At 32.5% G+C, this 57,269-nt stretch overlaps 1 protein-coding gene across 1 annotated transcript; it reads right to left on the bottom strand.

Annotated features, from left to right (window-relative positions):
- Positions 1 to 34,020: 34,020 nt before the first annotated feature.
- On the bottom strand, positions 34,021 to 42,632 carry LOC134720904 (palmitoyltransferase ZDHHC23-like). Its single transcript, XM_063583467.1, has 5 exons — positions 42,455 to 42,632; positions 40,756 to 41,342; positions 37,113 to 37,224; positions 35,831 to 36,007; positions 34,021 to 34,754 (listed from the first exon to the last, which is right to left on the bottom strand). The coding sequence occupies exons 1-5, from the start codon at positions 42,565 to 42,567 to the stop codon at positions 34,508 to 34,510; spliced, it is 1,236 nt and encodes a 411-aa protein (XP_063439537.1). The 5' UTR covers positions 42,568 to 42,632; the 3' UTR covers positions 34,021 to 34,507.
- Between the last annotated feature and the right edge of the window lie 14,637 nt (positions 42,633 to 57,269).

Below are 57,269 nucleotides of genomic sequence, written 5' to 3'. Positions count from 1 at the left end.
TATAATACCATCTCCAAGTAAAAATTTCAAACTTAAAGTTGGCTGTTTTTTTAGATAGAAATTTTACGCGTTTTTCTTTGAAAACGAGAAAATGTATGATTCAAAAACAGTATTTTACATTTGAGAGGACAAAACAATATTATTGCAATACTGCATGTAAATTTTGTTGGGCAAAATCCGTACCATTTTGTCAAAAACTCAAAAATAAAAACATCATTTGTACCTTTTTTAATTACGGAAATTTCCTATCCGTCAATCAGCTCCACCTTTTATTTTTTCCTTCACAATCCGATGTGATTATGAAGATTTTGTAGGAGAAGTTAATCTATTTTTGGGTGATTTGAATATGTTTAGTAGGTCTTTCATACATGTATTTTCTGTAAATAAGTTATAACTTTGTTAATAAAATTTTGACTTTTATAAAAGTTATCCAAATCCTTCGGATAAGAGTTTTTTTCCGGATAATGACTAGTTTATATTGTGTGAAAATACATTGTATTTCAATGTTTAACTTCAGAGCAATTAATATGAATGCAAGTGGTCGGGGTAACAGTACTTTTGAAGTTTCGCAGAGATTTGGTGTTTGGCGAGGTGATGCTTAAACTAGCTAATCTTGATATTCTACTTTCCTTGGGCAAATCATCAGTGATGTTATGAGACTTGCACCAAGGCAAAATTGGTGCGTCTTTAAATTAGATTGATTGATTGTTGATTGGGTAACGTCAAGTGGCAAATATTTCATGCATGTTCAGGACGAGAACAAGTTAACAATAAAAACAATAGGTAGGTTTTGTCATAATAGAGGCCATTCGGGATGATGGTCGGGAAAATTTAGACTGCCACTGATAAATGATGGTATACTGGATTGGGACAGAAATTTTCCATTGATACAGGCCACCTACGGACCCCTCAAAGAATTGTTGTAAGGGCTTTTACGTGCAAAGAACGTGGCACTCACTTTACACAAGGCATCGGATTTAACGTCCCCATTCTGACCGGACGTGACTGCGAACTTGATACATCCCGCACAGCCAAACGGACGCCCCACTTCGTTTTACTGCCGTTCGGGAGAAGACCAAGTGACCATATTTCGTTTCCCCAGTCACACTTGGGGAACTTTAAATTAGAAACAACAGAAATCCATATATGTGATCAAACTGATCGACATGTATCCTCACAATCTTCGGTTTCTTCCTTGTAGTTTGGATATGAAAACAGGGTTTTTGTATAGAAAAAAAACCTTTAAAAAAAACCAGAAAACTACACAAAACTGAGTCCTCTAAACGTGTTGACAGTCTTTTAATTTGTGCTTATTAATGTGAGTAATCATTTATCCATGCATAACCAAGTACTAATTGAAGTCGAATTTAAACTTGCTGTCAGTTCATTTATAACGATTGTTAGTGATGTGATTTGTTCTTCCATAAGAAAAAGCCTTTCTCATGTAGCACATCCTCTACCTTTGCCGATCACTTTTACCCAAGATTGTCTCTGATGCTTACCACACTGCCAAACTCCAGAATTTACTAGATATTGTGACACCTAACAATTCAGACACAGTGGGGCCAAGAAATATGAAATGTAGAGTTTAGCTCTGAACTCAATATAGGGGATGACATATCTGCTGCAGGAAAATTGAAGTCTATGTTAAGACTTTCAGAATAACACCAAGGCGTGTCTGAAAATATCAAGGATACATTAAAAGAAGAACAATTACTCAACCCTGCCACCAGTGCTCTAATGAGCTATGTCTTCGTTGTGGTATTTCTATGGAAATGATGCCCGCATATCTTTTTAATATATATAGGAAGATGTGGTATGAGTGCAAATGATATAACACACCATTCAAGTCAAAATTTATAAAAGTAAACCATTAAAGGTCACGGTCCTGTCTTCAACTAGGAGCCTAGGTTCAATAATTAATAAAAAATAACACAAAGGCGCTTTTGAACCGTATATTGTCCCAAAAGATAACCATAATTCGGAAATGTATGGCTATTACAAAATCAATCGTTTCTGTAGCAACATTCGCTCCATTACATTTGGGATTGGCAGTGCAGATACATCATGCATATGCATATGGGAATATGGGTCACGAATATTGATCGAAACTTTGTACTAACATTACTTTTGTGTTTCCTATGCAAAGTTAAGACTTTATCTGAAAAGTTTGACCGAATCATGACGGTATTTTCGCTCCAGATTGCTATGAACAAACCCTGTCCTGCGCCAAACTTGTTCTTATAAAAAAAGGGAAGTGTCTTGTAATGCTAATACACGTACTGAATTCGCATATATGATGACTAAGAGATTGATTGATGTCCCTATTTAATGAATATTTGAGCTATTGTGTGTCGCTTTTAAAAGTTATATAAGGACCATGACTGATTTTTAATTACAACATTAGAAAATTGGCATTGCATTGTATAATTTTTCATCCTTCCCATAAAAAAATAATGAATTAACTTTTTTACCAGGATTATCCAACTAAAAAACTGTTATTCACCAAACTGACTTTTTTTAACATTTTTTGATACCTCGCATTCGCCTCGGGTGACTATAGTATATTTTGTGTTAAAACTGCTCTGTCCAGACTTTGCAAATACACAAAATGTTTATCTCTATAACAAGATATTCTTTTCCACAAAATAAACAACCTTTAAGATGCAAAATTAAAAAAAAACTGTTTCATCGCTGGAATTTTGTTTTTTTCAAAGATAAAAAAAAATATTGAAATAATTTGAGAAAATGGTGTTTTTTAGTTTAGAAAATAATTCTGTAATATACTATAGTGAAACGCTATACAAAATATGAAAGTTTATTGGTGTGAAAAGGTCAAGGCCACTTCTTCTTTTGCTACGTCTTAAATGGAAAAAAATCAGAAGGTTCCAAATCAACGCCATTTTGTAATGGCAGCTCTTCATATAAATAGTCAAATTTGTCGTTTTAACATTGTTTATAGCATATGCTTATGATTGAATCGTTTTTGTAGCATTCTATCGGATAAATATCAAAATATTTCTCCTTTTTGTCCTTGTGGTTGAAATATTAATATTTTTAGGTCTGACCTTTGACCTCAATTTCACAAAATTGTGACCACTCTGGATTTTTACGACCCAACTTTTCTTTTTGTACACGTTTCCCTCTTTCCATCGATATATAATTTAGGTGTGTGTTCTTCCGGACCATTAAAGTTTTAAAAAATGAACTCTGGTTGCAGTACTATATAGTACACTAAAATGATCGTTTTAATAATACGATGAATCCCCATGAGTCTTCAATGACGTTTATCCTTTACACTTTATACCTGTTATAAGGATTGTCAGTGGGGAATACTGGCAAAATTTGACTTTAAATAAGCCAATACCACCGTATATGCTATGGCGTTTGTAATATCTACATATTGAAAAAATAAAATAAACTTCTTGATCTCGTCGAACTTAATGATTCTTTCTCTTTCTCTTGAAGTCTCAGAAAATAATGTGGGTGTTGTTTCAATTTGAAATTTTAAGCCAGTTGCATCAAGTATACATTAATTACATTCACCTTGATTTTTTTCTATTTTTTTCAGTTGACATTTCGTTTAGAGAAGGACAAAGCCTTGAACATTCAGATGTGTAGTTCTACGCAATATTAGATCAAAAATAAAATAATGAAGTAAATCCTGAAATAAAAGTGCACTTAAACTCTGCCATATCAATCTTTTACTGCAAAAAGATATATACAAAAGTGGTCTTTTAATTTTTTGTTAAAATCAAGGAAAAACATAATTTTTTAGAATACAATATGACATTTTGAGAAGCGTTTTTGTTACAAATTTGAATAGCTATATATTTGATGAAGAATGAATGAGGAGTTTGTATTTCAATTTGAAAATATTATAAATACTAAAGTCATCAACTAAGTTGTTCGTTTGTTGCAAGTCCATTTATCACATAAATCTACAATAAGAATTCCTCGCATCTTCGAAAATTCTACATCAGACATACTGATAATTCATCGCATCAAAAAATTAAAAAGGACCGCTTTCAATAATCGATATGCTGTATAACCTTGCTTTTATAACACTTATTTGAACTGCTATGTCTGTACATTAAAAATATATATCACAATGAAAATATGTTTAAACTCAACTTCAAATCAATTATTTTAGTATTTTCGAAAGGTAAACAAATACAGTTTTCCCATGATCCTTTATTATACAATAGACAAAGTCGCATATGATAGTCAAAATGAACTAGCTGGATTTGCACTTTATATACACTGCTAACTAACATCATGAAATTAGTGGCAAGAAGAAATGGAAGTTTTCTAAACTTGAAGTCGATTCCCATTTTTATTTAATATCTTGTTGCCTTGTCGTAGAACACAACGAGGGGTGTCAGGATTGATCAAATAAAAATCTGCCCGTAGGGAGGTATGTATTTGGACAATCGTGACACCCCGGGGAAAATAATAAAGTACTTAAAATATGCATTTTTTTTACTTATATACTGTAAAAAAAGTATTACTTTCTATAAAGATTTGCAAAACTTTGCATCCTGTTTTACCGACTACACTAAAGAGGAATATTCCTTTCTAATGCGTTCAGGTTTTAATACGCCATACGGCTCAATGAAAATGTGAAATAAAACTCACTAATTAATCAAGATTGATTGATTGATTGCTCGTTGCGATACACATTAGCACAAAAAGGCTTTATCGCGACGATGAATCTAGATATAAACCATATAAATTGTTATCCATACACAATACAAATATTACTGTAACTGCATGAAATAAGACTCAAATGAATTGTTACCATCCGATACCGGTGTATTAAAAATACAAGACGCTTTGTAAGTAATTTATTGTAAAAACTTAGTTTATGGAAAGGGAGGGGTGCTTTATTTTTTTCTATTTGTAATGATATGTCTTTCGCAGAAAAGTAATTATTTTTTCAACAATTTTTCAGAATAGTTTTCTTTTGAATAGCTTTGCAGTTATAACAGATAATCAGGATAAAAGTCTATACCCCCTCAAATCCGAGACCATTTGGAAGTACGTTAATGATATTCTATAGATTATACGAATACTTTATAACTTTATCATTTAAGAGTAAATAGTAGAAATAAAAGTAAACTAGAGGCTCTCAAGAGCCTGTATCGCTCACCTGAAACAACCTAGGTTTTAGAATTCATAAAAAAAAAAATTTGGCTACAAATTAACAACACTTGGCCAGAACCTCATAAGGAAAGGAACATTTAAGCTATGTTTGATTTCATTCAATTCAGTGGTTCTTTAAAAGAAGAAATTTGTATGTATTTCCCATAGGGTCCTATGTTAAACTAAGTCCCCCCTATGGCGACCATCTAGGAAGTTGGATTGGCGACAAAGTAACAACACTTGGTTGGCATCTCATTAGGAACATTCATGCTATGTTTGGTTTCAATCCATTCAGTGGTTATCTAGAAGAAGTCATTTATATGCATTTCCCATAGGGTCCTATGTTAAACTAAGTCCCCTGATGGCGGCCATCTTGGATAATGGATCGGCTACAAAGTAACAACACTTGGTCAGCTCCTCATAAGGAACATTCATGCCATGTTTGGTTCCATTCCATTCAGTGGTTCTCTAGAAGAAGTCATTTGTATGCATTTCCCATAGGGTCCTATGTTAAACTAGGTCCCCCGCTGGCGGTCATCTTGGATGATGGATTGGTTACAAAGTAACAACACTTGGTCAGCACCTCATAAGGGACATTCATGCTATGTTTGGTTTCATTCCATTTAGTGGTTCTCTAGAAGAAGTCATTTGTATGCATTTCCCATAGGGTCCTATGCTTAACTTAGTCCCCTGCTGGCGGCCATCTTAGATGATGGATCGGCTACAAAGTAACAACACTTGGTCAGCTTCCCATAAGGAACATTCATGCTATGTTTGGTTTTATTCCATTCAGTGGTTCATTAGAAGAAGTCATTTGTATTCATTTCCCTAAGTCCCCCGCTGGCGGCAATCTAGGATGATGGATCGGCTACAAAGTAACAACACTTGGCCAGAACCTCATAAGGAACATTCATGCCATGTTTGGTTTCATTCCATTTAGTGGTTCTCTAGAAGAAGTCATTTGTATGCATTTCCCATAGGGTCCTTTGCTAAACTAAGTCTCCTGATGGCGGCCATCTTGGATGATGGATCGGCTACAAAGTAACAACACTTGGTCAGCTCCTCATAAGGAACATTCATGCCATGTTTGGTTCCATTCCATTCAGTGGTTCTCTAGAAGAAGTCATTTGTATGCATTTCCCATAGGGTCCTATGTTAAACTAGGTCCCCCGCTGGCGGTCATCTTGGATGATGGATTGGTTACAAAGTAACAACACTTGGTCAGCACCTCATAAGGGACATTCATGCTATGTTTGGTTTCATTCCATTTAGTGGTTCTCTAGAAGAAGTCATTTGTATGCATTTCCCATAGGGTCCTATGCTTAACTTAGTCCCCTGCTGGCGGCCATCTTAGATGATGGATCGGCTACAAAGTAACAACACTTGGTCAGCTTCCCATAAGGAACATTCATGCTATGTTTGGTTTTATTCCATTCAGTGGTTCATTAGAAGAAGTCATTTGTATTCATTTCCCTAAGTCCCCCGCTGGCGGCAATCTAGGATGATGGATCGGCTTCAAAGTAACAACACTTGGCCAGAACCTCATAAGGAACATTCATGCCATGTTTGGTTTCATTCCATTTAGTGGTTCTCTAGAAGAAGTCATCTGTATGCATTTCCCATAGGGTCCTTTGCTAAACTAAGTCCCCCGCTGGCGGCCATCTTGGATGATGGATCGGCTACAAAGTATCAACACTTGGTCAGCACCCCATAAGAAACATTCATGCTATGTTTGGTTTTATTCCATTCAGTGGTTCTCTAGAAGAAGTCAGTTGTATGCATTTCCCGTAGGGTCCTATGTTAAACTAAGTCCCCCACTGGCGGCCATCATGGATGATGGATCGGCTACAAAGTAACAACACTTGGTCATCACCTCATAAGGAATATTCATGCCATGTTTGGTTCCATTCCATTCAGTGGTTCTCTAGAAGAAGTTCAAAATGTAAATTGTTAACGACGACGATGACGACGACGGACGACGACGGACGACGGACGACGATGGACGACGGACGACGACGGACGACGGACGACGACGGACGACGGACGACAACGGACGACGGACGACAACGGACGACGACGGACGACAACGGACGACGGACGACGGACGACGACGACGGACGACGACGGACGACGGACGCCAAGTGGTGAGAAAAGCTCACTTGGCCCTTCGGGCCAGGTGAGCTCAAAAATTAAGAACTGACAAAAAGGGAGAACGAAATCGTGATACAAGTACACGAATATCAATACATGTAGATCACAGTATGAGTTCCTATTCAGTGTGAATCAGTAAGATTTTCCAAATCTTACAAACCAATTTGTCAAATCTGCCTTTTTTCAAAAGTGTAAGGGAACGTTTTACATCGAAATTTATCTCTTATATACGGTAATGTCTCTGTATTGTAGCAATAAATAAACAAAACTTCCCAATGTTTTATTCAAAAATTAAAATGCGAGCAATGACGATGAGATAAAAAAATTCCAATCGGCAACAAAAGACTATCAGACGAATATTTTTTTTAAGTAAATTATATATTGCATTTTTATCAAGAATAATAATGACATGTGAGAGGTCATATATATATTTTATGCCTTGGCGCATATTTCTTTGAAACATGGTATCGTCTGGGTTTATTCTTCAAAATGATCTATCGTTCTAAAGAAAAAAACTCCATATAGGAGGGGGCAAGGGGTTTAACTGTTATGCTGTTATGGGGCAATTTATTTTTTTGTTATCTGTTATTCTGAAAATATATTTGCTGTTAGCTGGTATTGTCTTATTCTTTGTTAGCTGTTTTGAGGCTTTTAGTTTTTTTGTTATCTGTTATTGTAGTAATGTATTTGCTGTTAACTGTTATTGAAAATTGGAATATTTATTTTTTTACAGCAAATTTTTGGTTGAAATTGAAGATCATTGAACATTGGGGTCTACCACTACTAATATGTTAGTCCCGTATTCGGAGAAGGATTCTATTAACATATACCCATCACAGAAGTGAGGTCCAGGACATTTTCAGAATATTTTATGATTATCCTTTGTTCTAAATTCAATTTTTTTTTGGAACATATATTTAGAATTATCTTATTTTTTTTTGTATGAGGATAATGTTAACTCCTTGTTTTCCGTTCCAAAAGAGGGACGAAAGATACCAAAGGGACAGTCAAACTCATAAATCTAAAACAAACTGACAACGCCAAGGCTAAAAATTAAAAAGACAAACAGAAAAACAATAGTACACACGACACAACATAGAAAACTAAAGAATAAACAACACGAACCCCACCAACATATCAAATCAGAACAATCCTTAGTATGTCAAAATGGAAAACATATGGCCAGGAATATCTGACAAAAATCTTAATTAAGGACTAGGTCCTTATAACCAGTTAACCTTTTATATGATATGGTACATTGACTCAGCTCTGTGAATCTCTTCAAAGCAGAACCAAACACATTGTACAATGAAACCATGTACTGGGTTCCGAAAAGAGGGACGAAAAATACCAAAGGGACAGTCAAAGCTGCAAAAAGCTCATTACAAAAAAAAGATTTATTTTGTCTGCAAGCCATTGTTCCCCTACTTAACTATGTATTCTACTTACTAGTACACTTGGTACAATCAAAAGCCTGATAAAAAAAATGTTCAAATTTAGCCTTTAGAAAAAGTGGAATAAATTACTTTTGGAGTGTCAAATTTGGCTCGAGGTACTTGATAAATTGCATGCTTATTATTGGTGCTTTTGATTTTTCTACCCTATACACACTTTGCCTCATAGTCATATTAAGAAAAATTCACACACCTCATTAAATGTGCATTTAAAAAAGTCAGAATGCGAGTATATATATTAAAACTCTTTTAGGTCTTTTTTTATAGTAGCAACAAACACCAGACCTGCTTTGATACCATAACTGCCCTTGAATTTTTACTAGATATCATGTTTGTCTCTGTGACATATTCCTCATTTCCATTCCCAATCTTATTTCACACTATTTAAATTAAAAGCATGTGTGAATTTATATAACTGTCTAAAAATAAATGCTGAAAAAAAAGTATTCTATAACAAATAAACAGCTACACCATGAATGCATGATACGTCCTTTTTCAGATATTTATAAACATTGAAAGGGAGTTTCAGTCAATATATATAAACAATATACCAAAGTTTCGTGAGAACTGCTGAAAACTTTTTTGTGTTTATGTCCGAAAACTGGAAAATCCCCCCGTTTTAATTAATAAAACCACGTAAAATCTAAAATTTATTGAAATTAAAAATGAAAATAGATATAAACAATTTACTAAAGTTCCTTGCAAATTTGTGAAAGGATTTTTGAAATATTATCAGAAAGCTGAAAAAAAGCATTTTTATTGAATAAAAACCAATTACTCGTGCAGAAACTTAAAATCTGAAATTTATAAAAAAAAAAAAAAAAAAAAAAAAAAAAAACGAATGAAAGCTCACGTCAATAGATATGACCAATTTCCCAAAGTTTTATGCAAATTGTCTAAAGAGTGTTGAAGTTAATGTCCGACATGTTGACGACAGTATACAAATATATTGAGTTGTAAACAGATTCTAGATACATAATTTTAAAAATCATATTCATAGAAATGGAATTCATCACAAAAATTTATACCCGTAATAAGAAATACTGGATTTGTCAAGGACCCGACTTATTTCATTTACTGTTATCGGTTTTTGTCCATTTTATTTTTTTGTTATCTGTTATAAGCCAAATCAATTTGCTGTTATTGGGACCCCCTTGCCCCCCATATAGGTATATAATAAATTTTAAAGATAACATTGAATAAAACCTACATTGAGATTGTTTTTAATAACTTTTAATCAGCTTTATTTTCCCTTAATCACAGGTAAAGATAAAATTCCATAATTTCTGATATGGCAAGAATAATAATGTTCGTTATCACAGTGCAAAATCGTGCGTAGGGGATATTCGATATTTATTATATATCAACATTATCTTTCTTTGAGTGGGATTTCTAAAATTACTTCCCTCCTATAATGTTTTGTGTCGATGTGCACAAATTAGAACTTTGATGGATTTCCTTACAAACAAAACATATTTGCTATACTGTAAGTAGGTTTGTGTTTAAAACGACCTTAATAAATCTATAGAACGTATTGTAAGGGTTGAGATACGATCTGGGGTAAGTTTTGTTGTACATTAACTTGTCTTTGTTCTAATCTTCCTGAACAAATTAAACATTGTTTTTTTTTTTGTTGGTTATTCTCAAAATCGACTCTTGGTTTTCTATGAATTTCGTCTGATTTAACAAAGTATTGTTACTTTATACAGATACCTGGTCATACCCGGTTGTTCCCAACAAATTTTGATTGCTTTTACGTAGTTTTAATACTTTTGTAATTAGTTTAAACAGTATTAAAAAAAGAAGATGTAGAACAAATGTCAATGACACATCTCTACACCCTAGACCAAATGACGTAGAATATAGATATAAGAAGATGTAGTATGAGTGCAAATGAGACAACTCTCAATCCAAATAACAATTTGTAAAAATAAACCATTATAGTCAAGTACGGTCTGCAACACGGTGCCTTGTCTCATACTGAACAGCAAGCTATAAAGGACCCTAAAATGACTAGTGTTAAACCATTCAAATGGGAAAACCATTGATCTTATCTAAATAAAAAAAACCTAGAAACGAGAAACACATATGAACCATACCAACAAACTACAACTACTGAACATCAGATTTCTGACTTAGGACAGGTGCAAACAAATGCAGTGGGTTTCAACGTTTTACGTACCTTCGCTTTTATCTAAAACAATAGTGTAACATGTTTTGTCAACATGTTTCTTTATTGTATGCGGACCCGATGATTGATTGTCGTATATGCATATTGCTATTCCTTGACCTCTTCCGACCGGCAGGAAATCCCTTTAAGATGGAGCGTTATTTTGGCTATGAAGAATGTTTAAATACTCACCATCATCAAAGCGGAAACGGAACTTACATCTAAGATAACAAATAAGCTCCAACAACAAGACTCTATGAAAGCTAGATATGTATCTGGCCTGCTACAAGTCAAAACTTCTGTCCCTATGTAACGTACCCTCATTTTCCAGTGGCCGTTCAATGATCCTATACCGCCATCCCACTACAAAACATACACCTTTGATCAATTGAAAGTTTTTTCTTGTCCTGAATATGCAGTTACAACTATTTGCCACTGGATGTTGAGCAAGCAGTGCAATATAAAAAATATACTTTTTTGTTCCTCAATTAGTGCATGTCTATAGTATTTTGATACAAAACGTGCTTTACATATGATACTATTTGTTTGGTATGTTTTAAAACAGATCCTGAAGAAAACTTCCGATATTGTTATTGCCTCTTAAAATTGAATTTAAAAACAAATGTATTGATAAATAATATGTGATGCGATTGAAATGTTTTCAGATATTCATGATGGTAGCTATGTGATTGACGAAAGAAGATGCTTTTATAATAAAAGATTGATTTTTTACTCATTATTTAAGTTCTTTTTATGTAACTTGTAATGGCTTCCTTTCTTGTTGGTGGGTTTCTAGACATTAGTTCTTTAATTAGTATATACAGAAAAGACCTCTATTTAAAAAGTACTAAAGTGGTGTTTTGTTACCCTGTTGAACTCCTGCAGGTGTAAATAAATTCATTGTTTATGAAAGTATTCATTTGAATTGGCTCGAATGTGAAAACTGATAAAAACAAAAATGAGTATATTGAACATGTGTTGAAGGAGAACTATCAAAAATAAAAAAATATAAAAATGCATACTTTTTTATACTAAAAATACTATAAACTCATTTTCGAGATAAGATTTTGGATTTCATTCATTTTAAGTTCATACACTGAAACGTGCTTTCTCTTAATTTATTTACAATTTATTTTTGCCTTAAAAATCATATCACTTCCAATACTTAAAAACACTACGCGTTCTCGTCGTGTATATAGGACCAATCGACGAATATTTACGGACATTTCAGACAAAGAGAACTCCTTTTTCCTGCATAGTTTTAAGAGGTAAACAAAATCAATTTATAACAAATGACAGTCTTCACACCAATTATCTATTACCTCTGTCACTAGAATTAATTTTCGTAAATTTCATTTCGTCGGGACAAACAAGTGCGCGAAAACCAAAGTAAAAACTCTTTTACAAGCACAGTAAAAACAAATTCAACGAAAACAAACTTTCATATTAATAGTCATCAAGAATTTTGTTGATTGGAAATTAATTTCGTTTGTAGTACAAGTAAATGACATAATTTGAAATGTCCAGGTGTCAAGCCGCTGATCAGACATATTTTTGGGGAAAAGCGCGACTTTCTGTCATACTTTTATCCGTTAATCTACCAAAACTTTTCAAAGATACCGTGCATACTTATTACTTGATATGCAATACGCTTGTTTTTGTTTATAACAGACTAATCGTTAGCGCTGGAATATAAAAATCAAATACAAAGTGGAAGGGCGTTAAAAACCAGAAATGTCGAAAAGTTGAGCCATGTACGACTAAATCTATCTATTTCTGGGTAGAAACCCCTTTATTGTGTCGACAAATGCAACATAGATCAACGGTTCATTCACGTGAAATGAACGAATAAAATAATTCAGATTAAAACAAAACTGTTGAAAACTTGGTTGGTGATAACCTCGACCAATTCTTCCAATAGTGGCAAAGAACCCACAACATATACCAGGGGTAACATTTTGTTCCCTAGTTTGTTTACATAAAACTAATTGGTGGCCCACTAATATAACAGTTGAAAATTAAGCCATATAAAATGCGATAGCATTAACAACCAAACGTCCAACAAATATATACGCAGCACATTTAACCTAGAATGTCAAATGGTATAGGTAGATGCATGCTAGAACATTTTGAATAATTACTTAAAATAATGAATGTCAATATAGAGCAACATATCATTATGATATCTATTCAGTTGAGACAATTTTCATTTTATTTCAATCTTTGTGAACATACTGAAAATCATACAATTATAATGTATTTTGCGCAAATAATAAAACATAACTTTAAAAAAATCGACATTTATATTGTTTCTGAATAACTTTAAGTCAGTTTTATTTCCCCATAATCACAAGAATTGATAATTTTCTATAGTTCCTCAGTCTGATCATGAAAGTATTATATTTCATTTTACTTCCATGGTCTTATATAATGTTTGCTATCATGGTTCAAACTGTTCCTTAGTGAGGTTTTAAACCACCTTGATTAAATCTACCTGCAGAACATATTGTTCCCTTTGTTGTACGACCTTGTGTATGTGTTGTTTTATAAGTTAGCTTGTCTTTGTTTTTATCTCCTTGAAAATGTTTCACAATTTAGTTTTTCCGGTTTGTCTCAAACTCGACTCTCTGTTTTCTATGAATTTCGAATAATGTTACCTAATATTGCAACTTAATATTGACACATGATCAAACCCGGTAGTTAACAATAAAGACTGCTTTTCTGTAGTTTTTAAACTTTATAATTAGTTGCTGTATTATAAATTAATGTTTTCATCTTTAATTAATGGCATTTTTTTCTATTGTCTTTATTTTAATACGCATCAAACCGTTTAAATATAAAAATTAAAAGGTGTAGAACACTTGCCAATGAAACAACGCTACACTAGGCACCAAATGACATAGGAGCATGTTCAGTGTATTGTTGGCGGACCCATGGATTGAACTTGTATATAAAAACGGTCATTTCTGCAGGCAGTAAAACCCTACAGTCATGCATTCTTTTTGGCTGTGCTGGGATGTATAAATACTCAGCCACGCCATTTCGGTAAGAGGACTTTCATCTAATGTTCTAGGAACACTAGTTAACGAACAAGTCTCCGAGGGGTCTAGATCTGTAGACGGCCTGTTAAAAGGCAACATGTTATCCCTAGAATCCCACATATCCTTATTTTTTCAGTGGCAATCAAAATTTCATTTCCCTCCAAAGCGTACATATTTGAATAATTTAAAATATGTCCCTGGCATGAAAATGCAGTAAAATGTATTTGCTACTGTATGTTAAGCAATCAGCAATCAATTGTATTAATTCTTTTCAGATACAAAAAAAATGTTGGTTGGTTGGTGTTAATTTGTTTTTACTAAACGCAAAACAAATCATAAAAACAGACACAGCCTTAAAAAGTCCTTTCGTATATAGTTTTAACTTACTATTACAGTGATGCGCTGCTGAATGACCACCATCCGTTTTCTCATGTAGCAAATACATCCGGGTAAAACCATGAGAAGGCGGGGACATTAGTGACCCGCTGCAATATTTCCAGGCTTATTGAGGTAGAATGTCATTGTGAGAAAAACGCCGTTGACTATATGTGACAAGCCACTTTCGGGTTAATCATCTTCCTTTTTTTTATATTATACTTGTACCTTGTCCAAAATTTGCTTTTGTGTATTTATCTAGAACATACTGAAACAAAAAAGTGTAATGTTATTATTCCGCTATGTGTTTTAATAGCAATGAAACGAGTATTTTTGAATACCAATATTAGTAGACTATTGGGGTATCTAAAACTGAAATAATCATAATCTTTAACACCATGTAAACTATGTAAAATATTCATAGTCAAAAGATCTTGACTGAGGGAAGGAGAAAATAATCTCAAAAGAAACGAGATGTGCAAACGAATATACAATATACATATATGTGACCTATCACAAGTGGGTCTCTTATATTACACAAAAACAAACTAATAAATGTAAACTAAGTAAAAGTTTCAAAGTTAATGGAAAATGACTTAGCTAACAGAGACTAATAGTTAACCATTGAAATACGATTTGCCAATGCTTATTAACTTGAAACTGCTTATTATTCAGCATTGGCCAAATACTAGTAGTTCCATAAAGACTGTCCTCATAACAAACTAAAAAAAATGTTGACGCCACCGTCGCAGGAATTAGCAAGCCTACGTCTAGCCTTTCCGACCTTGTATATGATAGACAGATATGATTAAACTAAAGGTCTTCTTAACTTTTATAGATTGATTTCAGTCAGTGACATTGATTACATGTTTCATATACTACAATCTAATTAAAAACCGATCGCTCATCGCTCCCGTTTTCTGATATGTCGCGTTAAAACATTAAAAACCAACGGTCTAATCTATAAATTAAAAAGAGAAAAGAGGGCACTTATTAAACCACATCAACACATCTATCTTCTTTTTTTGTTGTTGTCATAAACAGCAAAAAAAAGATAAACAAGAGTGCACACGCTGAAATGTCTCGACTAATTTTTTTAAACAAAACTGTATAAAAATGACGAGGACAAGGTCAAGTGAACCCTGTCAGATAGACATGTACACCTTACAATAATTCTATAAACCAAATATAATGATTATAGTACCTCAGAAATATTATCTTGATTTAAGATGTTTCCATATTTTATTAGTAATTGACCTGTCCCTGTTGTAGAGAGCAACAATTCCAATAAAAAGTTTTCTGACAATTTTGGCCATTTCAACTCTTTGTGGATCTTGTTGGTTTTTTTGTGTGTCTATCTTGTCTATTTAGATATGGTTTTTTTTTAAATATAAGATAAACATGATAAAAGACAAACATTCAAGGAATCGCTATATAAGGTTAACTCCAATAATGGGTCATCAGTGGCGGATCCAGAAATTTTCATAAGTGGGGCCCCACTGACTGTCTAAGACGGGGCCTGCTCCTGTCACGCCTCAGGGATTCCCTTTATAACCAACCAAAATTTTAAAAGCAAAAGAGACCCCAGGCCCCCTACAGCCCCTAAATCCGCCTCTGGTCGTCTGACAAATACGGTCATGTCGACTTAAATGTAAATTTTGTCTTGCAATCATAGTTAAGTCCATTGAGAGCTTTTATATAACTAGACAGTATGTAACCTTAACATTCTCAACCATTCTGTCGATGCCCGATTTTCCATTTCTATGGCTGTTTCCAAAATAATGGATATATCAAATATATACACAGAGTTTAACAGTCACCTACGCAAAGAAGGTACCTCCAGTCTTTTTCAACATATTATTGATGTCACTGTGACGTTTCTTCCAACACATTATTATGTATGTAGACTTAACATGCAATTGAAATTTAAATGGTATCTTTTAAACTGTGACCACAAAAATTCTCGTTCGTTCTTATCTGATTAATCTAAATATATAATGTTGAGCTCTAGACCTCTGAAAACCATATAGTGAAATGTTTAATGTCTGCACAGATGTATTATGTGTACACGTTAGCACAATGATCACTAGATCATCAAAACTATAGGCTCTTTTAAAGAGCTTGAGTATCTCACCTTGGTCTATATGGATTCATGACACAATTGTGTTTTGGTGATGGTGTTGTGTTTGTAGATATTACTTTACTGAACATTCTTGCTACTTACAATTTTCTCTATCTATAATACACTTGACCCTTTATTTACAGAGGACAATATTTTGTATAAAATTACAAAAATTTACCAAATTAATGAAAATGGTTAAAAATTGACTTTAAAGGCAATAACTGCTTAAGGGGTCAACTGACCATTATGGTCATGTTGTCTTATTTTTAGATCTTACTTTGCTGAACATTATTGCTGTTGCATTATATCTCTATCTATAATAGTATTCAAGACAGTAACCAAAAATCGCAAAATTTCTTTAATTTGGGAGCAGCAAACCAAACTCCCAATTCCAATTCATCTGAAAATTTCAAGGGAGATAAATATTGACCTGATAAACAATTTACCCCCTTGTCAGATTTGCTCTAAATACTTTGGTTTCAGAGTTACATTTTACCCCAATGTTCTATTTTTAGCCATGGCGGCCATCTTAGTTGATTGGCTGGGTCACTGCACACATTTTTCAAACTAGATATCCTTATACTGAATGTGGCTAAGTTTGGTTAATTTTAGCCCGGTAGTTTCAGAGGAAAAAGTTTTGTACAAGATTACAAAAATTTACGAAAAATTGGTAAAAAAATTACTATAAAGGTCAATAACTCCTTAATGTTCAACTGGCCATTTTGGTCAGGTTAAATTATTTGTAGATCTTACTTTGCTGAACATCATTGTTGTTTACAGTTTATCTCTCTTTATAATAATATTCAAGATAATTAAAAATACGGCAAATTAAAATTTCCAATTCAGGGACAGCAACCCAACAACATGTTGTCAAATTCATCCGAAAATTTCAGGGCGGTTATGACTTGATTAACAGTTTTACCCCATGTCAGATTTGCTCTTAATGCTTTTGTTTCAGAGTTATAAGCCAAAGTCTCTACTTTACCCCTATGTTCTATTTTTAGCCATGGCAGCCATCTTGGTTGGTTGCCCGCTCATGGGACACATTTTTTAAACTAGATACCCCAATGATGATTCTGGCCAAGTTTGATTAACTTTGGCCCAGTAGTTTCAGAGGAGAAAATTTTTGTAAAAGTTAACGACGACGGACGACAGACGACAAGTGATGAGAAAAACACACTTGGTCCTTTGTGCCAGATGAGCTAAAAAGGAACACTTTTTGTATGTGGATGTTCTATCTTGGTCTTGTGTCTTCTATTTCTTGCTACATATCTTTGTACTACATTGTTCTATAAACCAATTTATTTTGTGAGCAATTTATATTCAAGAGTAGAAGAATAATGTAAATTTCAATAGTTGGAAATATGCACAACTTGGAGCTTTCTATGATTACTTACTTCAAATAAATATGAAAATCATAAAATTAAATTGATGGGAAGTTAGCTATAAATAGTCCAGTCAAACTAAGTTTGAACCTCAAACTAATTGCAACAGAAAATGTTTTAGTTCTAATCTAAAGCACGAAGACCCAAATATATCCAGTAAAACAACATAAAACCTTACTTGATAAAAACTCAAATTTGTCATTTTTAATTTCTTCTGGAAATTAACATGGGAAAAGAAGATAACTACGCCAAAATGAGTCATTTTCTCGTCAGTTTATGGTTGGTTTTCTTAAAATTCATGTAAAATATGATACTTTGGTACGGGTTATAAGTTTGTATTTGACTACATTATATAATGTTCTTCTCATTAAACATACAAAACTGCAGTGTTATTGGTATTTTTAATTTTTTTGGCACATTTTTCATTAAAGAAATTGCAAATTTATGGCTTTGAGACCATATAAATGAAAAATAATGTGAATATTTGGTATTGTTTATTTCTTTAAACCACAAAAGAATTTTGAGATTCTTTACCTTGAGATGCTGAAAAAACTAATACAAGATCAACTAAAAATTATGAAATCTAGATTTTAGCTTGATAAAAGATGTGAAAACACCTTAAGAGTTGTTTGTTATCCTAAAGACGGCTAAAATATCAAGAACCAATACATTCTGTTGAATACAAGAGGTAAAGGTATAATGTTGTGTCATTTTCTTTATAAATATCTGTCTTTTTTTGCAGAGTTATCTCCAATATCAATGCAAATCTCCATATGAATTCTAAAATTATTATTTGTTTAGTAATCTCAAATCTAATTTAAGGGGACTTTTTTTCTGTGTACATTTGGGGTATAATGCTAAAGATTAAAACTTAACTAGAGGCTCTCAAGAGCGGGTGTATGACATTTGCGCCGATTTTGAAAATTTTCATTCTTTCATTTGCGCCGATTTCATTTTTTAGCTCACCTGGCCCGAAGGGCCAAGTGAGCTTTTCTCATCACTTGGCGTCCGGCGTCCGTCATCGTCCGTCGTCGTCGTCCGTCGTCGTCGTCCTGCGTTAACTTTTACAAAAATCTTCTCCTCTGAAACTACTAGGCCAAATTTAACCAAACTTGGCCACAATCATCATTGGGGTATCTAGTTTAAAAATTGTGTCCGGTGACCCCGCCAACTAACCAAGATAGCCGCCATGGCTATAAATAGAACATAGGGGTAAAATGCAGTTTTTGGCTTATAACTCAAAAACCAAAGCATTTAGGGCAAATCTGACATGGGGTAATATTGTTAATCAGGTTAAGATCTATCTGCTATGAAATTTTCAGATGAATCTGACATTCTGTTGTTAGGTTGCTGCCCCTGAATTGGTAATTTTAAGGAAATTTTGTTGTTTTTGGTTATTATCTTGAATATTATTTTAGATAGAGATAAACTGTAAAAAGCAATAATGTTCAGCAAAGTAAGATCTACAAATAAGTCAACATGACCAAAATGATCAGTTGACCACTTAAGGAGTTATTGCCCTTTATAGTCAATTTTTAACCATTTTTCGTAAATCTTAGTAATCTTTTAGAAAAATCTTCTCCTCTGAAACTGCTGGACCAAATTATTTGAAACTTGGTCACAATCATCATTGGGGTATCTAGTTTAAAAATTGTGTCCGGTGACCCCGCCAACTAACCAAGATGACCGCCATGGCTATAAATAGAACATAGGGGTAAAATGCAGTTTTTGGCTTATAACTCAAAAACCAAAGCATTTAAAGCGAATCTGACATGGATAAAATTGTTAATCAGGTGAAGATCTATCTGCCCTGAAATTTTCAGATGAATTGGACAACCTGTTTTTGGGTTGCGGCCCCTGAATTGTTAATTTTAAGGAAATTTTGCTGTTTTTGGTTATTATATTGAATACTATTATAGATATAGGTAAACTGTAAAGAGCAATAATGTTCAGCAAGGTCAGAGTTACAAGTAAGTCAACATGACCAACATGGTCAGTTGACCTCTTTAGGAGTTATTGCCCTTTAAAGTCAATTTTTAACCATTTTTCGTAAATTTTATATATCTTTTTACTAAAATCTTCTTCTCTGAAACTGCTGTGCCAAATTGATCCAAACTTGGCCACAATCATCTTTGGGGTTTCTTGTTTAAAAAATGTGTCCGGTGACCTGGCCATCAAACCAAGATGGCCGCCACGGCTAAAAATAGAACATAGGGGTAAAATGCAGTTTTTGGCTTATAACTCAAAAACCGAATAATTTAGATTCCTTTCACGAATTTGGCTATACTTTTTGGACCTTTTGGATTATAGCTCTTCATCTTTTATATAAGCTTTGGATTTCAAATATTTTGGCCACGAGCATCACTGAAGAAACATGTATTGTCGAAATGCGCATCTGGTGCAACAAAATTGGTACCGTTGATTTTATTACTACCACTGGGTCGATGCCTCTGCTGGTGGACTATTAGTCCCCGAGGGTATCACCAGCCCAGTAGCCAGTACTTCGGTACTGGCATGAAAATACGGATTTTTTGTGTTATTAAAATTTGCTGTTACAAACTATTAAAATTTTTTATAAATTAAGGAATGTATCTCCCTCGTGCAAAGCTCTGATTCCTTTCACGAATTTGGCTATACTTTTTGGACCTTTTGGATTATAGCTCTTCATCTTTTATATAAGCTTTGGATTTCAAATATTTTGGCCACGAGCATCACTGAAGAGACATGTATTGTCGAAATGCGCATCTGGTGCAACAAAATTGGTACCGTTGATTTTATTAGAGAAAATCTGACATGAAGTAAAATTGTTAATCAGGTCAAGATCTATCTGCCCTGAAATTTTCAGATGAATTGGACAACCTGTTTTTGGGTTGCGGCCCCTGAATTGGTAATTTTAAGGACATTTTGCTGTTTTTGGTTATTATATTGAATATTATTATAGATATAGGTAAACTATAAACAGCAATAATTTTCAGCAAAGTAAGATCTACAAATAAGTCAACATGAACGAAATGGTCAATTGACCCCTGTAGGAGTTATTGAACTTTGTAGTCAATTTTCAATCTGCTTCCTTTGTTTAATATTCACATAGACCAAGGTGAGCGACACAGGCTCTTTAGAGCCTCTAGTTTCATTTGCGCCGATTTTATATTTTTTCTTAATTGGATTTACAGGTAAGTTACAGGTAAGTTCATACTTTTACATTGGCAGAGCACAGAGTATAAAGACAAATCAAGTGACATTGCAATTGGTAAATGGCTATCCCAATGTTTAGGGTTACCATTCCTTTCCCTAAATGAAATCGATGACTGCTTCACAGTTGACATTGTCTGACGCTCCTTCTTAGACAACGTACATAACGGTCAACCAATTCGTGATGGCGTCCATAAATTAAAGCAGGGATGATTTCAACTTTACCATTTGGAACTCTTGGTTTAATATCTTCCTAGTGAAAAATGCGAACTCTAGAAATGCCCCCACCAGTACGTATGCCAGACAAAGAAAAGACGGCCTTCGTTATCGACAATTTTGCCAAATATAGAAGAGACGAAATCATAAGAAAGGTATATATTAGATGTGTTGCCTATACATACTCGGCAAGAACAGATTTATGATTTGAATGTATTCAGTTTTTATGGATTTGAATGCTAATACATATATTTTTAATTCGTCATTTTAGTATAAAAAAGTGCTTTTATCTTAGGTATTTTACTTTTTGATTTTAAGCAGGAGACAACAGTTATTTACATGTTATGATTGACAATACATAACACGTGTACAACTGGCTAACGGAAGAGGTCTTTAATGAAAATTTGTAAGGGTTCCGCGGAACCCAGTGTCTCGCCTACTTTTGCTGTAAATCGCAGGCTAAAAAAAAAATGATAAAAAAAATCAATAAAAATATTCCTCTTGATACAATCTTTCGATTGTAAGAAGCTTCTGTCCAAGTTTGGTAAAAATCCAGCATAGTTTATGAATCTAATAAATGTCTTTAAAACTTTAACTGCAGACTTTACACATGTGTAATGTTAACTGGAAGAAAATCTAAGTTCACTCAAAAGTAAAACAGGAAAAAGTGGATTTATTTTTTTTACAAAATTTACTTCTGGATACTATCTTATGATCATAAACAAGCTTCTGTCCAAGTTTGGTACAAACTCAGGATAGTTTAAGAAAGTTATTAAAATTTTAAAAACTTTAACCACAGAGTGAATGTAATGTTTCCCCGCAGAAAAAACTAAGTCCATTTACAAGTAAAATATGGAAAAAATGGAATTTTATTTTTACAAAATTTACTTCTAGATACTATCTTATGATCATAAACAAGCTTCTGTCCAAGTTTGGTAGAAATCCAGTATAGTTTAAGAAAGTTATTAAAATTTCAAAAACTTTAACCACAGAGTGAATATTTGTGGACGCCGCCGCCGACGACGACGACGGAATGTAGGATCGCTTAGTCTCGCTTTTTCGACTAAAGTCGAAGGCTCGACAATAAATGAAAATAACATTACTGGGATGGAGAGGTGTCTCATTCGGCACTCATATCACATCTTCTTATATCATTTCACATGTAATTTACCTGTAAAAAAATCGGCGCAAATGAAGAAAAAAAATCGGCGCAAATGAAATGCAGATCGGGGCAAATGCAAAACGCCGTCAAGAGCCTGTATCGCTCACCTGACTCTACTTGGATTTTTGAAATCATATAAAAAAAAGATAAAATTTGGTCAGCATCTCATTAGGAACATTCAAGCTATGTTTGGTTTCATTCCATTCAGTGGTTCTCTTAAAGAAGTCATTTGTATGCATTTCCCATAGAGTCCTATGTTAAAATAAGTCCCCCACTGGCGGCCGTCTTAAATGATGGATCGGCTACAAAGTAACAACACTTGGTCAGCATCTCATAAGGATCATTCATGCAATGTTTAGATCATTCCTTTCAGTGGTTCTCTAAAAGAAGTCATTTGTATGCATTTCCCATAGGGTCCTATGTTAAACTAAGTCCCCCGCTGGCGGCCATCTTGGATGATGGATCGGCTACAAATTAACATCACTTGGTCCGCACCTCATAAGGAACATTCGTGCTATGTTTGGTTTCATTCCATTCAGTGGTTCTCTAGGAGAAGTTCAAAATGTAAAATCAAAGAGCTGAATAGCTCTGAGGGGAAAGACGGCCCTTGTTTCTATTTAATTATGTTTTTGGAAAGGGGGGTATCTTTTGATAGTTTTCATATGAAGAATGAAAAAGAGCTAGAACATGTAGAAAGGTTCACAATATTGAAATCAATTGTTGTTTTTGTAATTTCATTTCCTTAGTTTAGGAGTATTCAATTTGGACCAATGTAAGAGATCTGCATCTTCTAAAACTAAACATTTGATTAAAGTTGATAGCTTATTATCTAAAACTCAACTGAATTCTGTCATTTCACAACAACTACAATATTTTTTGAAATCTTGATTGTGTACCACTAAACTGCAGGCTAGGGCCATTTTCCATTTTTTGTGGCAGTACTCTTGGATTTTTAAGTTTTTTCTTTAGAAAATGTGGACTGAAAAATCTATTCAGTTTTAAATTACCATTGTTAAAGTTCCGAGTTACAACTCTCATCACAGGGAAACAGGTACTAATAAAAAAAACAATATGAGTGATGTAAACTGTGTGAAGTTTGTTTCCAGATCTTAATTTTGAAATATTTGTAAATGATAAATATGTTAAAACTACAAAATGCAAATTCTTATTATTTTTTTTTATACCATTAATACAATGATTATGTAGGTACACAAAAATTTAGTTTTAATAGAAGACTACTAATCCTATGAAATGTCACATTTGAAGTGTTTAAATACATTAACTTTTATTTTAGTGGATAATTACTCATCAATTGAGGTGCTCCTGAATTGGAGGAAGATTCTCAGAATTTTTACAGAAAAAAAGTGGTCTCACTAATTAGCGACAAGAATAATTTTAGCGACAAGAAGCGACAAGAAGAATAATGTTTTCATGTCGCTAAATAGTCTTCTTGACGCTTTTTGTCGCTTCTTGACGCCTTTTGTCTCTAATTAGTGAGACCCGAAAAAAGGAATAAAATCGTTTCTTTCCCCTGACTCATGTAACCCCACGATCTTTGTTTATTTTGAAAGTAGTTGATCAACAAATTAAAGTATTGCATGTTGATGTTTAAATCATCTACAGTAAACAATATTATGTTTAGATTTAACAAATACAAATTTGTAATTAGTGCACGATCTCTAAGAATGATTTAAATAACCAGTGAACTGGTGAAGGATATCCCTGCTTCTTCCAAGAATGACGTCACTATAAAATACAATGTAGGTTAGATATATTTAGAATATCTCGTCATACTAATTTTTCCGGATTGTAAAATAAACGTAAATAGTGTAAAGGAGAGTTCAAGATACGATAATTTCGTGAGAAACAGAAGGGAAATGTGTAAAAAAAAAGTGTTTAAAGTCAAACCAGAGACATATAATACATGTATTTACTATTATATGTCTCTGGTCAAACTATTCATTTCTGGGTCTCCTTCTCTTCAATCTAAGTAAGATTTGTTGGGGGTTTTCCACACTATAACATGTATAAAAACAAAATGAGTGATGCGAGGGAGTGTCACTCTGGTCAACCCCATAGGGGATTGACGGCTTGAAGCCGTCTTTCCCCCAAAAACGACGACAGACAACAGACGCCAAGTGATGAGAAAAGCTCACTGGCCCTTCGGGCCAGGTGAGATAAAAATCTTCTGTTGCAATTACTTCAAGGTTAGGTATCAAATTTATGCTAGATTGACTGGACTAAAAGGGCTATATGGAAAATAAAGTATCTACATTCATTGCAATTATTTTTTGTCCTATGATATGGATATGGACACTTATCAATTTTGCAAAGGTGCATATGGTCTCCTTTGTATATTTTTGGAACCTATTGAGGTTTCAGATTGTAGTACATTGGACATCTACGCCACATCTCATATGATTGTTATGTCTTAAATAAACTCATCATAGATACCAGGATTAAAATTTTATTATAACACCAGGCGCGCCTTTCCTCTACAAAAGACTCATCAGTGACGCTCAATATATGTAAATAGCATTATTTCATATATGATATGTTTCTCAGTACTTTATGTAAAAAATATTACTTTGAATTCTTCGTATAATTTATTTTATTTTAAACTATCAACATATATAAACAAGCAAACTGAACAAATTCCTTGAAAATACAAAATCTTTAAATACATGTATAATTGTTGATACAAAAAAAAACTATTTTATCTTTACTCTGACACAATTAAATAAAGAAGTTAACCACTAGTTCAAGACTTCCACTGCTATTAGTTTAAATTATGCAATTTCAAGCTATCATCTTGTAAGCAACTAGTTCAAATCAAGTGTTGGGCAATTAAAGTTAAAAAAATATTATTTTGGCTAGAGTAAAAAAAATCATAATACATGTACCTTTAATTGGATATAAGAACTCACTACATATTTACAAAAAAATGTAAACATATAAAATAAAATAGAATAGGTACTTCCGAATAAAAAATGGGTTTATATATATATCCCTTTGAATTTCCAAATTCTTAAAATTGTGTTGTATTTATCTGGCTACATATTCAAGAATGGTTATACTAGTGATCCCAACATCTTTAACTTTCATTTGTTCCTTCAATTAAAAAAACTTTCTTTTTAAATTGAAAAGTTAAAGCTATGCCTTGTAGCTTTTTGTGTCAAGAATTAGTGGTTCTACTTTATCATAAACACCTTGTGTTATTAATTCATAAAAATATATTATCAGATCTCTCAAGAAATACTTGTAGAAAGAAAGTGTCACAATTCTGATATTGATTTATAAATAAACATAGAATGGTCTTTGAACAAACACAAGCACCAACAATAACTCTTCCAGAGTTTCTTTGACTAGGTTGGAATATAAATACATCTTGAGGACAGAAATATGACAATCAAAATTGTCAATTGTTCAAGTAATTGTCAATTAATAAAGAGATATATCATAACTTTGCAAGTTCTTGCATACCATGAAGTTTTATATATTAAATACTATTCCTTATCCAATCACTGTAAATTCTGAAATTAATGAAAGGTTTTTATTATTCCGAAAAATTCGACAGATTTGTAAACCCAATAATTTAAACTCTCATTTTGAAATATTTTATATGAATTAAACAGGATTTTTCTCAAAATCTTAAAAATCAAAATCACATTTAAATCTAAAATGACAAAATCGCAATAATAAATGCATGCAATAGTTATTGAATTTACAGTATGAGAATAATTTGTCAAGCAGGATATAATGGTACTATGAGGATAAATAAATATATGTTGAGTACCATATTTCTTGGTTTTTCAGGTTATGGCTAACCCATTACAAATTGTACATAGAAATATATGAAGGTTTGTCAACACTACAAAATCCAGAAACCAAAGAAATACCAATTTTCATCAAACCGAAAAAATGGTATGCATGAAAATAATTGAAAACACAAAATATCTTTTTTCAGCTGGAATATCACAAATAACTTTCATATCATAAGGAAAACATTGCTTTTAAAAGAAGACAAATCAAAATTATAGTACACTACATTTATAAGAAATGTTACACCAAGGAGGGTGTAAAGGTTCTTCTATATTTCTTGTCATTGAAAAAGTTCATGACACAAAGTTTCATATGAAGATCCAACAGGAAAAATTGCTTTTAAATGTAGAAAAATCTTAGCAAATTGCATTTCTAAGGAAAATTGCCTCTAACAGGATGAGAAGTTCTATTATATTTCTTGACCATGAAAAATATGACACATAGTTTCCTGTTATGAATAAATGAGGAAAATTACTTTTTGTCCAGAAGAAAAAATCTTTTAATAGTCAATTGTTTTTCTAAGGAATATTGCATCAAGCAGGAATAAACATTTCTTTTAATTTTCTTTGTCAGTTAAAAATAGTATTGAAAATTGATTTCACGTTATGATAGAATGGGAACTTTTTACTTTAATAAAATTCAAAAAATAAGAAAATAATAATACAGCAATTATCAGAATACATTTTCATTAAAACACAGATTATGTGTTCAAGCTTTGTTTACAATGATCTGAAAATGTTCTATTCTATTTTCTGTTTTGTTTTAAAGACATATTTGGGCCTATTGGTTTTGTCAAGTTAGTACAAACTTTCAAAAATTTAAAGGCTGAAATTTCGTTGGCTGGTGTTATGATTACCAGGACAGGGGATAAATTTGTGTTGTAAGATCCTTGTAACCAAAGCTTAAGCTTGGAAACAGGATCTGTAGTTTAACAACATTGACAGCTAATTGTAATTTTGATCACAAAATCATAAAATTATATAAAAGAAAAGAAAAGGTCTATGACTGCATGAAGTAAAATATGTGAGATTTGATTAGACTTGGTTTTTGATATTAGTCCATCTAACAACCAAAGATAATTATTTATTATTACTAAGTGTACTAAATATAATTATGAATGTATCCTTATGTCACATATTTTGCTAATGCCACTAAGAAGGAATCTCAAGTTAGAGCAGTACTTCGCAATTAACAAAATACATCAGTATGACATGAATGCCCCTGTCTGTTGCGTAAAGAGCAACATATTGCAACAATGCCATAACAACCTTCAAACTGTTGAAAGAAAAGGACGAGGTCAAGTTATTTGTGGAAAACTTTAAAGGAGGAGCTACTTTAATGAACTTATTTCTTTTGAGAATTGAGGTATTGATCAGAATGCTTAAAGATGCTGTACTGCAGCATTGGCGTTTATCTGAGACTACAATAAAATATGTTATACTAGTCATAACACTAGTAACTTATTGTGACAAAATTTATCATAAACTCAGTTAAGAATTCTCAATTGAATGACATAAATATAACAGGAAACCTTAAATCAAATACTTATAATTTCAACAAAAAATTTGGTCAATTAGGATGAATAAGGACCTTATCACATCCTGTTCATATGCTCTTTCAGCAAAAACTAGGGGGTAATTTAGAAAGAGTAAACTTCAAAGCCATTCGTTATCTGGTGGAGAGTTGTGTCAATGGCAACCATACCACATATTTGTTTTTCCTATTGTGTTCAGATTTAAATGATATTGTATCAATATTTCACAGAAGTACAAAATGGTAAAGTAAAATCAAATATTATAGTATATATTGACAAATAAATAGAAATATAAATAGTAGAAAACTAGTAACCAGATACAGTTGCATTTCGACCTGTATAAAGGACTAAGCAATAAAAATGTTTGCTGTTGATTTTAATAGTGAGTGAGGCTAGATGAGAAGGCCTAACTGAACTAAAAGAATCTGTTTTATTCATATATATTTACTCAAATAACTAATAACAAAACCTACTTAATAATAATTAAATAAACTAATACCCTGATGAACACAATGAAGTTATGACACTATGTACTGTGAATTAATAATAATTTGTGGGATACCAATTTTCGTAGATTTCATGGGTAAAGATGAAAATCAAATTTAGATGTTCAATGAAATGCAAATTTTCTTCAGGCTTGTATAAAGACTTAGCCATACCATATAAACAAATATCTAAGAAGACATTGTTTTTCTTACATCCACACCAAAATTGGTACCCACAAAAATAGAAGCAGTATGACAGTCATTCAAACATCATGTTGTCACCTCCATGAGTTTCCTTGACAACATAAAATGTAAACAATTCATAGTGAAACAATAACAAGTGAATGCCACTTTGATAAACATAGTATATATTCATTTTAAAAGTACAAAGAAAAACCCACTTTAACTAATTCAACTTTGGATAACATTTTTAACAATAATAACTATAACATTTCTTGGCAGTATTAGAAGCATTCAGAAGCAAAATCTGATTACAACTTTACCAGAACAAAATATACTCATTAATTTATCTGTTTTTGTTGAAAAGTTGTTAAGAAATAATAAAGTATGACAAATAACAACAAAAAAGTATTATTTCACTTTTAGAGGTAACTTAATTTGTCAAATTCTGAAAAATTATAGAAGGCAGAATTTAGTTTAGATTATCTTCCTGTAAATAGACTACACGGATACTCAATTTTTTCAAATAAATTTGAATCCCTTTTTTCTTTAAATTCTATATGAACAGTATATTTCTGACTTAAATAGTTTTAAAAAAGTCCTATGCACAAGTTGTGATCAGTAATTTATTAATTCCTGCAAAAAAATATAGGAACAGGTACTTGGAAAGCTCAAACCACATAATATTCTTCTTGTGGGTGAAAGCATAGCTGTCAACTGACCTGTATTCTGCAGGTGTGACCCGAGATTTTCACAATTCTGAGGGATCACCCGGATCACCTGCCGATCAAAAATATTTCAACCAAGATTTACTTCCCCTTATTTGTCACCATTCAAAATTATTCCTTATATTTACGTTTTATGGGTGAAAAAGATTTAATAATTAAAATATAAAATTCAAATACATATTGAAAAATAACTTATCATTATTTTTATACCTTTATACAATTTTTAAAAAATAGTTGAAAATTATATTTTACATTTTTACTTCCTTTAAATTTATTACTATATTTGATCATAGTCTAATTTCCTTGTAATCAAAGAGAAGGTATGTTTAATAGCTACATAGCCAATAGAGTCAAACCTTTTAAAATTACATCAAGTTAATAAAATGTAGTGTTTCATAATCTCAAAAAGCAAACAACATTAGACTGTGCTACTAAAATTAAAAAAAATCTTTAAAAGTGCAATAAAGTAATAATAAATAAAATTTAAAATGACTTAACCAAGTGAAAATGCATTGAAGTTTTGATATCTTTGATTTACATTTTAAGAAAATGTACCATTAATACTAAAATTCTGCTCGAAAAAGTTTGTACGCTTTATGACCTGAGATTTGATTCTTCAATGCAGAATTTTCATCATCACAGGTTGACAGGTATGTGAAAGGGGTAAAAGCAAAACAATTATGTAACAAATAAAAATGAGAAAAGATATCTGTTTGTTAGGTTTACAACAAGTTTTGTTCAACCCTTCCCCACTACATATTTTCTGGAATAGCCCTAATGTATTTACATTGGATAAAACTTAATGACCCGTCCACTACAGCAGGGGCATAAAAATGACTAGGCATATTTGTCATCAGACTGATCTCTTTTTTGGAACAATTAAACTCTTTTTTTGTTGTATATTAAACAGTACAAAAATCTGTTTAAAGACTATTGTTATTGCTTTTTTCATTTTTGATTTTTGAAACTGTTCAAATCTAAAATGTAATATGATCTTGAATCTTTGAATGAGTTTAAAATTTGAGTGTTGCATAAGATCATATTCATATCGTTTTTGAGGTTTTTTTTAAATGAAATTAATTGAAATGTCCTACTTTTACTTTAAAAGTTTCTGAATTTCTTGATGGAAAAAGTACTTAATCATTTACAGAAATTCTTTGATTAAAAAATACAATTTTGTTAAGTTTATGTAGCAAAAAGTCTGTTTTTTCCACAGCAGAAGATGGCAAAATTTTGAAGTTAAGAATTTTCAAAACACTTAAATATCTAACTCCTTAATTATTTTCATCTTTATTGTATTGCTGTAAAATTTCACATATTTCACTTCAAGGTGAAATATGAACAATTCTAGCAAAATTTTCAAAATAAAATAAAATTTATTCAGTAAATTGGAGAAATATGGCTGATTGACATTATTCTGAACAGGTGATTTTAAAAATGATTATAGACACTTTATAAGAATATTGAATTTAAGTTGTAGGAATTTCTAATGGATCACAGAGTTTAAAAAAATCATGAATATAACAAATCACAATGTGTTAAACATAATTATGTGCTGGAGAAAGACCATCAACATGAAAGCTGTTTTGACTGCAACTAAAAGGTATGACTAGAGTTTTTATTGGCCTATCCCAATCATAGTTATCCTGTTTATCAATAAATGAAAAAAAAATGATTCTCCTTAGTTCATTGAAGTTTTAGTACAGAAATAGCATCTGTGATAACACTATCATCAAAAATGTATGTGTATTATCTAAAATAAACATTTCACACATAGTTTTTGGTATACTTAATATGTGTATGAAACAAGGCTTCAGAAAAAGCTACTAGTGGTACATCTGAGGCAGGTAAACATTTTGTCAAGCCATTCTCTTGATTCTCACAAGACATATTTTTTAAGATATTTGATAAAAGACTAATTTTCAGACTTGTAGGTCAATATATTTTTGGAAAAACTGTTAGGTTTCTGCAAAAAAATATTTAACTCAAATCATCATCATTGACATTGTACATGACATCGTGTTGAAAAATATCTTTTTAGATATTGCAGTTCTTCATATCTAAATATTATTACAACTAAAACAAAAGGTATTTAGGCAAAATTTCAAATGTAAAATTATAAGAACACTTAAATCTAAGGCACATGTAAAAGACAATATTAAAAAATCAAAATATTGATATTGGAAATATCTGTGAATGTCTGACAGGTGTATGTTCCTTTCTGATTCTGATTTTAAGGATCCAAAACCATGACATTGTCATACCTTCTCCTTTTAACAAAATTGTAAAACACAATACAAATTCAGCTATATAATTTAATGGCTTGCTAATAACAAATTTTAACAACATTTGGAGAAGACGTTTCTAAGTTGTAAAACTTGTGTCTGATCCTTTTGTCATTTTGAACAATAAAATATGTTTAAACTAACAACATGGAAGCACTTATATTAAAGCAATAAATGAGCACATGTAAAAATTACATTGAGGACAGATTTGACTTATGGAATTAGAATGTTGAACATGTTTTCTCTTTAAGGTGGTTCATAACACTACAGGGAGACAACTCTGTAAAAATCTGCTGCACGTTTTAAACACTTTCTATTGATAAGGAAATAGTAAGCTTCTCAATGATCAAACTAGTGTTTGTCAAACTGCTATATATCCAATGAAATTTTTCCAATAAAGTGTGTGTTTCAAGTTTTTTGATTTTTTTATATTTGCCAAAGTCAAATTAAATATTTTTTCAAGATTCTATGAAAATTAAATGAGCCAAATTCACTTTCCTCAAGGTGTTTGGTACTCCTTTAATAACCCTCAGAAATAGGCTAAAGGTTAGGTACAATGTATGCACAAAGAATCTCATTTTCAATACCATTATGCAGCTTAGTATTAACTGATACCATGCATATATAGCTATAGTTTACTTCAGTTTTATATAAGTATAATTAAAAAGAGATATTTCAGTACATCAATGGGGCTGCAACTCACAATAAAAAGTTTTTCGTTGAAAACATAGTGAGCCAATATTTCATGGCTAAGAGTTAGTACTTTTTACTTGATGCGAGCTTAATTTTGTTTTTTCTATTTACACATAGCTGACTTTTGACACCAACAGGACTAAATAGGGCTGAAAAGGGTTATAAAAGAAGACAAAGTTCAACGGATCTATTCCCAAGCAATACCTTTTTTAAAATACATTTACCCGCAAATACTTTAATGGATACTAAATAAAATGCCGGACCAAATAATCAAGAACTTACAGAAAAAAGTACATAAGATATTGTAAGACATTTTATAACGGTTTGAATGAGACTTACAATGTTATGAAGAGTATAATGGCCTTAAAAAAAAATTAATTTAAAAAATGGTTTTTTTTCAAATGTTCAAGTACCCATAAAACATTTGGAATTGGAGAATTATGACCTCTAAAACTACTTATATTATAATTTTAAAATAATAACAAAAGATAGACAAATAAAATGATAAATACCATGCATATAATAAATCCCACTTTCACCTAAACCAGTGCAAACCCTCTTTTAAACTATATAAAGATAAATATATGTGCAGGTATTATATGTAATATCTAAAATTCATACTCAAAACTGGATTCACTTCATTTTTATATATTCTTTCAACAAGACTTAGTGTATTTACTGAAATGAAATATGCTATTATTCAAATTTTCATATATTTTTTTTCATATGGGAATACACCTCAGTAAAACATGAGTTGATTAAGATTAGACTAAACTCCAGTCCCCCCCCCCCCCCCCCCACCCCCCATTTATTTCTTTTTACTCTGAAATAGTTCTTGGACCTTTGAGAACAATTAAGTTTGTTTTTTTCAGTGTTATTTGAAAATAATGACAAACTACTTCTTTGAAAGGATATGCAATGGTGTAGAAATTTTAACTGAATCTTAACTAATGAAAAATAACACTAATGAAAAATAACACAGGGACAAATGTCGTAGAAAAAAAACTCTTAAGTTATTGGAATGAAGTCATTTAGAGACATTTTTACAAAGCAAAGATCAATAGAATGGATATTCTTTAAATGATTAGTAAGCAAAATCAGAAACTGATTTCAAAATCCCGCTGAATTTTATGAACAACATATAAAAAAAAATGAAAAAAATTAGTAGGATTTCAAAGAATAAATTGAATTCAGCATGATTTGATATTGGAAGTTGTGCTAACAAAAGCATATTACATAAAATATTGATAAAAACTTTAAAAAAATGAAAAGCAGTAAGTTACAACTTTCAGAGTATTATGGGTATAATTATAGAATATATTAATAGTAAAAAATTATAAAATATAAATTACAATCCGTTTATATAAACATGATTATATAAACACAAATTAACAGATATGCTTAAAAAAAATTGCAAAACTTTGATCTTCGATCCTGATTTTGAACAAATTAAAACAAGGCAACAATCAACAGTAGAACCAGGGTGGAATAAGGATTTTGATAGGAGTGTTTTTATTGCTATACAAAAAATATACAGTGAAGCCTTGTTAAGTTGAAGACAAAAGAAACAGTGAACTGGACTATTGGTCTGATAAGACTTTACTGGGAATTTGTACACAATCTTATCAAAATAAAATACTTAATTCCTGTACTGATAGATATATGCTTTTAAATTTAAAGAATACAAAAATTAAGAATCCTTCATCCATTTGGTCCTCACTCAAAGATTATATGTGAGAAACAACAATAAAATATTTGGAAATAAAAGAATTTTATAAAACATTTGTAAAATAAGGTACATTTTGAAGCCGTTTTTCAACTTGTCTGAGTCATTAATTAACAATACATGTACATATTCATTTAAAATAAAATTTGTTTAATAAAAAAATCACAACATAATCTTTTTTTGATTTCTCAAACTAAAAACAGTAGAACAACCATCTACAATGATAGAATAGAGTATGACATAAATAAAATATGAAACAATATCACATTTTCAAAAATGTTCAGTTAATCACAAATTGGATGAACAGACTGGAAAAACATAATGCCCCCTTCTAAGGGACGACATCAAAAGTTAAATATAGGATAAAAAACTTAATTCATATAGTTTTTTCACTGACCCCCTTACCCCCCTCTCAACTTAATTTGGGAAAAATTGATTGACCAATTAGGATGTATGTAAAATCGATGTCAATTAAAACAAAACTTGCAGCAGTTTGACCCCCACCCCCAAACTATTTGAATTAAGTTTTTTATCCTTCATGGATTTTTTTATGTCGTCCCTAATGTAGGTTGGGCATAAAAAATCAACATAATGACATATCTGAGGACCTTTAACTTGATTTAAACTTGAAGCGTTAAAAATCATGGAATATTTCCTGTATCTTCTCGTCTTGTAAATATGAATGCTATCCAATTTTTAATGAACCCATTGTTATGTATATTGTTTTTCACGGTAAAAAATTTTGTCCTGAGGCCTCTTCGTGAAGCCTGATGGAATTCTTGTGATGTAGTGTTCTGGCTGATCAACACTATCTGGTAGATAAAATTACACAACATTAACATGGAAGCCATCAAGGTGTAACAGGCAGCCACAAAACTTACAGCTGTCCTGGAAAATAAGAAAAAGGAATGTTATACATTGTTATATTCATGCATTGCACCTGTCCCAAGTTAGGAATCTGGGATCAGTTTCACAAAAAAAACTTACGACTTAGATCGGTCTTAAGTCATGAACAAATCAGTAAACTTACAATCAATCTTAGTCATAAGTTTTTTTGTGAAATTGACTACTGGTGTTCAGTGGTTGTCGTTTGTTGATGTGGTTCATAAGTGTTTCTCATTTCTTTGGTGTTGTTTTCTTTTATAGATTAGACTGTTGGTTTTCCTGTTTGAATGGTTTCTCACTAGTCATATTTTATGCCCTGTTCAGTGTGAGCCAAGGCGACATGTTTAAGACTATACTTTGACCTATAATGGTTAACTCATCCATGGAAATTTGTCTAATTGGCACTCATACCACATCTTCTTATATCTAATTAATGTTTAATATGTGTAAATTATATACAAAATACTTCAATTTTTATAAGTCATAAATCATATGCCATAACACTTTTTAAGCTTGCAAAAATTGTTACTTATTCATGTGTAAGCTTTGGGTGTTTCTATAAGTGAGTAATCATCTTTTTCAATTACATTAAAGAGATATTTCCAAACAAGATACAATAACTGAATATCTGTCAATAATTACAAGGTTAAAGAGAGACAACTCTAAGTAGCTGAGAAGAAGAAAGTGTAAGTGGAGGAAATATTATATATCACCCCTGGTTTCTAGGTAGGGTTCAAGTTGCTCAGTCTAATTTTCTTTGCTGTTTTTTGTATATTGTTGAAAGTCTTTCTATTGTTTCTGTTTTTGACATGTCAATTTGGTATTGTTTGCCTCTCTTTCAAAAATAGTAGTTAACATTTTCTAAATTTATATAAAATTGAGAATGGAAATGGGGAATGTGTCAAAGAGACAACAACCAGACCATAGAAAAAAACACTAGCAGAAGGTCACCAACAGGTCTTCAATGTAGCGAGAAAGTCCTGCACCTGGAGATGTCCTTCAGCTGGCCCCTAAACACATTAAATTATTTTCGAACTATGTTTTCCTTGTGCTTCCTTTATTCTATTTGATATACTTACTGGAAATCTATATAAAGGAATCGACAGTCACTGGGGAACAGGAACCAACCTAGATACATCTCCGGTGTACAAACTGTGGTCATAGTCAAGTGAAATCCATAAAAACCACAAAATAAAAATAATGCCATGGTCATGATGAATGAACGATGATTATGTGATCCTATACAGCAATCAATCCTACAAATAACAAATAAACAGATACTGTAATAGAATCTACGATCTACATGATCTAAGAATAAAATAAAGCAATCAACACCCCCAAAAATAAAGTATTTAAACAAAATAGCATAAATGCATGGATACACAATTAATCCTGAAAATAAAAAAAGATGTAGATTAATCTTTTTTTCAATTCTGCACTTGAAAATCAGGCTAATATCAGCTTGACAACCAATTGTATTTATGTTTTAGCACACCTGCTTTTACAATTGCAGTATTCAAATCTGAAATATTTGAATATTGCAATGGTGAAGTGATATCTTTGAATTTCTATATTTAACAATAAAAGATTGATGTTTCATTGACTTGATAAAAATTGAAAAAATGACAAATGTGACTGTAAACCAGATATGGTGATCAACAGGACGACTAGATACTGATTTTGATGGTCGGTCAAAGCGAACGGACGGGAAAGATACTTGATTGCCCCAGTGGCTTGCTAGCCCTGTAGTGTTATTGGGATTTTGTTGTACTGAATTTTTAGTTCAAGAAAATTGAAAAATAATTAAAATGTAAAAAATAACAAATGAAAAAAGTTAGCCTTGAAAGCATTTCAAAGTGAAAGCTTTTTGTTCAGTGGTTATTTTTTTTTGTTGTGGATCAAAAGTGTTTCTCATTTCTTAGTTTTTTATATAGATTAATTCATTGGTTTTCCTGTTTGAATTGTTTTTCACTTTGTCATTAAGGAGCCCTTTAATGGCTTTATAGCTTGCTGTTCGTTGTGAGCCAAGGCAAATGTGTTGATGACCTACTTTAACCTATAATTGTTAATTTTTATACATTCTGACTTGGATGGAGAGTTGTCTCATTGGCACTCATACCACATCTTCTTATTTATATAGTTAGTTCATACTGTATTATCAGTGAATTTAACCTGAATCTACAGTTACAAGTATATCCCAACTACATACATGTATGACTATTCTTCATATGGAGAGGTTTTTTAACAAAGTAGTGAATGTAACCACAATCTACAGTTACAACTACAAAATGTATATCAAACTACATATGACTGTTCTTCATTGTTAGAGGTTGTTGAACAAATTATGTAGACAGTACTTACCATACACAATGATGATCTCGGACTGATATACAAGCATTACAGATATTACAATGACCAGATCTGGCAGGTTTCTTAAAATGACAATTTTCACACCAGATCTTTAACTTTCCATCTACAAAAGATTAGCAAATGTTAAATGACTGTAATAGTTGTTTCAACTTGTTTTTCAAATATATACATGTGTAAATCAAAGCGCTGTAAGCACTGAAGGCAGTTAACCAAAAACCAAGACAAACATAATTATGAAAACTGTGGCAATGTTGCTTCAACTTTTTTTTAAAGATTTAAAAGAACAAACATTAAACATTCATATATAATTGTGCATTTATGTTCATTTAATAAATTAAACCTTAAGGCAAATAATTCATATTTTAACAAGGTTTTCAATAGCAACTCACATGACCACGAATGGTCATGAGTCTTTCATGAGTCAGCAGTGGTACAAATTTGCAATGATTGCAGTTCTTCTAGTTGAGCGTAATTGTTTGTATTAGTTGACTGTTAGTAGTTCAAGTTGACTTTAGTACGAGCTTGTAAAAGTAGGAATAGACTTACTTCCCTGGAAAGAAAACTAAGTTTGTGTTTTACAGTACAAAAGTTATGAGACACATATCAGACAAATGTTTACTACTACAGGGATCAATAGTGAGGTCTAACTGACCTGTTCATAGTAAATGTAAATGACCCCCACCTTCACCCCAATTCCATGATGTCTAAGTTTGGAATAAAATGGCAGGTGTTAGGGTTTAGCAAAGTGATATGCATATTTGTCGCCTATGAGATTGACCTTGTATGTCATTCAATCTTTTTGAAATGAAAGACAGGAATGAATACGGTTTAGGCGTTGGTATTTAAATCTTTTACAAGTTCTCAAAACACACACACAAGAGGGTGTGGGGTGACCCATAGGGACTACCCCTTTTCAGGGATAAAACTTGAAGATAGCCCAGTCGCCCATGGCTCCTAGATTTTGAGCTGGGTCCCTAAACTTTCAGTTACCAGTTGAACATATAGAAACTAATTATGAAACATCTGGTCTGGGCTCCTAGCTTAAAATTCCCAATTTTAGTCCATGCTTTTTCATTTGATTTTTTATATTGTCCCATACATGAATATAGATGGTTTATGAGTGGGATCTCGACCGTTATCAAGTTTTCAAACAAGAGGGGTGGGGGACCCCAGTGACTTCCCCTATATTTCATTTGATTTGTTATATTGTCCAATACATGAATATATATGGTTGAGGGGTGGGGATCTCATCTGTTTCTAAGTATCAAACAGGAGTGGGTAGGGTGACCCTAAGGACTCTTCCTATATTTCATTTGATTGGATCTCATACATGAATATATATGGTTTAATTTAAAGGTGGGGATCTCGACTGTTTCAAATTTCACAATCAAATGACTGCAGGGACTCTCCCTATATTTTATTTTATTTGTTTCAAAGTTCTTAAACATGAGGGGTAGGGTGACCACAGGGACTTCCCCTATATTTTATTTGATTTGTTATATAGTCTTATACATGAGTATTTATATATGGTTAAGGGTGACGATCTCTAATTTTCCAAGTTCTCAAACATGAAGGTGTACAGTGACCATAGGGACCCCTTTATAATTTATTTGATTTTTAATATTGTCCCATACATAAATATATATTGTTTAAGATTGTGGATCTCGACCATTATAAATTCTCAAACAGAAAGGGGTAGAGTGGCCCAACGAACTCCACCTATATTTCATATGATTTGTTATATTGTCCCATACATGCATATATATTGTTTGGGGTGGGGATCTTGACCGTTACCAAGTTTTGGTCATTTTGGTTTCTTGTGGATGTTGTCTCATTGGCAATCATACCACATCTTTTTTATATAAGAAACTTCCAGCTATTTTAACTGACCTATCAAAATTGAGAAGAAAAAAATACCCCTTGAAATTGCAGTAATATTTTTAACTTGAAAAGCATTTAACATGCATTACCAACATTTATCACTGATAAAAAAAATTATACCGTTACCAGGAACATATATATTGTTAGATAAACTGTTCCCAGCTGTCACTTGTATTGGATTTTGACATTAAAATTGGTGTACAAAATATTTTCTGCTTTTTCTTTCTTTAAAACAATTTTGGTTTTCAATTCTAGTGTTTATATTTATTTACCATGCATGCATAGCTGTATTTTGTCACCTGTCTGGATTTTTTTAGTTCATAGCAAGGACGTATATTATGTTAGTTAAATACGTCCTTGTTCATAGCCCCAAAACCCGAGCTTACCCTTATCCACTTCCGGAAATGGATCCAATATTGTAATCTCGCGGCAGCCATTTTATTTACAATGTTGTTTTTGACAGAAAGTGAGATACGATTTTACTCGGATTTACACATTATTTATCGGCGATTTTCTGTATAAAGCTAGCGGTTGAACAAATTGAACATCGCTGTCATGAATAGTAATGATGAAAATAAGTGTGAGATCGTTTTTTAGGAAACTTTGGTAAAAATGTTTGCAAAGTTATTTTTTTATTTTCTTTCAAGGTCAGTCGGGCGTAGCTAGTAATTAAGTAGAAAGTTCGACTGTAAAAGTGGAAGGTCACAGACCCCGGACCAGAGCTAATTTGAAGCTGTGCGTCCAAATTAAAAAGATACGAAAATTTCGTCTTCTAATTCAAAATTGCCGCCAACAGCGTGATCAGTTGAACTTATATACGTAGTTGACTACGTATTGACGACAAACAATATTCCTACGAGTTTTGCAATTTGGGAAATCTTAACTACTTGTCTTCAGAGATTTTCGGCGATTAAATATTTTATACATTTGTTCTTTGACATCTTAGCCAAAAGCTCATGGGATTATAAACTACATAAGGATTCCTAATGTTCTCTACTTCCTATTCGCAACTTCAAAACTTTTGGGAAAATCGACGATCATTTAAGGTTTTTCTGGTCATATTTTTTGTAATCCAGAATGAAGAGTATGAAAAAACTGTCCAATAAGTTATAAATAATATAGTAGCCAGCTAGATGATAACAATGGCACGTATTTCAGCATATATTGGGTAGCAGACAAATCCAGGGTGCTCACATAAGGCAGCTTAACTGCCTATAGCTAAAAATGGTATAAATTCAATGATTTTTTTATTGCTTGTACTTGTATTAGTTTTCTATGTGAAACTTTGGTATTACATGTACATGATGTAAGCTTAAATAGAAAAGTCACTTGTGTTTTGGCTTTTTGTGATGTCAGGTTGATGTCTCATTGAGTTAAACTCTGAATCTCTTTTTATATATATTTGGTAGGAAGCTGAAAATATATTTGACTCCCTGTGAAAGAAGATGGAATTCCTCATGAGGATGTAAAAATGTATACTATAACTTTATGACCAGCCAAGAGCTGAAACTGAAATGACAAATTTGTCCATGAAGATGTCAAACATTTCAAATGAATAATCTGTAACATAATATGCGTAAATTAATTGTGCAAAAATAGTGAAGATATATTTTGAAGCAGCTTTGCCACAATAAAATAATTGAAAATAGGCATGTGATTGAAGTACATGCATCTGATGAAAATCAACGTTCAATCTGGTAAAAAAATCTCCAAATAAACAGACCCTTCATATACATGATATACAAACACCTACCTTTAATAGGTCTTGAGTCTACCCATGTGACATCTTTCTCTGCTATTTCCTGTGACAAAATATCATCTACTCTATCATGAGTATTGTTCTCTAAATTAACTGTCACATGTTTTGAACTTTTTCCCCTAGTAGCATCCTTTATCCCATGTCGTAAGATACTAGGACTTTTCTTTGTTTTAATAAAGAAAAATATCATAAGACTGAACGCTGTAAAAAGTAAAATATGTTCCCACAATAATGTCTTTCTAAAGCATATGGTATATATATGAAAAACAAGAAACATCAACACAACGGATGTCAATCCCCACGAGTAAAAAAACTGAGTTCGAGTCATTTGAGTATTCTTTCTCCATAAATAATAAAAACTTAACATAAACACTGGCATTAAAGTCAACATGAAGAATGTTGTATATGGTCCATAGGTTGATATATATATACTGGCAACAACAAGACAGCACGGTGCAACAATGTCCAGGTTCATTCGTACAGCCCCTTTTCCACAAATTCCTGGAAAACGACATCTGTCATTCAATGTATTAAAGAACCTTTGAACCATTCCATCTGGTATTTTCTCACATTTAAAACATCTGAAAATATATTTTTGTTATCAATAATAGTTTAAATGGTATATGCTGGCCAACTATTAACCCTTGTGCTGACTTTTCACAGTGAAAACTGTTACAGAAGCTTACTAAGTTTACATTATAGGATAGAGTTTTTCATCTTAAACTAAGTATTAAGATACATTTAGTACCTAAAATACCAAGCAATCACTGTTCGTTTACACTACTTTTATTTCAATAAATGGCATTGCACAAGGTCATGTTTTTCTCTGACTGTAAATGAAATCATTACACTAAATCCATTGGATGTGTACTAAATAATAATTTAGTCTTGGATGCATGATTTTTTAATGGCTTACAAAAAAATGTAGGTCAAGCTGTCGGTACCTGCGATTACTCTTAGATCTGTACTTCCTGTCTTTTTTTTGTTGGGATATACAAGTACCAGGCCACGTCCACTCTTTGTATTATTTGTATTTTTATCCATCTGATGAGTTTAGCTATTTTCTACTGATTTTTATAGTTCGTTTTTATGTTGTACTGTTACATCACTGTTTCAGGTTAGAAGGAGGGTTGGGATCCCACTTACATATTTAACCCCACCACATTCTGTATGTATGTGCCTGTCCCAAGTCAGGAGCCTGTAATTCAGTGTTTGACATTTATGTATGTATGTGTTACATATTTGTTTTTCCTTCAGTTTTTGTACATAATGACATAAATTAAGCTGTTAGTTTTCTCATTTGATTTTTTTTACATTGCCCTTTCTTGGCCTTTTATAGCTTACTATACGGTATGAGTTTTGCTCATTGTTGAAGGCCATACAGTGTTCTATAGTTGTTAACTTCTGTGTCATTTGGTCTCTTGTGGAGAGTTGTCTCATTGGCAATCATACCACATATATATATTCTTTTTTATATTATGCAGAATAATCAAAATACAGTACCAGAGTGTTATTCTGTTCCCATAAGCAATGATCCTTAAAATTAGAAAACTGTTAAAAAAAAATGAAATTCTTTTCCCCTTCTCTGCTTAGCCATTTGAACAGTTGAATAAAATGCTGAATTGTTATACATTTCCTATATAAAAAATATTTAAAAATGTATTTTACAAATTGTGTATAACAATGTATTAACCTGTCAGCTATCTGATCCAGAGCATCACAATCACAACAACAGGCCAGTATGTGACTTCTCTCTCCATCCAAGTTATCATATTCACAGCAACACAGCCCATCTGTTGCTGACATTTTTGTTGGTGTCCCACTGCAATTTATACTTGTTTTTTATTCCTCTTCTCTTTTCTGTCACTTTTCATTTTCATTTACCTATAAAAAGAAAGCACAAATTACTAAATGATTGTTCTGCACATTTTGATGTTGCTGTATTCATGGAATTAATTCTTTACATTTTAACATGATTAAGATCATGTTGAATAATGGAATTATCTTTGGAACAATATTTAACATGTTTAAGTATCATTTTATTAAGAACAAAAACTCAATAATTTTTAATGGGGAACCATATGGAAATATCATGCACATAATCAGGATAATGCAGATAACAAGATGATATTAGCTAAAATTACTCAATAGTTTTGTATAGCATGTATAGGATACTCCCAAAATTATTCAGATTAAAAAATAGCAAATGCACAACTGAAAGTTTTAAGGAATAATCTGTGCACAGTTGGTTGAATTCTGTCAAGCTGTTTTCAAGGAATTTAAAGTTTGATGCTGACAACAGAAGAAACTGATATAAGTCCCTACTTTTCTCTGTACTAATACAAATGGATGTCTAATTACCATGATTACAGGCTAGGGTGAGGGCTAATTGAGACAAACAGACTATTCATATTCATGTTAAACAGTTAACTTTGTATTTCTTATCTGTAAATATAGAAAGTCTTATAACAGCAACACTTAAGCAGTCTCTAAAGTGTTGTTGTTATAAGACTTTCTACATTTTATGCGTTTTATAATATTCATCCTGTATACCTGAGGTACAAACAATCTATGTACTTAACTGATCCTACTATACTTCTGATTTACCAGATGTTGGTTCACTATATATATTGTTTGTAATTTTCTGTAAATAATATTGAAAGCATAATATGCTATTGTGTACATGTACCAACAGCATGATCATTGGATTATAGTAACAAGTGTTCAGTTCATCAAAAGAAACTTGCACTTCTGTCAACAACAAGCAAACGCTGTTAACTAAACTTCAGGATTACGATACTTAGAATTAAAGACCATTGCATAAGTATACAGCACAATTTGACCCCGTTTCACAAACCTTAAAACATACAGAAAATGAATAGTATGTGTGCAAAGAAGATCAATATTTTGGTACAGGTACATGTAAGGAAACTTTTTTCTTTTAATCGAACAACTATAAAAAAAAAAATAGCAAAGTAACATCAATCATGTCAATACTTTAAACACTACAGAGGCAACCACCAGCCAAGAGGAGGACCAGATTAGAAGTTGTGATGATGTACAGAATAGTACTTGGCCTGGTAGCAATGCCATACATGTAGATAGAGCTGCATTCTACATCTAACATCAGTATATATGCAGCTAGTGGACACACTATAAGATTCCAGAATATAACATTCAGGCGTTCTTTCTTCCCAGACAGAATATTGATATGGAACAACCTTCCACAACCTTTATGGCCAATATTGGATAGCACCTCACTAGATGCTTAGAGCAGGGGTTTCTGAGCTGCAGCATTCAGCCATAGATGTCTTTAACATACACCATTGACCAATACATATTTTGTTGCACCTTTGTTCACACCCGGCATTGGCAATAGCACAATAATAAGACTAGACTGTGTTAAAAGAAGTGTTTTCTAGAGTGAATTGACAAACAAAATAATTTCAATTACACATTGTTCAATTAACTGTTTTTTAAATGTAAGGTCTTGGGAGGGTTGAAAGATAGACAAGCTTACTACTAATGTGGAATCTTAAGTTAGACTACCCGAGATTTAGTATATGTGGTATAAATATTGACTATATAGTCACACCCATTCTCCAATAATTTCTGGGTGAATGATGAGTCAAGTTTCACACCCAGGGCCAGGGTGTAAACAGGTAAACTGCAACGCAGTTGAAGGCTTTCGTGACTTGAGACTCAGAGCTTTACATTTTTAACTGTATGTGGACTTTACACTTACCAGTTAATCGTTGTATCTTCATCACTTTGATACCATCAAAGAAAACATTTAAAGAGTAAAATATTTTGTTACAGACAACAATTTTGTAATTTCAAGGGAGATAATCCAGGGAATTTTGTAAAATCCTGTTGAAATACGGATCAAACAATTTCCGTATTTTCCGTCAAATATAAAAAAAATCACGGTATTTCTTTGTCACCTTGTATATTTTTTGCTCTGATTCTAAGATCTATATATAAAAGAACTACTTGTATCTGAGAGGGAAAATATGTAGACAAGATCAAAATGTTTCGTTTGATCACCTGAACTGTGTTTAAGTTATAATGCTATAGTAATGATTAACAACCACACGCTTGAACAAGTGTTATCCAACCCATACCTAGGACTCCAAATACAAGAAGATCTTAAATGGAAAAAACAAATAACAAATACATGTAACAAAACCAGTTCTACCCTAGGCTTCCTTAGAAGAAACCTACAACACTGTCCTATGGAATGCCGAAAAACAGCATATATACTATAGCTCTCATACGATCAATTATGGAGTATGGATCAATTATTTGGGACCCGGCCATATACCCAAAAAGACATTGACAAACTAGAATCCATACAAAAGAGAGGTGCTAGATTCATTACCAAAGACTACAAATCAAGAGAGGAAGGATGTATTACAAAAATGCTAGAAGAACTTCAGCGTCCGTCATTACAATCAAGACGCCAACAACAACGACTGATCTTCTTTTTCAAAGTGGTTGAGGGGAAGATACCAGCGCTTTCTCCCGACGATTTAATCAAATTTCATAGACCAAAGAGACAAATCAAAGCAACAACGTATAATAACTTTGTAACAAAAAAAACATTATAGACCACCAAGTCCGTAACAACAAACGTGCGGTCATAGTTCCAACCAGTAAGACAGAACCGTTGAATTCAAGAACTCTATTTTTGTACGCACTTCAATAAACTGGAACCATCTGGAAGATTCAGTAGTGTGCGCCACTACTACCGAGGAGTTTAAACCAGCACTCCTCAACAAGCGCGACTAATTGTGCGCAGACCAACCCGTCACATAATAGCCGAGAGGAATCTGTGGCGTACCCATCCTAATTTCACAAGTGGGAAATACAGATACAGATAAAAACTCGAAAAACTTCACGAACTTGTCATGATAATTTTGGTAAACTCGATTGATGAACGATCCGTTTTGGTAAATAACAGTAATTTTAAAATGCATTCAAGTTTATAAACTCTCCATTTATGCCGTTCATTGGATGCTGGTTAGTGATTGAGACAAATAAGTATAGACGTCGCGTACGGTGTTGGTGTTAGTTTTGGTAACGTTAATTTGACGTTATTTTCATGCATTGTATAAATAACGTCGTAACATTATTTCATTTCGTTCCGATTCACAGATATTCATACAACACGTTACATTGAAACTGCTAGGGACATTTTAGAACCATGTCTCAAGAGACCAGATATTGAATACTAATATTGAGTTTATGTTCAGCCTTATCTCAATCGAGACCCATTTCTAATTATTTTAGTCTATACTAAAAAGATACATATTAACATTTTTTGACTCTTCATTCAAATAATCTATAACACATAAGTGCTCATTTCAACACATTTAAGTATATTCTGGTGAATATCTTCAGAAAATTTAACTTCACCGTTACGTACACAAACATCAGTGCATATATATATAAACATGAATTTGAAGGAACGAGCCCATACTTTCTTTTAATCATTTTGAAATGGAGTGGATTTTCACCTTGCATAAAATAGAGTCCTTTAATAACCTTTGTCCCGGATGGATAAGACACTCCCCAATTGTCTGTTTCCCGGCTCGTTAACTGATAAGATTCAGTTTGAGCTATTAATAGGTAGTAATCACACTCATCATCATCACAAAGAACCGCAAAAATTGTGGATTTACATACTAGTTCATAAATTGGGACTTCACTATTATTCTCGTCAGTTTGGTCTTCGTCAACCGTTCCGATTTCCGGGACAATTGGTATTGGAGAAAAACTTCCTAGTATGTTTGTGTTTTCTCATTCGTTAATGTTACCTTCTAAACAATTATTGCAAGTGTAACATGATAAAGATCTTATTAAAAGATGGTCATTATTAACAACTACTTGATGCACGCTCCGAATTCCTGGTATCGGTTTATAAAACATCCTGAAATTTCTATTGATGTTTTCAGTATATTTAAATAAACGGCGTTTACAATTATGACTTGATTTCGGAACGGACAGATTGCATTTAGCAAATTCAAATAAATCATGAGCATTTTGTATAGTTGCTCTTCCTCGGACGATGGCTAAGTCTGTCTGATTTTTTATGAGTCCTCCTGCGGCATCTTGTGGGCCTTTAGCATGCGAAGTTTCGAAAAAGTTACGAATGAGATTATCATAACCTAGTTCATCTAATGTTTTTCGAAGATGACCTAAGCAATGTCTGCTCTTGTATTGGCAACTGCACCCATCGCAAAACTCGTGCATTGTATGCACATGATATGATATTGATGACAAATATTCAGATATATATTTTTGAACTTGAAAGGTGAAATATTGATCATGTTTTTCATCTTCTGATATTACAAAAAAGTTTTCGGTTACTATATAAGGGTCTTCAAGGGTGCTTTCGACTCCGTCGACTTCTAATATTGCATGTCTGTATAACAGAGAAACGTGTAAAGACGCTTCTGTTTTTTGAAAATAGCTTGAGTGTAGTTCGTCTCTCTCTTTGCATTTATAATTTTCAGAATAGTCATGCACAGATATCACGTGATTTTGCGGTAAATTTGTAACCAAATGTTTTAACTGATTGTTTTGCCATTTTGCTCTAAAATTATGCGCCGGAAATGTTCCAAGTAATTTTTGTAGGTACTGAACCATTAAGCCAGGATTTGTATTTTTTTTCACAAGCATGAGTTTCTTTTTCGGTCCGTGTTTTGTATTTTGATTGATATATTCAAAACATTCCCAATTAATATTTTCACTGGAGTCATCAGTTTTTAGTTCTTCATTAGAGAAATTGAGAAGTTTCACTCCGCAATTTGGACAATTCCTATCTAGACATTTCTTGTCATGAAACCCGCTTTCATTAGGATTACATAAAGTTGCATTACACATATCAGCCACAGAAGCATAAACGGGAAATTGTGTGTCACTTGGCAGATTTTGGTTACATTTTTTACGATTGTTCATGGCAGCTTTAAAAACATGTTTCATTTCTAAATGATATCTACAACAACACGTTACACGATCTTTCGTGCTGGCAGCACGAACAAAATAAGGTTTACAGCGTTCAAACAAACTTTGACTAACTTTAACAGACGGGTATTTATTTTTAAAGTCTATATAAACTTCAGATTGAGTCTTTTCTAATATTTGGACATGGTGACTCGAATATTTTTTGGGTCCAATACGCACTCTTTTCACGTCGTTTTTATTTCCGGTCGGATGGGAATTTTCCGAAGAACACCAAAAGTCATGAATTAAGTTTTTATTTGCATCTGAAAGAGCATCTGTTCTTACTTTTCTTTTTGTATATACATGAGACGATGATAAAGTTTTAGAAATTTTATTCCGAAGTGTAAATCCGGAGCTTATACGCCTTGCAGGTACACCCATTTTTTTTGCTAATGACAGTTTTGATCGTAATTGTTTTACGCAGTTGCCGCTTACTGACGCGCTCAAAACATTCATGGATAATCTAGCCTGGTCTGTTCTTTTAAGTTTTGTCTCTGAAATTGCTATTTTCATATCTTCAAGAACAGCCAGACCTAGTTGGTTTTCATTATTATCCTCTGGTGAGGATATGATGTTGGAGCTTTGCAGTGTTTTTATTGTTGGTGATTTCTCATTTCTAAGATAAGCCGCTAGTGTAGAAATGCGCGTCCCCGGTGAGTCAGGAAGGCTTTGTCTTAATTTCTTCATTGCTCTGTGTTTTCTCATTTTGTTAGAAAAAGGTGGGATTTTTTCCGGTTTTGTTGTTGTAATAAGAGAGCTTGCCCTTTTTCTTCTTTGATATTCGCGCTTCTTTTCAAGGCAATTCTGCCGCTTTTCACATTCTAATCTATTTTGCTCCCTTTCATTTCTTTTTCTGTTCTTACAATTTTCTTTTATTATAAGTTCTTTCACTCTTTGTTTTCTTTTGCGAATGGCGCTACCAGATACAGATTTTGAACCTACAAAATGGAAACGTTTTCAATATACTATGTACCTACATGTATAAATCTATTTACACGCGATTTATTATGGAAAAGTTTTTTTATGTGTGTATTTTTCGTTCTTTGCCTATATATCAAAAAAGAGCTTTCGGTGGCCATATGTTACCTTTCCACGTCAGTTTTAATCTAGCGGCGTACTACAGTACATGATATACATGTACTGTAGTACGCCGCTAGATTAAAACTGACGTGGAAAGGTAACATATGGCCACCGAAAGCTCTTTTTTGAGAGCCCAGGTGGTCGTGTGGTCTAGCGGGACGGCTGCAGTGCAGGCGATTTGGTGTCACGATATCACAGTAGCATGGGTTCGAATCCCGGCGAGGGAAGAACCAAAAATTTGCGAAAGCAAATTTACAGATCTAACATTGTTGGGTTGATGTTTAGACGAGTTGTATATACATTATGTACACAGCCATGTATCACCATCATTGATGGCGATCCGATGGATACATCTGTTGTAGGGTTGTCACTGACTCAGACGTACTTATGTACTAGATATATATATATTGGTAAATGGTTCTTCAATTCTAAATAAGTATGTTAAATTTTTAAATTCTTTGGTTTTTGTGTGTAATAAAAGTACCGGCTTTTGAAGAGACAGATTTATTTTGTTCATGGTGCAACATACATGTCTATGCAGGCACGCTTGCTACGTGTAGGACTAAATTAAAGGCAAAAGCGGTACAAATTGCTTTCGAGTGCAGTTACATTAAAAGAGAAATTATAGTATTAAAATTATATTGTATCACCTTTGAGCAAAGATCTTTTCTCTTTCTTTGATTGTAACAGTTTGTTTTTATTTTTTTTCGAACCACTCTCTTTTCTGCTGTTTTCTTCTATCTGCTTTTGATAGTTTCTGGACAACATTGTCTATTTCATCACCTGTATCAAAGGTTAAGTATCAATTGTTGAAAGCAAACTCAGAATTATCATGTACACTAAATGATTTAATATACATTGCCAACTGCAAATAAAAGGAAATTTAATGTCAACTATGAACGCTTTTAAAACGGATACAAATCATAGTTTTACATGAAATAAAAAGGCAAAAGAGTTGCGACGTTAAGGACTCTCCATGTTATATGTAAAAGAACGCATAACGTCAAAACAAGTAAAAAAAGCATGGTGTGACATTATGACTAGACAAAAGTATGCGCTGATTGTGTCGTTAATATATTCGACAAATAGTCGAAAATAGGTTCAAATGAATCCCTTAAAATTAAATTTTTATGTTATATTGTTTGTTGTGCGCTATTCTTTCAATTTTTTTCACCCCACTAAAACAGTTATATTTGACCTATCATACAATTACTTAAATGTGAAAAAATCGAGTTTTGTGACATTTTGACTAGACACAAACAAAAAGGTCGCGTTTTTTTCTTTATTATATTTTCCCTTGCAACTTTTTCGTATTTTTTTCTTACACTTAAAAAAAAATCTTAACACTTGTATATAAAATCAAGGATTGTAAATAAGACCGCAAAATGGCTATTGTTTTTGATATAGCACTAAATTAATACGTCGAAAACGTCAAAAACGGCAAGTGTGACATTTCATCGAAGTTTATAAATCTATCAGTATAGGATATAACTTAAATAATATTTACTACTGAAATACATAGACTGTTCTTTATTTATTGTACAATTTTGACATATAAACGATGGAAACAATAAAATGTGATTTATGTATGCAGAATTCGTTCGAATTTAAAAGAGCGCCTTATAAAATCAGAAATTTGTGTTTTGTGACAAAAATCAAATTTTCAAATATTCGTAAATTCTGCAACCATCTTTTGGAATATTGGAACAAAACTTTACTGTTTTTTTTTCCTTGTCGTATAAGGAATAAAATGATGTATCATTTTATAGAATTATCTATTTGATTTTTTTTTAATGACTCTTACCTTCTCTCCTTTCCATATTTTTTTTACTTTTTCCGGCCTGCCACAAAATAGAGTGCACCTTTCGTCCCGGTCAGACGCGTTCAGTAAACGATGACGTCATAAATAAAACATACGTCATCAGCACAAAAGACTGCTCTTTCTATGCATACCACTATTTTTTGTTTAAGATTTTTAAAAAATGAGAAGAGCACTAAAACAAAACTGGTCATTTGTTGCGTGTTACTTGTCCACACGCTCAAAATCAGTGTTATAAGGGATCAATTGGGTTACAAAATGAAAAAAAGTAAGGCTTTTAAGGTATATTCCATTTCTTCTTTTATTTACGCACATTTTGATATATACATTTATATAGTTATCAATTCCGAAACCTCTAACAAATGCAATAAAGGCGAACTGGAAAGCAAACCCCGTATTATCACCAACACCGTACGCGACGTCTATACTGTACACCGTGGTTTTCGGATCCGTATTGGAACTTGAGGAGTATATATAATCAGATCCCGGAACAAAATCTAATTAAGAATGATGGCAATACAAAATTAGAATGAACTCCTGTGGTGGTACTTAACTATAATAACATCTTTTTTTTTATTCCTTTATAACTCCTTGCAATAATTTAAAAAGCAACGTCGAAACCCATATTCTTAATTATTTAAAAGTGTCAGTGCAGAGTTTTTGCTTTAGTTTTAAATACCATGATAGTTTCAGTAAGTCCTCAGCGGCACTAATCTTTCGACAAAATGTAATAATAAATTTCGAATTCATGAAGGGTTTTGAGTTTCTAAAACCTTATTTATATATATACAAAACACATAACTTATAGTTTAAATATTGCATATGGAATCTCATTTTTAACATAAGTACAAAGTCACAGTCATAAAATCAATTACCCCTTTAAGATTGAAGTTTTACGTTTTTCAGACAAGAAAGATCATAGGTAAATTCCATTTGCAAAATGCACAAATAAAGCCTCGCAAGCCTACTTTATGCTTCTCTCATGGAAATGACTGATGATTGACTTTGCACACGATAAACCGTAAGTAACCGACATATGAATGATTTTTTGCAAAGCAAAGCACGAAAATCCACTAACTGAACAAGCATATGTGCATATTTAGTTTATTGTAGTGCAAGGGTTTGAAGAGTCAGACTACTAAGTATATACAAATAAGGGTTTTAGGGCCTATGTGATAGTCAGTTATAGAAATATGAAGTATCGTCTTGACACACACGCTACTTTATCAAATTTCTTTATTTAAGTGGCTGTCATCAATTATTCTTTCCGACTTCAAAATTACTATTGTCTACATCCACTATGATTTTATCAGAAAGTTAAAGCAGGTTTTTATAATTTAAGATCATCCTGTTTAAGTGAGTCGTAAGTGGTCTTTCGTCGTATCTTATATAATGTGTATGCTTCTTTAGAAGATGTGGTATGATTGTCAATGAGGCAACTCTCCACAAAAGACCAAATAACACAGAAGTCACAATACGACCTTTAACAATGAGTAAAAACCATCTGTTCGGATTTTTTTATTTTTTGTTTTGAGAATTGCGAATTGGTGAGGAGATTGAACATATGCTTACTTGCACAGTCTTAAGTTTCTATGTTTTAATTTAACGGACTTGTTCGTTTTTCCGCCGGTTTTTTTTTTTGCCACGTTTTTTTTCGCATGTGTTTCTGTCTTATTGATGTATACCAATAATGTTCACATTCCCCTGTACCCTTATTTAATCATAACTTCTAGAAATAAATCCGAAACATGTAACGTATTTGTTGACCGTAACATTCTAGCAAAGTTACATGGTATTTTTGACCTTTGTGGTTACTATAGCTTGCTCTTTATGTGATATGCAGTTATAAGACAAACACACTTCATTTGTAAAGGTTTTTTTTATGATCTTTGGATGTCACAAGTTGAAATCTTTTCGAATAATTATGATGAAATAGGTGTTGTTGGAATATATAAGTTACTAGCAACGTCCAGTATGCGTGTTTTTCTCAGATGTATTTCTATTTGTATCCATCTGATGAACTAATAGGTATATGAAGATGTGGTATGAGTGCCAATGAGACAACTCTCCATCCAAATAACAATTTATCAAAGTAAACCATTACAGGTCAAGGTACGGCCTTTCAACACGCCTTTTTCAGCAGATTTTATAGTCGTTCGTATATTGTACTGTTACATCACTGTCCAAGGTTAGGCATTTTTGCCAGTCAAGGATTTCGACCCACTCCCCTCCTCTTCACTACAGAAGATGCAGGTTATGGCAAGGTTGGGAAACCGCTGATGCATGTTTAACCCAGCCACATTCTTTATGTATGTGCCTGTCCCAAGTCAGGAGCCTGTAATTCAGTGATAGTTGTTTGTTGCTGTGTTACATATTTGTTTTTCGTTCAATTTTTGTACATCAATTAGGCCGTTATAGTTTTCTCGTTTGAAATGTTTTACATTTATCCTTTGTGGCTTTTTAGAGCGGACTATGCGATATGGGTTCTGCTCATTGTTGGAGGCTGCATGTATAGGGATCTAATTAAAAGTTGTTGATTTCTGTGCCATTTGATCTCTAATGCAGAGTTGTCTCATCGGCAATTATACCACATCTTCTTTTTTATGACCCTTTTATAAATAGCGAGCTAAAAAATATTTCAACTGATTTCATTCAAAATTATGCATTTATCCGTGGCCTGATATTTTAAACATTTTAAATTATGTCTGAATATAATTTCAAAATTATAGATTTTCATGGGAATATTTAGGTCAAGTTCACTGTCAGTTACAATTGATTTTTTTATTTCAAGCGAAACTGATCTTAACATTAGACGTTAAAGCATCTAGAATATCATTCTCTAATCGTATCATTTACAAAATACTTCACGGATCTTTACACAACCTTTCAACGTGTAAGTTCACGGCAAGTGCGAACATTTTGTAAACATAGACATTGAAATAAGGTCGTCTTTTCGACCGTGTAGGCCGCTTTAATAGAATAAAATACATATTTCATTTTCATAACAGGAAATGTAATTTATAATTACATCCGACTCAAAAGGCCAGTGCACTGTTAACCTTTAATGTATCAATATCATATAATGATATCTTGAGCAATTTCTAAACTCACATCAATTATATTTATAATTAGTATTTCAGAAATAGTTTAATATTTTATGAACAATAAAACTCGCCAATTACTATTTGTAGTGTCATAAAAATACTTAACATTTTGAACTTTCTGCTTAGTGACAAAAATGATGATAAACTTTTTAGTACAGTTTCCATAGTTTTTTTTTAAATTAATATTCTACCCGATATATAATTGATGACATTTGGCAATAAGTCAAATTTTCCAAACTACCAGCAAGGAAGACCTTTAAAGCACACACACAGACACAAATAAAAACGTTTTTTTGATTGAGTGAGGCCTGCCAATTGATATTTTATCGTGTGTTTTTCTATGTTGTGATGTTATGCTATTGTCTCAGAAAAAGGGAGAAGGTTTGGATCCATTATTCGTTTAATCCCGCTGCAAATTTGCACCTGTCCTAAGTATGGAATCTGATGTACAGTAGTTGTCGTTTGTTTATGTAATTTATAATTTATACGTGTTTCTCGTTTCTCTTTTTTTTTATATATAAATTAGACCAATGGTTTTCCCGTTTAAATGGTAATTAGTAGTAATTTTGGGGCCCTTTATAGCTTGTTGTTTGGTGTGAGCTAAGGTTCCGTGTTGAAGGCCGTACTTTGACCTATAATGGTTTACTTTTTTAAAATTGTTATTTGGATGGAGAGTTGTCTCATTGGCACTCACACCACATCTTCCTATATCTACACCCATACGAAACTATTCAGATTGGTTTATACAATTTGTTCTTGTATTGTGTCGTTACAAACTGGACTTGTTTATTTAAGTTTATTTTTCCAATCTTAGGGCGGATTGACACCTCTAAACATGTTTAATCTGCCATTGACATCCTATATAAGTCTATCCCATGATTGATTGTTGGTTGCTTTACGCCGCATTAGCACAACAAAAAGGCTTTATCGCGGCGAGTGATGTCAATGGCAGATTAAACATGTTTGGAGTCGTCAATCCGCCCTAAGATTGGAAAAATAAACTTAAATAAACAAGTCCAGTTTGTAACGACACAATACAAGAACAAATTGTATAAACCAATCTGAATAGTTTCGTATCCCAAGTCAGGAGCCAAGTGTCTGTCATATTTTTTAAGGGAAATTGTTATTTGTACATAAGCATAAAGTTAGTTTTTTTAACTGAATTAGTTATTTTTACTTTGTAACGGGTTTGTAATATGGCAATACAGAAATATACGTGTTTTTCAGTCCAGTTATCCAAATGCTATAAATTACAGATAATATAATAAACAATACATAAAAAACGGTCGAATTAAATCAAAGGCATAACCCCGAATAGACGGGATTTTGGAACTTCATAGCGACTATATAGATAAACGATAAATAGTCCTACATGTTGGGCTATAGTATTCTAATATCTAGTTTTTATATTTGTTACAAAACCGTCTAGTCAAGTGGACAAGACAGACGAGTCTGCTAGCATCCATGGCAATAATCCCCAGGAGTAACAATGCGAGTATGACGATACCAGTTGATCCCACTGCTACAGCAGACTTCCTACTGTCTGGCGCACTTATCAGCTTTCGTTTGGAGACGGCGGTATTTTTCTTATCTATACTGATATCATTAACAAGTTTATCAATTTTCTGTTGAAGTTCCACTTCAGTAAGTATGTGATTGACCTCCTCTCCAAGAGTTGTACACGGGCATTTACACCGACTACAGACTTGGTCACCAGTTGCCCCTTCCGGAGCCATGCACATGTTGTCACATATCCACTTTTCTGTGATATCTGGACAGGGCCCATCAACGTGTCCTACAAATAAAATGTTATTAATTACAGCTGCTTAATTAATAGGAATACTGGTCTATTAAGGTTCTTAATGCTGAATGTTGAGTTTTTTTTTAAATGTTTGTGAACCATAATTCTTTATCTTTCTGTCTTTTCCTTTTAAACCTAATCTTGACATTTCATTTACAGTTTACGAGTTTATAACTTTTAGTGACAAACAGTACATGCATTAAAGAACTAGTCCTATAATATATGACTTTGGAGTTTGATATCATTTCCATTCAACGTTTTTTATCAGATATTTTTTTTACTATTAAGGTTCAAACCCAAACATTTGATAGTGAAAAACAATTTCGGATAAAATAAACGTAGAATGTAAATGATATCAAACTCCAAAGTCATTTATTATAGTTCTAGAATATACAAGTACCTTGGGTTATGTAATTTTCTTTTAACATTTTTACATGTGATGTTGATCAAAATTCTTTTTATCTATAAACGATTTGCTTCCAGAATAAAAAAAAACAAACAACTATATAGGATAGCCACATGCATGCCATATCAATAAAATGTATAAAATGTATAAAATGTATAAAATGTATAAAATGTATAAAATATATAAAATGTATAAAATGTATAAAATGTATAAAATTACCATATACTTCTACTTCTTGTATTTTAATAGTACCGGATAAAACTTTTTTTGAAATCCGGACGTATCGTCCTTTTACGCTTTCTTTGCAGAGAGTTAAAGAAAGGATTTCGGAATCTACTCCACATTTTGTGATGTTGAGAATGTCTCCCCCTGGTGAAATATCTTCAAATGCCATTGTACTGATATCGTCTTCCAGAGATAAAAAAAAAGAATAGAAATACTATAATACAGAGAAACACTTGCAATATTTGTACAATTATCTCATCATTAAATATAAAAAAAGAAGATTTGGAATGATTGCCAATGAGACTTTACTCTCCACAAGAATTAAATGACAGAAATTACTTTAGGTCACCATACGGCCTTCAACAATGAGCAAAGCTCATACCACATAGTCACCTATAAAAGGCCCAGAAATGACAATGTAAAACAATTCAAACGCTGGCGGGAAAATCATTTCTTCACAGAAACGAAAGAAATTAACATACATTTGAGATAAATATCATATTTTATGCAAACATGTAACTTTTTCACTTGGTACAAAAATATCTCGTTTTGGTGGTTTTAACGCGGTTGCTGTCATCAATACACATAAACGCACCTTTTGACTCTCCTGACAAAAAGGAAATGTTGATGGAATTTATTTTGTGTGACATCCCAAGATCCACTTGCCACCAGGGATGGTCAGACTTACAGGAAACAAATGTCTGGTTGTGGTCACCATCGACAGCATGACAAGGATGACTTGTGTCGTACCAGTTCGCTGTGGTTGGTTTGTATAGAGCCAAGTTACAATAGTCACACAGTACCAATATTTCTATGGAAATTAGAAACAGTGCTTATAACAATCAATTAATGGTAGTGCCAATTAAAGATCATTAAATAAGAAGTAAAACTATACATGTATGTTTGTTTTACGAAGACAAAAAGAATGATGTTCACACAATTTAGTAAAATTTAAGGATGTATACGCGTTTTTCTTACATCATTGGAGACTTTCGCTACATAAGTAACTAAATCTGTTTTTAACTACTGCCATAAATAAAAAAAAGAAAAGACGAAAAATACTCC

Source organism: Mytilus trossulus, chromosome 6, assembly GCF_036588685.1.
Source record: "Mytilus trossulus isolate FHL-02 chromosome 6, PNRI_Mtr1.1.1.hap1, whole genome shotgun sequence".
Classification (NCBI taxonomy): Eukaryota; Metazoa; Mollusca; class Bivalvia; order Mytilida; family Mytilidae; genus Mytilus; species Mytilus trossulus.
This window is presented reverse-complemented; position numbering and strand designations above follow the sequence as displayed.

Excerpts from the sequence above, each read along its gene's own strand:
- LOC134720904 (XM_063583467.1), bottom strand. The coding sequence starts at position 42,567 with ATGTCAGCAACAGATGGGCTGTGTTGCTGTGAATATGATAACTTGGAT. Across the intron at positions 37,225-40,755 it reads AGACTCAAGACCTATTAAAG|ATGGAAAGTTAAAGATCTGG; the intron begins GTAGGTGTTTGT and ends AATCTTTTGTAG. Across the intron at positions 36,008-37,112 it reads CGAGATCATCATTGTGTATG|GATTGATTGCTGTATAGGAT; the intron begins GTAAGTACTGTC and ends TGTTATTTGTAG.